The sequence below is a fragment of the Spermophilus citellus genome, assembly GCF_964194105.1.
Source record: "Spermophilus citellus genome assembly, chromosome: 11".
Lineage (NCBI taxonomy): Eukaryota > Metazoa > Chordata > Mammalia > Rodentia > Sciuridae > Spermophilus > Spermophilus citellus.
The window spans coordinates 63,260,243-63,332,331 of record NC_138192.1 but is presented as its reverse complement, the minus strand read 5'-3'; the positions used below and the strand labels follow the sequence as shown (position 1 = coordinate 63,332,331).

At 39.9% G+C, this 72,089-nt stretch overlaps 1 protein-coding gene across 1 annotated transcript; it reads right to left on the bottom strand.

Annotated features, from left to right (window-relative positions):
- Nucleotides 1-49,033: 49,033 nt before the first annotated feature.
- On the bottom strand, nucleotides 49,034-70,194 carry DAPL1 (death associated protein like 1). The gene is made up of 4 exons (XM_081262387.1): nucleotides 70,095-70,194; nucleotides 61,355-61,442; nucleotides 58,569-58,629; nucleotides 49,034-49,305 (listed from the first exon to the last, which is right to left on the bottom strand). The coding sequence occupies exons 1-4, from the start codon at nucleotides 70,159-70,161 to the stop codon at nucleotides 49,189-49,191; spliced, it is 333 nt and encodes a 110-aa protein (XP_081118513.1). The 5' UTR covers nucleotides 70,162-70,194; the 3' UTR covers nucleotides 49,034-49,188.
- Nucleotides 70,195-72,089: the final 1,895 nt, after the last annotated feature.

Sequence of the window (72,089 nt, the reverse complement as noted above, 5' to 3'; positions counted from 1 at the left end):
AAATAGTTGTATAAAAGAAATGTACATGTAGGGCTGGGGCTGGGGCTCAGAGGGAGAGCGCTCGCCTAGCACGTTTGTGTGAGACCCTGGGTTGAATCCTCACCACATAAAAAAAATAAATAAATAAAATAAAAGTATTGTGTACAACTAAAAAATAAATGTTAAAAAAAGAAATGTAAGGGGCTGCGGTTGTGGCTCAGCGGTAGAGCACTTGCCTAGCACATGCGAGGCTCTGGGTTTGATCCTCAGCACCACATATAAATAAATAAAATAAAGGTATAAAAAATATAAATGTCAACAAGGGATTGCTTACTTATAATATTTATATCATTATTATATTTGAAAGCCCAAATATTTATTGAATATAAAATTATGATTAAAACATACAGGGAGGGGGAAGGTTTTATGTGTGTGGGGTGTGTGTGTGTGTGTGTGTAGGACTGGGTAAAAGGTATACTAACTCCTTATCTTCCATAGTAGGACTAAATAGATATTATCCTTCTTAGTTCAGACTGCTGAGTGGCTTAACTAACATTCATTTTCAGTTTTGGAGGTTGAAAGGTGAGACCAAGGTGCCAGTGCAGTTGGGTTCTGGTGAAGACCCTCTTCCAGGTTGCTGACTGTTGACTTCTTCTATGTGCTCATATAGTGGAAGGGGCAAAGCTTGCCCTCTGGGGGTCCTCTGCTCCACTAGCAAGTACTGGGGATTGAACTCAGAAGTGCTGTACCCCTAAGTTACATCCCCAGCTCTTTTTATTTTTTATTTTGAGATGGGCTAAGTTGCCAACACTGTTCTGGAATTTAGGATCTTCCTGCCTCAGCCTTGTTAGTAGTTAGGATTACAGGCGTGCACCACCATGCCCAGCTTAATCTTTCTTGAATAAGGTTGAACCTAAACAAGTAAGATATCTTGATATTAATTATTTACTAGCTATTAGTTATAATTTTTCCTTGATTCAAATACTGGAACAATTCAAATGGCCAGGTACATTAGGGTATATACTGTATTATATTATTTAGAAAGCATTTCTTTCAGAGTAAACTTTTTTTTTGCCATAAATAAATATATTCAGCCTTTTTGATATATTACTAAGAATCATTATATAGAAATAGATTAATTCTGTAATCTTATTTTACTCTTTTATGTGAACTTTTACATTCTCTTAATAACCATCAAAGGAAACAGCTGTAGATTAATATTTTAAAAGTGAATGAATTATTTAGATATATCCTTTAGAGATATTTAGATATATCCTCTCATGTAATTTCCTCTTCTTAATCAGAATTAAAGTATTAATATCATATATATACATATGTATATCTTGGCTTGAATTTCTTTAAAATTATCTTTGTATAAGTAATGCTCTTAAAATAAATTTTTAGTTATGCAGAAGACAATCTGGAGGAATATAAAACCAAAAGCTAACAGTAGCTATTTGGGAAATGGAATTGGGGAGGGTTTTTCTAAAGTGTTTTATAATAGCCTTTGAATGTTACTTTTATAACCAGAATGTGCATGTGTGTGCGCAAGCGTGTGCGCAGCCGCTTTGAACTCTATTATTACATCTGTTTTTTTTCTCCCCCTTTTTCAGTGTTGGGATCAATCCTAGGACCTCACAATGCTAAGCTTGTGCCTGACCTCTGAGTTACATCACCAGCCTCTATTATTGCAGTTCTTTGTGGTCTTCATCATCATTATAAAAGTCTCACAAGTACAAATCTGGAGATTTCACATGACATTCCAAGATTGGGTTTAGCTACCTTGACTAAATGGCCCTGAGTTGAGGTGACCAAAGGCAACTGCCCTGCTCTAGACCAGGGAAGATTGTAAATGATGTGGCCAGGAGTGTCCACGCTCACAAGTAACCACTTGTCAGTCCACAGTCAGCCTAGGCAAATGCATAGGCAAGCGTAGGAAATGAACTTTATGGATAAAAAAATACAAAAGGAAATCATAATGATATATTATTAATAAATGGGATATATTTCACATGCTTTCTCCTCCTCTTTCCTTCTCAGGCTGTTTTATGTTGTCAAGAAAATGCAAATATTAGAGCCTCATCTTCTTGTTGTTTCTTTTCTGGTGTGGGAAGCTCCTTCCTCAAGGTAGCCTGTCTTATCTGAGATCTTGACCAGAGTAATTATTTGTTCTTTAGTTTCTAAGACAAATAACAAAATGATTCTCTGTCTCATGTTTTCCAGTGTTTATATTAATATTCCAGTCCTTAGAATATGTTTAATGATGCTACCAAGGTTACATGTAGGGTTGGGGATGTGGCTCAAGTGGTAGCGCGCCTGCCTACCACATACAAACAAAGATGTTGTGCCTGCCGAAAACTAAAAAATAAATATTAAAATTCTCTCTCTCTCTCACTCACTCTTTAAAAAAAAGGTTACATGTAATTTTGGGGGTTATGGAGGTTCTACAGGTAACTCATGGTGGAATCAGGAAAAGAACTATTTGATGTTCTTTGCTCTATACCTGCCTCAAGTGATACAAGGTATTAAAAAAAAATTCTTAGAGACAACTTTGTCATTTCTAGATCTCCTTGACTCACATTCAGTGCATTAACAAATCTTCTCAATCATCATTGGTCCTTCAAATCTGTGTTTCTGCATCCATGGATTCAACCAACCATAAATCAAAATTATTCAGGAAAAAATTTGCATCTGTTCTGAATATATGCAAATTTTTTTCTTGTCATCAATACCAAAACAATGCAATACAAGAACTTTTTATATAGCATTTATATTACATTAGGTATTATAAGTAATCTAGATATGATTTAAAGTATAGCAGAGGATGTATCTACTTATATGCAAATACTATGCTCCTTTATATAAGGGACTTGAGCATCCATGGATTTTGGTATCTGTGGGTGGTTCTGGAACCAGTAGCCCTCAGATACCAAAGGACAGCTTTTTCACTCCAAAATATATATCTACTCCTCCTCATCTTCCCCATCACCACCCTGGGCTGGTTATCTGGAGATAAGTCTGATCACATATCTAACAGCTTCTGTTTTTGTTCTCTGCAGTCCTCTTACTACAAAGAATCAGAGTGACCTTCCAAAACTGAAGCTTGACCATATTTTCTGCTTATTATTATTTTTTAAAAATCAGGTTTGTTTGGTTTTAATTTGGTATACTGTTATTTCACCTTTTGTAGGTACACAATTCTGTGAACTTTAGCAAACACATTTGTTGTGGACAAACCTTTCTCCACCCAGAGCCCCGGCAACTGGTCTATGTTTCAATCTTAAAGTACTACCCCTTTCACATCTAAAGTGGAATCATATACTATATAGGCTGGTCTTTCATTTAGCACCATGCATTTGAAATGCATTCCTATTGCTGCATGTATCAGTAGTTCCTTCCTTGTTATTGCTAAATAGTTTTTCAGTAACAAAATTGTTTATCCAAATTATCAATACAAATTGGTAGACATTTGGGTTGTATCCAATTTTTGGTGACATGATTAGAGCTTCTATAAACACTTGTGTACAGGTTTGTTGTGTGTGTATGAGTGTTTGTTGCTTCATTATGATTGCTGGGTAATTTTGGAAATGTCAGTTAAACTTTATAAAAAATGGAGGCTGTTTTACTGAATCACTGTTCTATTTTGTATTCTTCCCTGTAATGTATGGATTCTAGATGCATCCTCCTGATGCAAAGGCACTTGGTGCCTTTGATTTTTTTAATTTGAGCCATTCTGATTTTAATTTGCATTTACCTAATGACTAATGATGTTGCGAACATTTTCATATGCATATTTCCTACCCACATCTTTTTTTTTGGTGTGTACAAATTAGTTGTCCATTTTTTAAAAACTGAGTAGTTTATTTTATTATTGAATTGAATTATTACCTTAAATAAAAATTTGGGGGGCTGGGGTTGTGGCTCAGTGGTAGAGTGCTTGCCTAGCAAGTGTGAGGCACGGGGTTCAATCTTTAACACCACATAAAAATAAATAAATAAAGATATTGTGTCCATCTACAACTAAAAAAAAAATTAAAAAAATTCTGGCCAGGCGCAATGGCATATACCTATAATTCCAACAACTTGGCAGGTTGACACAGGAGGATTTTTTTTTACAGTTACATATTGTTCTATCGAAGGGACAAGGCATATATTTAACTAGTTCCTATTGATAAACATTTGAAATATTTTCAGTAATTTTTTGTGGGGAATCAACTTAGCAAGACCCTGTCTCAAAAAATAACAAAAATGCCCAGTCCATAATAAAAAAGAGTTGGGGATGTAGCTCCATGGTAGAGCAGTGGTGGTGTGCCCCTGGATCAATTCCCAGTCTCATCCATATAAATACAGTCACACGGTTGAAAAACCAAAATGATTTAAAAAGTCCTTCATCCAGATGTGTCCGTGAAGACCTATTAACCCACTTGTTCTGCTCCAGTATGAGACCACTAGTAATAATTTCCTGTTTCTTTCCAAAGTTTTTAAATGTGAATACAAATATATATTCTTATCTTTTCCCCATTCTTATACTGGATAGCAACCTTGGGTTTTCTTTATTTATTTTTAACAGTTACATGTTGTTCTATTGAAGGAAAAAGGCATATCGTTTATTTAACTAGTTCCTATTGATAAAAATTTGAATTATTTTCAATAATTTTTTGGGGAGATCAAATCCAGTCATTTCTTTGCAGGCAACACTACAGTCAATAATCTTGTATATAGATCTTTTTGTTTTGTATGCTGTTATATATTCCAGAAGAGATTCTTAAGATTACTATTTCTTAAAACATGGCCTTCTTAAATCATAGGTGAACTTCCTCTGCTCATCTCACTCCATTCAATGGCTCATTTAAACACTCTTTGTAAAAAAGAAAAGTGGTGCACATATGTATCCCAATGACTTTGGAGGCTGAGGCAGGAGGATCACAGGTTTGAGACTGACCTGGGCAATTTAGCAACATCCTATGGGAAAAAAAAGGGGTAGGGGTAGCGAAGGAGGAATAAAATAAATAAAAAGTGGGGATATAGCTTGGTGGTAGCCCCTGGGTTCAGTTTCCACTATTGCATGCACGTGCACACACACACACACACACACATAGAAAAGAAAAAGAAAAAAAGAATGAAAGACAAGAAACAAAACTTTATACACTGCTGTGTGAAGATTATCCATCTTCATAATTCAGGATCTACCTGCCAAGAAAGGTACACAAAAGGGTCAGTGAGCAGCTTTTCGACTCTGCAAGGTTCTCTGCTGACTGTGACTTTCTTAACCCCTCTCCAAAGCCTTCCTGTATCTGTTTTCCTTCTATTTATTTTGTAGCAGATGTCTCATGCTTATATCTGTGCCTTTTGCTTCTGATCTTTATCTGACTAAAAAAAGATTTTTCTGATATGTGTTTTAGTCTCACCAGCAATTTACGAACTTAACTCCTCCTAAGTTTTCTTTTGATCATCGTTCACCCTCAGTTAATTCGATCAAGTGAAGAGCAAAATCTCAGGAGGAAAGAGGGTTAGCATTTAGCTCTATCAAAAGAAGTGTTTCTGAATTTGATCATTCACATCTCACTCAAGGGGAAATTTAGGGTTTAGTAATAACCTCTTTGATATTTAACAGTCTCATTATTCTCTTAGTCATATCTTAAAGGGCTACACTGACTTTAAATACGATTAATCTTTTAAACCCTATTGCTATGCTAAAACATATGAATTTGAAGGTGAACAACAACCAACAACGTGACTGTCTTCTGGTCAGTTCTGAATTTAACTTACATCTTACCTTTGGTAGAGAGAACTTTCAATCTGGGCTCTTTTTGAAGCACACATAGGGTGTGGTACCCTGTGAGTTGGTTGTTTTCTAGGAAGAAGTGACAGTGAAAGCCAAGTCAGAGCTCAGCCCAGGCCCATGCCCCCACCCCTTCACCTCCCCTGCACAGGTTGTGTTCAGAACTGCTGCAAGTAGAGACTATAATATTTTTTCTTTGACATTGTTTATTTAAAGAGATGTGGGAACCACCAGGAAGAAGATTCATAGGTCCAAAATGTAAACCTGACAGGTCTGCTTTGTTTGACTCCATGAAGATGTGACTCTGCAGTCACCTCTTCTCCCAGGTCTCACCTCTGCCCTGGGAAAATGTCAGGCCCTGAAATTTATAAGGATTCTGACCTGAGGAGCCAGGAAGTGCAATGGACGGGAAAAGGTGGGTAGGAAGGTGTCTGGCCCTGATGGGATGCTTTTCCCAGGAGAGAAAATAACACACCCGCAGCTCTGGTTTTCCACAGCCCCATTTTAAACAACACTCAGAGATTTCTTATTCCTCTTGAAATGACCTTAGTCATGTAGATGCCCCTTTTATTTGAGTGACCACCCTTCCCTTGCAAGTCTTAGGCTCATAACCTGTCATTTTAAATAGAAAAAAAAATATCCTGAAGCAATTAGAAAATCTCTAGTTTAAAATTGTAGATACGAAGTGCATATACAGAAGCCAAACAAAGTTTTAGGGAAAAATAATTAGTTTTAGGTTGAAATTTATTGTGAAAATTTTTATTTCAAAAGATCTATTTTGGGGGGCTGAGGCTGTAGCTCATGGCAGAGTGCTTGCCTAGCATGCGTAAGGCACTGGGTTCTATCCTCAGCACCGTATAAAAATAAGCAAATAAAGGCATTCGGTCCATCTACAACTACAAAAAGAAATTTTTAAAAAATCTATTTTTGTCAATTCTATTAAGTGAACAATGATAAGGCTAGAGGCTGAAAGAGGCCTTATTGAAAGTTATGAAAGCTCTGGATTAAAACATATTTTTTAAATAGTCTCATTGAGAAATATTTCGAATGAGAGTCACCCTTGAATGAATGAATGACTGCTGTATCAAATTATCCAGAGACAAAGAAGAGAAGCCATTCTACCAGAACAAATGCAGCCTGCTTTGTTTGGGAGACAAATCATTCTTGCAGCCAGTTTGGAAATGTCAGTTCTAAGTCAAAGAGAGTTGTGTTCAAATCAGAGGGGGCTGCAAGACCCTATTATATTCATCAGGATGTGACGTTTGGCCTCTGAATGATTTCTACAGTACATGGAAATTCCTGTTTTGGTGTGTGTGTGGGAGAGGTCTTTTTTAATGTCTTGAACTGTTTTCAGGTTTTACAAAGTGCTTCAGTTTTCACATTAAAGGGCGGACATGATCACACTGGAACACCCGTCTTCCAGCTACAGAAGTTCTGACTTTTTTTTTTTTGGGCAAGTCTTAATTTGGTGAAAACAGATGACTGGGAAAACAGATTCTTTGGCTCTCCGGGGGAATTTGTCCTCAGGAAGCCATCCAGGGCTTACAGTAAACCAACCCTGTCATTTGCTGTTTTTGGTGGTACTACCCTCTGAAATTGGGTCCAGAATGGGGTTGATTTGAGCAGCGGTAGTGTCCAGTGGATTTGCAGATCAGAGGGGGGAAATTGAGTAAAACCTACAGGGAAATAAATCCATGGCCAAGATTTGACCCAACTGGCTGGTGACTGTGGGATGTGTGGGACAGGCATAAGAGGCATGCATTATGCAAACTTTTAATTCCCCAAAATGTCAGTAAGCTCATGACATCAATTTGTTTTGTTACAAATATTTAAAAAAACTTGTTTTTATTACGGAAAGAGACTACATGCTAAGCAACATTTCAACACTATCTAACTCTTCTGGAAGATATTATAAAACATGTAAAATGACAGATGTTTTTATATCATTTTGAAATAGGTATGATTTTTTTTAAAAGATAGCTTCTCCTACAGATAGGAGGAGGTAAGCCCAGGGTTGGTGCCAAGCCATCTCCACTCAGTGACAAGACCCAGCAGCAGAGGGCAGCTTAGGGAGAAAGCATGTGCTTGCTTTGATCTGAAAATGTCCATCCAGAAATAAAGAAGGGATAACACCTAGAATGCCACCTTACAGCAGAAACTTGAAGCTTTTGAATGATCCAGCTGAAAGATCTACTTCCTTAAAGAAAGAAAATGTTAAAGAGACACAAATTACACACATTGTCTATTGACCCAGATAAAATTCTCCACTTAATTGCATGACTTTTCATTTTGGTATTCAGGTAGCGGCAAAACCTTGGAAAAGTAGTTGGTCAGGCTGTGGCCAGGAGCCAGAAAACACACTTCATGTTATTGCTTCTCAAATCTGCCTCCAGGTAGACAGTAAGTGGTGCATGTATCAGTGCCAAGTTTTCATTATAAGTCTACTAATATCATTAGTAATTATAGAAAGTATTAAATATAATACAAGAAGCATATGTATCATTTTACTACATGCCAGGCACCGTGCTACATATGTACGAACATTTATTCTTCAAGCAGTCATCATAGGGTTGATATTTTTAGCTCCATTTTACAGGGGAATAAACTGAGGCTAAGGAAAGTGATGTGCCCAAATCTAGGCTAAATAGTTAAACAGCTTGTTGAAGCCAGTATTTGAAACCAGGAAGTGTGACTCCAGTGTGTTCAACCTTTAGTAAGAGCTAACACAGAATATGCTCACTCTATGCTATGTGGTTAGGGTTCTAATTAAATAGTTATAGATACTATGATTACCATCATTTTACAGAGAAGAAAACAGGGAGGTTAAAAAAACTTTCCCAAGATCATGCTGCTATGAAGGAGATGAGATTTAAACCTAGTTACTCTGATCCTAGACTTCTAACAATGTTCAAGGTTGTCTACCGGCTAGAATATGCAAATTTCTCATTGGAGTTTTTAAAATATGGAGACTGAATTCTTTTGCCTAAATTGTTTCTACTAATTAAGCGGCTGTTATCAGAATCTCAAATATGCTGCAGCTGACTGGATGGGTGGGCTTTTTGTTGGACTGTACTGCCCTCTACTGGTTGGTATAAAATTCTGATGCAACAGCTATTTGATGACAAAGAAACAAAAGGTCTTAAAGAGCACTCCTTTTAAACATAAAGGTAATAATGAACCTGTGTGTGATAGTATTTCTGTTTTCCTTACCTTTTGACTGATAAAAATACACAAAGACTAAAAACTTCTATGAATTAAGTACCTGTTTTATATGAATGTGTATGTTCATATTTATTAATTTCAATGGTAGATGCATACATCTAAGGCATGTATATGTGTATGTATATATGCACATACATACACACATGCATATCCATGCACATTCATATGCTCACATGTACATATGCATGTGTATCTTATTAGACGTAGACAATGTCTGAAGTGCATTGATGGGTCTGGAAACTCCTAGTTAGATTCTCCTTCAAACTTCTTTGACTAGAATTTCAACAAACACCCACTTGGAAAACAACCCCAGGCAAGGAGAAGTGAATTAACTCAAAGTCTTCGGTTAACTAGCATATTCTCCTGAAGTGGGCAGAGGGTTCCCTTTCCTAAGAGGTAGAGACCTGGAGGAAATGGGGATTGTGTTTACCAGGAGGAAGTTCTGTAATAGGGTTCACCACAGTCACCTTTGTCTCTGATTCCCCCTCTTTCCCTCGCTGACTTCAAGAGGTGGCTGCTGGTGACAGCAGGCAGTGAGAACAGTCTCCTTGTGCAGGCAATAATGGGTGCACTGTCTGATGGGAATTTAAAAATAAGGATAAAACCAACTAGAAGGTAGCCTGCTTTTCATTATCATCACCAGCCAGTAATTCTAAATAATGATAGTGATAAAATCATTCTCCCTGAAAAAAAAGTATGTTCTAAACAATGACTATGTTTTCTTTCCTGTTTTAATAAGATATATGTTTCCAATTAGCATATTTTCAGTACTTTTCCTTTCATGGTGTCTTCTGTCATGGCAGTGAGAATGCATGCAGACTCAGCTACAAGCCTTTGTTTCAGGAGTAAGTTCTTGATCTACGTGTGAATGATTAGACCTGGGTTTAGGCACATTTTTTTTTTCCATACCTGAGTCCTCACAGTAGATTCAAAGTGATCAATGAGAATACAGAAATTGAAAAGACAAAAGAAACAGAGCCTGAGTTATTCTCATTCTGTGACCACACAATATATTTGTAAACAGCCAGAATCAACCTAGAACAATGTCCTGTGAAATACAAAGATTGAGAATGGTTTACTGAAGCATGGCACGTAGAAATTGTGGAGAACACCATAAACTGCAAAAACAAAGCTAAAGGAAATGGACATTTCAGAGAAAAATGTCAGGAGAAACAACAAAAGATGCTGGTGTTTCATTGCAAAAAGAAATCGATATAACAATGTTTGAATGCCTGGATTCTTTTCCCCAATAGGACACTCATTCTAAAGGAAAGGAACAAATACAATCAACATTTACTATCATTTAGCCATTTTCTTTGACTCTTGCAAAAGAAAAATTTTAGAAGTTTTAACTAAATGCCAAAGAAATTTATGATGAATTTCCTGGAGAAGATGCTCAAGGGGACTTTTTTTGACTGCAGAGACATTAGAAAACTATCGCAATTTATCCTGAAATAACAACATGGACAGTATTACAATCTCTGATTCATGGTGAAATGGGATTTTTTATGAATCTTCCAATCTCACCCCGATGCTTAATTTTTTCTTAACTATTTATATATGTATTGTCTCATTTGAAAAGTAGCATTTCAAAATTAAAATAATTAAAAGCACACTTTGTTTGAATGAGTGAAGATAGTATCTGTTAAACATGTGGAGGTTTATTTTGATAGTTCTTCATAAATTTTCAGAAGTTAAGGCTTGAAGCTAGAAACTGAAATGTTATTTATTACTGTAACAGACCAAAAAAAAAAAATATATATATAAGTTTTTGCCTTAAAAAACTTAATGTATTTAAAAAATGTCAACCCATTCCTCGTTTCTTTTTTCAGTCCTGTAATATTTATGTTTTTATTTTTAAAATTTATTATGTTGCTGGTTGCTGATGCCTGATAGAGGCCACTTAGCTTGATAAATCTGAGTGGCAGGGAAGTCATAGGTGGGGATATTTTTGAAGTTCCAGGGGTCTGGCTTAAGGTGACTGGACAAAGTTCATGATATAAGAGTTTGGTACTACTTGAGTACAGTGAAGCTGGGATTTTGAAGTGAATCTTCAGAAAGTAAATGATCAGGTTGGGGGCATAGCTCTGTGGCAGAGTGCTTGGCCCGTGTAAGTGAAGCCCTGAGTTCAATCCCCAGCCCTGCAAAACAGAACAAAAAACAAACAAACAAACAAAAAAAAAAAACAATTATTTTATAATTGAAGTTGAGCTCTCTATTGCTTTGAGGAGATGCTATTTATTCTGTGTTATGAACTGAATGGGTGCATCTCCAAAAATGCACTTGTTGAAGTCCTAGTCTCCAACATGATGGTATTTGGAGATGGGCCTTTGGACATATTAGGTTTAGATGAGGACATGTGGCTGGAGCCCCACATTGGGACTGGTGTCCTTGTGGAAAGAGGACTAGACACCAGAGCTTCTCTTGTTCTGTGTGCATGTACCCAGGAAAGGGCATGTGAGGTCACAGAGGCAGCTGTCTGCAAGCCAGGAGGAAGAACCTCAAAGACTAAATCTGGGTGCACCTCAATCTTAGACTTATGAGGCTCCAGGACTGCAAGAAAATGACACCCTGCTGAAGACAAAGTCTATTATTTGGATTACTCTACTTTTCAGTAAATTCAACTTTACTCTTTCAGAAAATACTTCCATAGGAAGGTAAAGTCATGTTATTGCAGACCATAAGCTGTGTGACTGTGTACACCTTCAGTTATTAACATATGCAAAGTTCAATAAAAAGTGATCACTGTTTGCATCGCTTTTCAGTTTATTATTATTATCCATATCATTATGATAATTTGAGAAAATAATTCTGTTGTTAGAATTATTCTGGTTGCCATTTATGCTAGGGAGACCTGATAGAAGAAACATATACAAAGGACCCATGGCAGTGTGGTGGGAAACAGCAGGACCACGAGGGCCATGTGCCTCTAGCCTTGCATCCACAAGATGAAATGAGACACTTTGGAAGATGGAAAAGGAGTTATTCGTCATGAAATGTTTTTTTATTTCATGGCCTAAAAATATTACTTTTTACATACATATCCATACCAGTATTATTCACAATAGCCAAAAGGTAGAATCAGCCCAATTGTCCATCTACATATGACTGGATAAATAAAATGTGGTATATAGACACAATGGAATATTATTTAGCCTTAAAAAGGAAAGAAATTCTGATAAATGCGGCAACAGGGACAAACCTAGAAGACATTATGCTAAGTAAAATAAACCAGATACAGAAGAAGACAAATTCTGTGTGATTTCACTTACTCGAGGTATCTACAATAGTCAAATTCACAGAGACAGGAAGTACAGTGGTGGTTTCCCAGGGGTGGGAGGAGGGGAGACTGCAGAGCTGTGGTTTAATTGGTGCAGAGATTCAGTTTTGTAAGATGAAGAGAGTTCAGAAAATTGGTTGCACAACAATATAAATGTATTTAACACTACTGAATTACATTCCGAAAAATGGTTAAAATAGTTAATTTTATGTTATGTATATTTTGCCACAACTAAAAAAAAGTCAATTTATTACATGGAAACATTGATGATTCACCACTATTTGCATAACCCTATTTGGCATAGCTTCCTTTTCTTCAATACTGGTATTGAACCCAGGAATTGAATCCAGGGGTACTCTACCACTGAGCTACATCTCTAGTCTTATTGATTTATTTTTGAGTCAGAGTTCCCATTAAGCTGCCCAGATTTGAACTTTCGATCCTCCTGCCTCAGCCTCCTAAGTAGTTGGGATTAGCACTGCAGCTAACCCACAGAGAACCTTTGTGCCAGTAAGAAAAAAAGATTCCTTTTCCTTGGATGCTTTGTTGCCACTTGCCAGACAGTTAGTTTCATGGGTGTTTAAGTCTGCGACAACCTTGGTATAGAGGGCGCTCCCCAGGATTGTGCAACACATGACGTAGACAGTCATTCTAAGAATCCCCAACAGAGACTCCCACAAAATACAAGTGCCTGGGCTTCATTGCCTCTGGGAGGCTCTACCAACAGTCTGGGGTGTGAGTGGTAGCTCAAGAGATGGGGAAAAGTAAGCAATTTTTGATATGGTGGGTTAAGTGGTGGTGGTTGAGGATGCCGTCCCATCAAAGCTAATCAACCAAATGCAAAATTGCCAAAATGCCCAGCTGGCAACCCAAGAGGGAGCTTTGAGTCAGAAGTGGTGGGAGGTGATGTGTCAGGAAGGGAAGAGGTTGCGAGGGGCCGGCCTTACTCACAGATAAACAGTTTCCTATCACCTGGAGTCCTGAAGAGGCCCTTTATTTAGAATTAACTTTCCTGTTGTTTGGGAATGCCTGGAATTCCGATTTCTTCTTCACAACTTATAGATTATTGGATCTCCAGAGAACCTTTGGCATCATCTGGTTCCAGGCTGTCGTTTCTTGGATGAGACATAGCAGTCTGGAGATGTTCCAGGATGCCCAGAGTCACATACTAGTAGTCAGTTTTGGCTTTGTCCTCCTCCTGAGCACCTGGAGGTGGAGAGGATATTCAAAGGGTGGAGAAAGGCATTTTAAAGGGGACCTAGAAGATTCCAGAGACAGGGGCACTCCAAGTCATAGTTAACATAATTTCTGTTTCTATATACCCTGCGCCCCAGGAAGGGAAGGGGACAGAGGGAAGCACGAGAATATTGATAATATTGAGAAGCATATAAAGGCTTAAGAAGAAACTATGAGTATTATGAATTTGACTTTTCACTCGTTTATTCACTAAATATATTGAGTATCAACCATGACAGGGACTTGGTACTTGAGAGTCTTATAGTCTAGTGGGAGAGGGAGATGCGTAAACATAAATTATAGTAAAACCTGCAAGCTTCTGTATTAGACTTATGGACCTTGTGCCGAGGAGAGCCTGAGGAAGGAATATGGAGGACAAATGGCAGTGGGAGAGTGGAGGTGGGGGACACCAGGAAGATGGCTGTTGCAATACCCATGTCGTGCTACCTCAGGGAATGAACTTGCCAGGACAAGCCAGGCAGGGGGTGGAGAGCTGCTCAGCCTACCCCCCTGCAGCCATCTGTTCCTTCACACACAGGCTGCGCCTCCTCCCACTCCTGAGCCAGCAGAACTTCTGCCTCTGACATTCGTAGCAACGGGGAAGGCTTAGAATCAGGCGAGCGCCCTTCCCGAGGCTCACCCCGGGATTGGGGGTCTGAGTGTGAGATGCCTATGGGGCTTCCACGTGCAGTGTGTCGCTCTAGCAGGAGGTGGGGGAAACACATAATGTCTCTTCATCCCTTCCAGCAGAAACACACTGCCCCTAAGTCTGAGGAAAGCAGGAGAAGCTAAGCATTCAGGTAGAAAGCCAAGAAGATGACCAGTGGAAGAGGCAATCTGTAACCATATTAGAGTGAGCTGATGTTGCCCACACCTGAGGAACAGGCAGGCGGAGGGCCTGTGGCTGGGAGTCAGCTTCACTCTGGAGGCTGAGCTGACTGAGTGGACCCTTGCCTTCTGGGCTAATGTAGCCTTACCCTTAACCAGCTGGGGACATTTTCTAGCTGAGCATTTGGGGAGAGTTCCTGATCAGACAGCCCCCATATCAGCATAATGCTGGGTCCAGCAAGTGATTCTTAAATTGAGTGGAACTTAAGTAGCTAACTGGAGAACTTCACTTTTAACTGTACACACCTGTACAGAGGCCCATAACTACATTGATTTTTTTTAATATTTATTTTTTAGTTGTAGCAGGACACAATACCTTTATTTCACTTATTTATTTTTATGTGGTGCTGAGGATCAAACCCAGGGTCCTGCACGTGCGTGCGAGGGGAGCGCTCTACCGCTGAGCCACAACCCCACTTTTTTTTTTAAAGTGGCACATTATTATCTAATATTTTAGCTCCTTTTCTGTTGCTATTTTAAAAATGCCTAAAACAGTAATTTCTGAAGAAAAGAGGTTTATGGTGGCTCATGATTTTGAAGGCTGGGAAGTCCAAGATACGGTGACCACATCTGAGGAGGGCCAATGTGATACTTTACCTTATAATAGAAAACAAATGGGGCTGAGGTTGTGGCTCAGTGGTAGAGTGCTTGTCTGGCATGGGTGAGGCCCTGGGTTCGATTCTCAACACCACATACAAAATAATAAATAAATAAAGTTCCATCAACAACTAAAAAAAAAAATTAAAAAAAAAAGAAAAGAAAACAAATGGATGGACTAGTGACTCCATGCAAAGAGGAGAATATGTGTAACAGAGTGTCAGGGGTCAGCTCACTTTGTCACAACCCACTCTCCAGGTAACTAATCCAACCCTACCAGAGCAAGAACTCCTGTGAGATGGCATTAACCTGTTTGAGATGGCACCCCGTGAACGCATCACCTCTTAAAGGATTCCCCTCCCAATGTCACTACACTGAGAGTCAAAAATTTTTTTTAAAATTTATTACAAAGTTCTTAATATATCATATTTCACAATTTGATTCAAGTGGGTTATGAACTCCCATTTTTTACCCCGTATACAGATTGCTGTGTCACATCAGTTACATTTCCATTGATTTACATATTGCCATTCTAGTGACTGATGTATTCTGCTGTTTATCCTATTCTCTACTATCCCCCTTCCCCTCCCCTCCCCTTTTCTCTCTCTACCCCCTCTACTGTAAATCATTTCTTCACTTGTATAATTTTTCTCCTACCCCTCCTTTCCTCTTATATGTAATTGAGTATGACCCTGAGGCTCACCTTCCAATTCCATGCGATTTCCCTTCTCTCTCCCTTTCCCTCCCACCTATCATCCCTGTTTAATGTTAATCTTCTTCTCAAGCTCTTCGTCCCTACCCTGTCCTTGGTTACTCCCCTTATATCAAAGAAGACATTTGGCATTTGTTTTTTAAGGATTGGCTAGCTTCGCTTAGCATAATCTGCTCTAATGCCATCCATTTCCCTCCAAATTCTATGATTTTGTCATTTCTTAATGCAGAGTAATACTCCATTGTGTATAAATGCCACATTTTTTTTATCCATTCATCTATTGAAGGGCATCTAGGTTGGTTCCACAATCTTGCTATCGTGAATTGTGCTGCTATGAACATCGATGTAGCAGCGTCCCTGTAACATGCTCTTATTAGGTCTTTAGGGAATAGACCGAGAAGGGGAATAGCTGGGTCAAATGGTGGTTCCATTCCCAGCTTTCCAAGAAATCTCCATACTGCTTTCCAAATTGGCTGCACCAATTTGCAGTCCCACCAACAATGAACAAGTGTACCTTTTCCCCGCATCCTCGCCAGCACTTCTTGTAGAAATAGATAAAACAATCATGAAATTCATATGGAATAATAAAAGACCCAGAATAGCAAAAACAATGCTAAGCAGGAAGTGTGAATCAGGCGGTATACCGATACCAGACTTCAAACTATACTACAGAGCAATAGTAACAAAAACAGCATGGTACTGGTACCAAAACAGGCGGGTGGACCAATGGTACAGAATAGAGGACACAGTAACCAATCCACAAAACTACAACTATCTTATATTTGATAAAGGGGCTAAAAGCATGCAATGGAGGAAGGATAGCATCTTCAACAAATGGTGCTGGGAAAACTGGAAATCCATTTGCATCAAAATGAAACTGAATCCCTTTCTCTCGCCATGCACAAAAGTTAACTCAAAATGGATTAAGGAGCTGGATATCAAATCAGAGACACGGCGTCTGATAGAAGAAAAAGTTGGCTATGATCTACATACTGTGGGGTCGGGCTCCAAATTCATCAGTAGGACACCCATAGCGCAAGAGTTAACAACTAGAATCAACAAATGGGACTTACTCAAACTAAAAAGTTTTTTCTCAGCAAAAGAAACAATAAGAGAGGTAAACAGGGAGCCGACATCCTGGGAACAAATCTTTACTCCACACACTTCAGATAGAGCCCTAATATCCAGAGTATACAAAGAACTCAAAAAATTAGACAATAAGATAACAAATAACCCAATCAACAAATGGGCCAAGGGTCTGAACAGACACTTCTCAGAGGAGGACATACAATAAATCAACAAGTACATGAAAAAATGCTCACCATCGCTAGCAGTCAGAGAAATGCAAATCAAAACCACCCTAAGATACCATCTCACTCCAGTAAGATTGGCAGCCATTAGGAAGTCCAACAACAACAAGTGCTGGAGAGTCAAATTTTAACACGAGTTTGGTGGGGACAAACCATATCCACACTGCAACGTCTGGATAGGTCAATATTGGAAGAGGGAGGAGGCGAGTGGGTGTGAGGGCTGGGAACAACAGCAGAGGCAATGGAGGCGGAGAGCCCCTGAGCAGGGTCTTGGGGTCCCTTTGTGTAAACAAAGTCAAGGTTTTAATCTTCAGGACCTAATCGAAAATTGAGTGTCCCAGGAAGTGATGGTAGTGGTGGTGGGACACTTGAGGGGCTCACACACCTGCATGGAAAGTTTTTCAATGTTTTATTTTATCTCTTTTTTTAATATTTATTTTTTAGTTGTAGTTGGTTGAACACAATACCTTTATTTTATTTATTTTTATGTGGTGCTGAGGATCAAACTCAGGGCCTCACACATGCTAGGTGAGCGCTCTACCACTGAGCCACAGCCCCAGCCTTCCCAATATTTTAAATAACTACCATGGCTACCCTGGTAGACCTGGGTACTGAGGGTAAAGGTGAGGGGGCTGGAAAAGACCTGGGCAAGTGCCACAGTGAGCCTCGCCAACATGTTGATGGTTCAACAGACTGCTGCAGCATCTGGGCTGGAGAAAAGAAATGATTAGTTCCAAGTTCTTTACTGTAACGTAAGCCATTTAATTCCCATCACAGATCCATGAGGTAGAATTACCCCTATTTTACAAATGAGGAGATAGAGGAGAGCATTGGATCATGATCGAATGAAAATTAAGAGAGAAATATTAAAAGAGTGTCCTACAGTCTCATAGGAATTTTAAAAACCATGCCACCCTATCACATCCTGCTTTTGCTGCCCAAGGTCTCCCGTAGCTGTGACTCAATGCCAACACTTTGTTTTGTAATTGATAAATTGGAAGGTGGAAGATTAAAGTAGAATATGTGAGAAATTGTTTTAAAGTTTTTCAAAGAATCTGCAGGAACTGAGAAATAAGCATTCTGGGTCCTTGCATTAAACAATGCTGGGGGCTGGGATTGTGGCTCCGTGGTAGAGTGCTTGCCTAGCACGTGGGAGGCACTGGGTTTGATCCTCAGCACCACGTAAAAATAAATAAAGGAAATAAAATAGCGTATCCATCTACAACTAAAAATATTTAAAACAAACAAACAAACAAGAAACATTGCCGGGATCATTGCTGTTTGCTGCAGCAAATTAAAAAAAAAAATTTTTTTGTAGTTGTAGATGGACAGAATGCCTTCATTTTATTTGTTTATTTTTATGTGGGGCTGAGGATTGAACCCAATGCCCTACATGTGCGAAGTCAAGCGCTCTGCCTCAGAGCTAGAGCCTCAGCCCAGGAAATTCTTACTCCTGGAAAATAAGACTAGGAACCAGATAAAAATGGCTTGTCAGTCAAAGAGAGTGTTTGCACATTAAGACCTCACCACCACCTGCCAATACCCTTAATTCACTGAATCCATAAACGCAAAGCCTCATTCCAAACAGGGCCTCCCCCTGCAAGATCTGCCCGAAAATCTCTCAGCCTGGACCCTAAAGCCTGGAAGTAGCTGCTTTACTTTCTCATCATTTACAGGGTGAAGACTGTCAGGGTGAGGTTCTCCTTTAGTCTTGCTTGATCAATAGGTTTTTCTGGTGTTCTTTGGGAAGTTAACAGTCAATATGAAGTGTCTATGAACTGTATAGTTCTGGCAACTTTGTGGCCTTAACAGTAAGATGACCAAGTCTTAGAGCATTAGTATGGGTATAAGCCACATGCATTTGATCCTCCCTGCTGCAGTGATGTACCCCAAGGGCAGGGCCAGAGACTTATAAATGGGTGGCTGGGGGCCAGGGCATTGCATCTCTGTGGCAGAATTACAGGTCCCTGTGATGACTGACTTGGGCTCTTCAAGTGCCCAACCACCCACACAACCCTTGAGTTCCTGCCTTCTGACCAAGTTGTCACAAAGACTGTCACAAGACCCTGTCAGCCTGGCCATGCAGATGGACACAGAAATGGGGTTCTGATAAGCCAACTATCTGTTCTAAATAAGGACAGCAGAGGCTTCTGATGTGGCTGGACATGACAGATCAAACCAGAAAGAGTGCCCAAAAGGAGTAGGGCTACCAGAGAATGCTAACTAGCTCCATTGTCTTTCCTGTGGGAGTGAAAGAAGGAACACAATAGCAACCAAGAGAACTAAAGACACAGGCAGTAGGAGAGATCACTGCGGAGTTGAGAGAAAATTCAGTCATGAGAATATGCAAGAGTCTCTAGACCAGGGAACAATTGATGCTCAGTTCTGATGGGACCACACGATATTGGAGTTAGGGAGCTGTTAGGGTGTCCTGACCAGAAATAAAGCCTGTCCCAGCTCTCCATGAGATCTATGGTGTTGCTGATAATTCATTGTAATAATGACAAAATAAAATTAAGCATCATAGGTTATTTTATGTTGCTGGACAATTTAACACAATAATATGTGGATATTTGTGTATATGGGGTGCTTGGGATCAAATCCCAACATGCTAGGCAAGCGCTGTACCACGAGCTATAGGCCCAGCCCTGCATGGATCATAAATGTACAGTTCTATGAATTTGAAAATTCATCAGCATCCAAGCTGTAACCCTTACTATATAACTGCCTTAGCCATTTTCAGGACACCAGAAAGTTCTCTTGTGCCCTTTCCAAATTAATGTGTCTCTTTTCTATGCTTCACATATCTAGCCTCCTTGGTTCAACATAGCAGTCTGGAGAGTCACCTGTGTTGTGGCAATTCTCCAGAGCTGGCTACTTCTTATGGCTAAGTAGTATTCTATTGTAGGGATGTGCTACAATTTGTTTATCTTTTCTCTGATTGATGAACATTTGAATTGTTTCTAATTCCGGGCTCTGTAAATATTCACCAGCAAGTCTTTTTGGGAAAATATGTGTTAATTTTCTTGGACAAATACTAAGGAGTATAATTTCTGGGTCACAAGGTTAATGTGTGCTTAAATTTGTGAAAAACTGCCGGACTGTTTACCAAAGTGAATATACAATTTTACAGTCCTACCAGCGTGTACGGGATTTCTAGTTGTTCCTAACATTGCCAATGGTTAGTGCCATCAACCGTGTTCCCCCAACCTCTCTACTGGAGATTGAATCCAGTGGCACTGTAACCACTTAGCTACAAATGCAGTCCTTTTTGTTCTTTAAGACAGGGTGTTGCTAAGCTGCCAGGCTGTCCTCAAACTGACGATGACCCTGGGTGGCTGGGATTACAGGCTTGTACCTCAGAACCCAATGCATCAGTCTGATTTTAGTCATTCTCTTAGGTGTAAAATGGTATCTCATTGTCGCTTTAATGTGCGTTTTCTTGATGATTAATGATAATGAGCACCTTTTCATGTGCCATTATCCATTTGCATTTTTACTTTTGAAAAGTAACTGTCCAACTGTTTTGCCTATTTAAAAAAAATTAGGTGGCTCATGTTTTTATTGTTGATTTGTAACAATTCTTTACATATTCTGGACATAGGTCGGTTTTCACATAAATATGCTGAAAATAGTTTTTTCAGTCTGTTGTATGCCTATTCATTTAAACTCTTTCTTTCTTCCTTTCTTTTCAGTACTAGGGATGAGACCCAGGGGCACTTTACCATTCAGTTAAATCTCCAGCCCTTTTTATTTTCTATTTGAGGCAGGGTCTTGCTAAGTTGCCCAGGTTGGTCTCAAACTTGCTGTTTTAGCCAGCTTTTTTGCTGCTGTGACTAAAGGACCCAACCAGCACAATTATAGAGGAGGAAAAGTTTATCTGAGGGCTCATGGTTTCAGAGATCTCAATGCATAAGTTGCTGGCTCCATTCCTAAGGGCTCAAGGTGAGGCAGGACATCATGGTGGAAGAGTGTGTCAGAGGGAACCAGCTCACATGGTGATCAGAGAGCAGAGAGAGAGGTCTCCACTTGCCAGATATAAATATATACCCCAAAGCCACACCCCTAGTTCCCATTCCTCCTACCACACCCTCTCATTTGAGTAACCACTAGATTAATCCCTGTCAGGGAATTAAGTTACTGTTTAGGTTAAGACTATCACAACCCAATCATTCCTCCTCTGAACCTTCTTGCATTGTCTCACACGTGAGCTTTTGGGGGGACACCTCACATCCGAGCCATAACACTTGCTATACAACTGCCTCAGCCTCCCAAGTAGCTGGGATTACAGGAGTGCATCATGGTACCCAGCTGCTTATTTATTTTCTTAATGATGCTTAAAGATTTTTTTATTTTTTTATTTTTTGACTTTGGTTTTGGAGATTGAACTCAGGACCTTGCTCAGGCTAAGCACACATTTTACCACTGAGCTCCACTCTCAGCCCCTTACTAGTGTTTTCTTGATGAAAGAACTAACATTGTCTTGAGCACCAACGACAATAGTAAATGGCTCACCAGCATTATTTCATTTTATCTCAAATAATTTTATAAGTTGGCTGTTGATCTTTCCATCTTATAGACGACAAAACAAAAGCTGAGTGAGGTTAATCATTCCACACTGCTGGGGAGTAGGAGAGTCAGATTGAATAACTGGCAGACTTCAGAGCCTGTGGCTTCAGCTGCAGATCAGCTTTTGGTTTTTGTTCTTTGTTTAAATCATAAGCCCTACGCTTGAAGGCAGGAACCTCAGCCTTCTTTCCTGACAACCTGAGAGAGTCTCACTCAGGCAGAGGGAGCCTCCATCCCTGCATATCGGGTACCTGCTTCCACGAACCTAAAGTCTGCACTTCAACCATTTTGATAGTGGACAGGCACCCGGGTGAGTTCTCACCATGCTTCTGTGATGCTTGACTGCATTATCAATTGTCCAAAAGGAAAGGAGTTCATTATAGTTGCACTGAACAGCTATGGAATTATTGATGCCATAATCTGAAGTGAAGTTATAAAGATATAGAGCTCAGGGAAGTAGGAAAGTTTATGGATTTGAGGGTTGCCTTGTCATTTCCTTATTTTATTATCATTATTATTATTATCATTATTATTATTATTCGTAGTAGTATTTTTGTTCTTGTTTGTTTGCTTACAATGCTAGGGGTGGAACCCAGGGCCTTGCGCATGCTAGGCAAGTGCTGGACCACTGAGCTACACTCTTGGCCCTGCCCCCAGCCCCTTTTAAATTCTCCACATTTATTTTCTTATATTAAGCATCTCCTCCTCTTAGAGAGGACCCTCTGAAGAGTGGTGGCCAATCTCCCCTACTTTGTGTGCTCTTGTATGGGTAGCACATCACCACTGCTAAATAGTTATACTCTCTGTTCTCAAAACAACCCCCTGTGTCCAGTAAACATCATCATTTGAACTTGCATTATATAGTTCTTTGCTGTGACTCAGTGATTGAGAAAGCCTGGTAGTAGTGATCATTGAAGGTGCACAGGGCGATGAAAACACAGTGCATTATGAGGAGCACAGTGGCACAAAAGTCGAGAGCTGCAAAAGGTCTGGTACAAAGGGGCTCGTGGAAACCCGAGTGTGAAGGGACCTGAGTGTGGAGGACCACAACCTGCAACAGGGCGAGCTGATCATAGGGCTTCCTAAAACCAGAGTTTAAGAGAGAAGGCCCTGCCCAGCAGCAGGTCTGCAAAAGAAGGCGCCTTGGGGCCCGAAGAGTTGTTTACTGTGTGGTTGACAAAGGGCAGAGGGAGGTCTCTGGAAATGTTTACCGGAGAGCTCCAGAGTTTAACCTGACACCACCAGCCTGGGGAGCTCTGTGCTCTGGGCTCTTAATGGGCAATGTAGAGACTAGGAGATTGTGTTTGTCTCACTTGAAATGATTCAGTGTTTATCTTGGCTTGATTGGTCCCAGAATACTCATTTTACAGAGACGTGCCATGCCTTGCATAGCTATTTTCTCAAATTCTTGTTCCTTTTCATTCACCCTTAAATGCCGATATTGGGAACCATAAAAATCTACTCCTTTTAGCCATCTGGCCTCTGCTGGCATTAAAATTCAAGAAAACAGATTAAAAAAATACCTTCAAACTTCTTTTTTCTGGTATAAGGCAAAAACCAGATCATTTTACTAGTAACTGATCAAGTTCTAGTTCAGGAGATACAGCTAAATGTATGGCACGGCAAAAAGAGCATGTCTCTTGAAGGACCATTGACCAACTGTGCAACTCTGGGTAAATTACTCACCCTTTTTGAGCCTTGGTATCCTGGGATGATAATAATATCTACCTTATATGTTCACTGTGAACACTGAAACAATATATGTATAAAAACACCACCGGCATATAATAGCACTTGTTAAATGCTAGTTTCCCCTTCCTTTCCTGTCTGGGCTTCACTTATTTCATCTGAAAATAGGACTTGCCTCATAAGGATCAAAGGCAAAAATACATGTGGGGAATGCTCTGTAAGTTGTGAAGTGCTGTTATTGTGAAGCAGGTCATTATACTTTCATCACCTTTGAGTCATTTGCTCCTCTGGGCTTCAATCCTTAAAGTTGAAACAGCACAGAAGACAAGTTACATGTGGTCCCCAGACCTCCGTTTTGAAGGGTCTGGGATACAAAGAGAAGCAGGGTTCGCAGCTTTAAGAATTAGCAGAAAAGAGAAGAACAGAGAGTTTTTATGGGAGGAAGAAAAAGAAAGCCCCCAAACAAACCCTTTCTTGAACACTCTGCCAGAAAAAGGAGATTTCAAGTCCTATCTTCAACATGAGGCCTGAGAAATGAGCCCAGTGTAGTTGGCGATACTGTGGAAACTCGGGGACCCAGAGGTGCTCAGCCACTGAAGGATCAGTGCTGTTATTTACTTTGAAATTTTCATCTTCCTTCTTAACAACAAGAGGAGGTTGAAATGGAAGTTCTAGTTGGGTACCAAGCTATGATACAGGTGATGCTCCTAAGTGAGGTCTGGACCATCATGTGCAGAATGAAGAAGTGTTTCCTGGTGTTTGACCTCCTCACCCCAGAGCGGGGTGAGCCCTCTATGTGCCTGTGTGCATGCGTGTACTTGTACATGAAGGATTGCCAGGGAGCCAGGGATTGGAGGGCATGACCTTGAGGATGGAATGTATCCGTACCTCCTGAGAATTGTGCTAGGGCGTGCCAGTGAGGGAAGCTCTGAAAAGATCCCAAAGGTCCCACTAAAGAAAAAGTCAGTTGTCATCAAGTATCTCAGGCCCCTTTCTGCTGCTATAACAAAATATCGGAGACAGAGTAATTTATAAAGAATAGAGGTTAATTTAGTTCATAGTTCTGGAGGTTGGAAATCCAAGATCTGGTGGCCACATCCGGTGAAGGCCTCATGCTAGGTCACAACATGACTGAAAAGGGAAGGACAAGTGGTTGCATGCAGAAGGGACCAAACAAAAGGGTGGGTTTGCTTCATAGTAGCTCCATCTTTCATAACGAACCCAGTCCCGTGAGAAAAGGCATTAATTCCTCTTAGATTTCTAATCCATGTTTTAAGGCCTGACCTCCTTACGCAGCTGCAATGGCAAGCAAATGTCAACAAGAATTCCCGAGGCAGCAAACCTCATTCCCTAGTGTCAAGCCGTCAGCAGGAAACTGTATACTGCGCTGACTCCCTTTTCCCTGTTGTTGCTCATGCCAGTTAGAAAGCTGGGGACAGAGAAGCTGAGTGATGGAGAAGTCAATGGACAGCCTCCTTCCCTGATGCAGGTGTCCCTAGCAGCAGCCCTAAATCCCTGAGTTTGGGGTTTTGCATTGAACTAGGCATTCCAGTGACTGAATGGAACCTATGGTGTGAGCAAAGGGATCATAAAACAATTGTTCTTTGAGGACCTGAGAGTGCACAGATAAGCCATAGGCCTGCCTGAATTTTCTGGCAATGTCATCTCCTCAGGGATCACTGGAAATGTGTGGGAGTGTGTTTTGATTGTCACAAAGACTAGTGGGAAGGGTGTTGCTGGTATTAGGAGGGCCAGGGCCCGGGATGCTAGCCTTCCTAGTACCCTCAGAATTGTCCTGCTTGAAATGCTCACAGTGCCCCCACTGAGATACGCTAACGGAATCAGTGGCAGGGTCATCCCTTCCATGGATATGCTTTAAAAAGACAGTGGGAGACAGAAATAAAATTATATTTTGATTCTATCATTATCATGCTTATTCACCATATCCCTAACATGTGGGTTGAGATTACTTTGCAGACTTGAGAGCTCTTCCTTACCTCTGCTCAGCTGTGCCCTGGCCTGCTCTGAGGGTTTACCGCCAGAAGCAGTCTGTAAACTGGGGAAGGGTCTACAGAAGTGCATTGAATATGGAGTGTTTCAGAAACCTGGAGCCAAGACCATGGCCCAGGTTAAATTTGCTGTGGAGATTGAAGAGCAGGATGAGCCTAGGTTTGAGGAACGTGGCTGGTCCTAGTGTGGCAGACTGAACCATGTCTATCTCCTAATCTCTGAAGCCTGGGCTTATTCTACCTCCCATGACAGAGGGACTTGGTTAATTAAAGATCTTGAGTTGGAGCAAATGTCCTGTTAGCCAGGTGGACCCAATGGATTCACAAAGTTCTTGTAAGGGGGAGGCAAGAGGGTCAGAGTCAGAAAAAGAAGAGAGACTAACAGTAAAAGTTGGAGTGGTATTGTAAAGATGCAAGGATGCAACCAGCTTCCAGAAGCTAGAAAAAGCAAAAGAGTGGATTTTTTTTTCTAACCTCCAGATAGGAACATGGACCTGACAGCACCTTGATTTTAACTGGTAAGACCCATTTTGGATGTCTGATCTCCAGAACCATGAGTCAGTCTATGTTTTATACCTGGTTTAAAGTGTGATAGAAACCATCCTACTCAGCAGACTCTTGCAAAGCTCTTAGAACTTTACTTGAAGAGTCTCCCTGCCATTTTCAAAGATTCCAAGGAGACAGGAAAGCAGTTCTGGCAAGATCTTCCATGAGATGCTGTTGACAGTTTGCAATCTCAGCACATTGATATGGGTTCTAGATGTGTATGCATGCTGGACAAGAATCCAAATGAAATAAGAAGGATTTCTGTAGTACCCACAATTTCCTCACTAAATTTTCCCTCTCTCTCTTCTCAGATCTTGTGAAGTCTCAATCAGCAAAGCAAAAATAAACATTAGAGAAGATGAAGATGGGCACAGTGGTGTACACCTATAATCCCAGTGACTCAGGAGGCTGAGGCAGGAGACTTATGAGTTGAAAGCCAGCCTCAGCAATTTAACAAGGCTGTATGCAACTCAATGAGACTGTCTCTAAGTAAAATATTAAAAAAGGGTCGGGGACGTTGCTCAGTGGTTAGGAGCCCCTGAGTTCAATCCCTGGTTAAAAAAAAAAAAGAAAGAAAATGAGGTGGGCACCACCTTTACTTGGTGGCCTTGAGTACTGACAACAGCAATACCTGTCATCATCCCCAACACTCCCTGCTCATGTCTGCAGAGACATATTGTGCCACAATCAATGTGATTTCTACCTCTTTCCTTAGACCACGGATAAATATTTAGCTACAAACTTCAAATAGAATAAAGCCAGACTCCTAGTTTATTTGAAAGGAAAGCTTAGTACCAGATACTTAAATCATTGAGGAGAAAAGACAGTGGAACTTGTTGTAAAACTAAAGATTAGCAAGGAGTCAATGTGAATTCATATATAGCCTGTTACACTCTCCTCAGTAGGAAAAATGTTAATTCACTCAGAATTAGATATCCTGAGCCCTGAGTCTGGATTCCCTGGAAGGTCTGTTTTGTCTCAGGAAAACCTAGTTTGGCACAGGGAAAATGAAAACAAGTTTAAAAAAAAAATCGTTTCTGGGTAATTTTTTTCTCTGATTTGAAAAAAAAAAAGACATTTATGTCAAATAAAAAGCTTTCTCTGCATCCTCACTTAGATTGTCAAGTAAAAACGCACAAAATAGGCTCCCCTGGCAGCTTGTGTCTCCCTTCAACGGCCTACAAACACAATCTTCAAAGGCTAACCTATTTCCTTTTGTCAGAGGAATAATTGGGAAGGAGAAATTTAATTTTTCTGTGTGTTTAACAGGAAACAGTGCAGTGCGGACTGAACATTCGTGCATGTGGATCCTAGTTTTGCTACAGTGTGACAAATGTGAGAAAAAACAGCTATTGTGTATTGTTTAGTACGCTTTACAAAATTTCATTACATCATGAAGCGTCAACTCACAGCTCAATGTAACATGCCTATGGGGGGCTACATTACATGAAGCTCAACGAGGAATACGCGACCAGCAGGTTCCGTTAAGTAAACAGATCGAATCCAGCCTCTGCTCAGCACCCCAAGTTTCTCCAGCTTTCACTCAAGACCATGGCACCTGACTCACGGTTTCTCTTTCTTTTTTTTTTTTTTTTTTGAGGGGGGGTATTAGGGATTGACTCAGGGGCACTTGACCACTGAGCCACATCTTCAGCTCTATTTTGTGTTTTATTCAGAGACAGGGTCCCACTGAGTTGCTTAGCATCTTGCTGTTGCTGGGGCTGGCTTTGAACTCTCGATCCTCCTGCCTCTGCCTCCCAGGCCACTGGGATTACAGGTGTGCACCACCACACCTGGCCTGGAATCATTCTTTTACAAGTATTCTCATGTCCACTGCACACCTGTTCTCCCAGTGCCCTGCTGAGTAAAACCTGGCACTGGCTAAGTTGTGCTGCAAGCCCCAGGTGTCTCAGAATCACCTGAGGTGTCTTTCTGCTTGTTCTGGTGAGGTGGGGGCACAGCCCACGGCAGCTCCCGAAGCTCTGCCTGCCCTGACCCAGATCACACCTTGAAGGCCTCGACTCGGGATCATTTCATCCCTCACCACAGTGGCCCTCTGGCTTGCAGGCTCATCTTCTCCATCTCCTCTGAGGCCTGTGGAAAATTCTGGAAGCCTCCAGGCCCCTTGAGAACCAGAGAGGCTTGTGAAACGAGAGGCTGGCCGACACCTTTGTTCTGCCAAGATCTGTCCTACTGAGGCTGGTGCTGGAATGTCACTGCCCAAGGCTGGCAAGGGGCGTGGAGGAGGGTCTTCCTCCTGGGGATTCTGGAGGGAAGTGGGGTGTAGCCCCACCTTCAGACCTGTCAGGGGCATGTGGGAGTCACTCTCCTATCTAATACTCCTCCCTTCTCTCTTATTGCCCTTTCAGACTCTTTCCTTGAAGAAAATTTTCTCCCATGTCTTGCAGACTTCCTTCTCCTGAGGGCTCCATAATAGTTTGGTCCTTTTTTTTTTTTTTTTCCTGTAGTACTGGGGATCAAACCCAGGCATTGTGCATGAGAGGCAAGCACTTTACCACTGCTTATATCCCCAGCCCCTATTCTAGATATTTAAGAAGAATATTTTAGAATGCAGAAAATGCCTTTCTCTTTCAAGAACCTGGCTTTTGCCTTTGAAAGCGTGAGTTTCAAAAGTACTGCTTTTTCTGCTTTGTTCTTTTTAAAAGGTCTATTTCATACATCACATCTGATCAGTGACTGTATTAGTCAGCTTTTCGTTGCTGTGACAAATAGCTGAGAAAAACAACTTAGAGGAGGAATGATTTATTTTGGCTCTGGTTCCAGTCCATGGTTGGTTGATTCTATTGCTCTCAGCCTGAGGTGAGGCAGAATATCATGGGAGAAGGTATGGCAGAGAAAAGTTGCTCAGCACAGCCAGGAAAGCAGGGGATGGAGAGGGCGAAAGAGAAAATACAAAAGGGCCAGGACAAGATAAAGTCCCCAAGGGCACACACCCAGTGACCTGCTTCCTCCAAACATGTCCCACCTGCCCACAGTTTCCACCACCTCCCAATAATTCATTCAGCAATGAATAGATTAATCCACTAATAAGGTCAGAGCCCTTATGATCCCATCACTTCCTAAAAGTCCCACCTCTGGACACTGCTACTTTGGGGATCAAGCCTTCAGAACACAAGTCTTGGGGGGATACTTCAAATCCAAACCATAAGAATGACTTATTTTTTTAAAAAAATCTTGTTATGAACTGTTTCTCACCTCCCCCTGAAACAAGCTTCATGAGTTAAAAATGTGGATCCTAAACACATGCATATACACAATTTTTTTTTGGTGGGAGTACCAGGGATTGAACTCGGGGGCACTCACCCACTGAGCTACATCCCCACCCCTATTTTGTATTTTATTTAGAGTCAGGGTCTCACTGAGTTGCTTAGTGTCTTGCTTTTCTTTTTGCTGAGGCTGGCTTTGAAAAAAAAAAGAGGAATAAAAAAATAGAAAGTTTCAGGATAAATAAGTGTGCCCTGCCCTCCACCTCCCTCACTCCCCACCTCAGCCATGGGCAGTTGGGTTTTGTTTGATCTGGACAGTGTGTGAAACAGCATTTAACTAGTTGCCAATGTTTTCAATTTTCAGTCTAAAAAATTGTATTTCTGCTTTTTCCTACAGCAGTCATACTGGGTTGCGGGAGTCACCAGGACTCACCTTGGATAATCCTCCTGCTTCAGTTTTCTGGCACCCCCTGCTGGCTGCCATGCACATGGGTCCTGTAGCACCCCACACTTGGCCTCAGTGGCCTTCCTCTTGTGACCTACTCCACACCTTTGCACCTTCCTGAAACTCCCTACCTTCTCTGACACCCACTCCACAAAACTCTCATCAGATGACCAATTTTTGGAGAAAATGAAGGCCTTCATTACTGAATTGTCTATCTAACTGTTCAACCTACAAACTTTCGTATATCTGTATAAATCTTGCCTCACTCTCAGAGATTGGGATGGTCTTCCTTTTGGTATTTAGTGACCTATTTTAAAACTTTTTTAGAATATAATTTTAGAAATAATATAGTTTTATAACCATTCAACCAAAGTTAAAGAAAAAGTCATTCCCTCTACAAATCTACAAAAATACCACTCTCCAAAGTAAATACTGTTAAATGTTGGTAGATATCATCCCAATTTATGTTCACACAGACACACCCTTCTAAACACATGCATACACATGATTTTTTTGGTGGGGGTACCAGGGATTGAACTCAGAAGCACTCACCCACTGAGCCACATCCCCACCCCTATTTTGTATTTTATTTAGAGTCAGGGTCTCACTGAGTTGCTTAGTGATTTGCTTTTCTTTTTGCTGAGGCTGGCTTTGAATTCATGATCCTCCTGTCTCAGCCTCCCAAGCTGCTGGGATTAGGGGTGTGTGCCACCGTGCTCAGCTGCATATACACAATTTTATCATATTTTCCCAAAATAATGATTGCATATTGCTGTACAACTTATCTTTTTGTATTTGACAATGATTCTGAATGCCTTTTGTGGTAGTATATATAAATCTACTGTCTTCTAGTGGCATGGATTGAATATATCATATTTATTAAAATCTTTTTAAAAATTACGAAAGTAGCATACACTCACTGAAAAAATCCAAATTATACAGAAGTGTACAATGTGAAATATTCTTCCCTTCTTATACTCCTGCTCACATTATTAACAGCTTACTTGGAATCTTTACAAACTTTTTAAAATGTCAGATTTATAGAAGCAAAATTCACATTTAATAACACTCACCCTTTGCAGTGTACAGTTATATGAATTGGTAAAAATGTGTGCTGTTGTGTTACCATCACCACAATTGAGAGATGAAATCTCTCTATCATCACAAAAAACTTCCCCTGTGTCCCTTTATGGACATCCCTTCCTGATGCCCAGCCCTGGAAACTATTGATCTGTTTTCTGTTTCTGTAGTTTTGATTTTTCTCCTGGGTCACTATTACTGTTTGGATCTTAAATGTCCCCCAAAACTCACGTGTTAAAGGCCTGATTGCTAGCACTGATGCAGTTGGGAGGTGGTGGAACCTTTAAGAGGTGGGGCCTACTGGGAGGAAGTTAGGTCATTAGGGGCATGTGCTTGAAGCATAAATTGTGACCCCAGCTACTTCCTCTCTCTTTTTGCTTCCCAATCACCATAGGATGAACAGTTTTCTCTGCCACCTGCTCCTCACTCCATCATGTTGTACTTCCATGCCACAGGCGCAAAGGAAATACTGCCAAGAGACCACAGACCAAAATTTCTGCCATGAGCCAAAATAAATCTTTCCTTCTGATAAGTCAGTTTTCTCAAGTATTTTGCCATAGCAATGGGAAGATCACTAACATAGTCAATGGAATTATACAGTATGTAGCCTTTTGAGTGTGGCTTCTCTCATTCAGCATAATGTATTTGAGATTCATCGATGTCAATATATCACTAAATCTTTATTTTCTCTAGTAAACAGAGGTGGACTTTGTTCCACTTCCAATGATATCATACTATTTGGCCATACTATTTCCTTTTTCTTTTAATATTTTTTTTAGTTGTAGGTGGACACAATACCTTTATTTTATTTATTTTATGTTTATGTGTTGCTGAGGATTGAACCCAGTGCCTCACACATGTTAGGTAAATTCTCTATCACTGAGCTACAACCCCAGCCCCCCATTTTTTTGTTTATTTAAATATTATAAATCCACTTTTATATAATTTATTTCATCTAGATCTAAGTTTTTTTTGGAATAGTGACCCAATATTCCATTAAGTATTTGCTGCCTAATATATTTAACTGTTCTTCTCTTAGTGGACATTCAGATCATGCTCAATTTTTCACTATTCCTGGCAAGTAAAAAGTATGAATAAGTAAAACATGTATTTGCTCATCATTATGTATGTGTAGATAGATTGTTGGAATTGCTGAGTCAACAATACATTTAAATTTTGATATATACCTCTAAATTGTTCTTTAACAGTGTTGTTTATATTTAAACTCCACCAACCTGTATCTTTTTTCCCCATTGCCATACCAACAACAGATATCAATCTTTCTAATTTTTGTCCATATTATCAGTAAAATGATGACATCTTATTTGCATATCTCTCATCTCTAATGAAATGAATCATATCTCTTCATCTCTAATGAAGAAATATATGTCTTAGCTATTTGATTTTTGTCTTCTATGACATACCAGTTTTTAGCTTTTGTCCATTCGTCTATCAGGTTGCTTTTTAAAATGAATTTGTAAGGTTGGGGTTGTAGCTCAGTGGCAGAGTGGCTTGCCTAGCATGAGTGAGGCCCTGGGTTTGATCCTCAGCACCACATAAATATAAATAAATAAAATAAAGGTATTGAGTCCATCTACAACTAAATATATACATATATTTATTTTTTTAAGGAATTTTTTATATATTAGGTAAACCAAAATGTGGTTTTTTTTCAGCCTTCCAGCAAGCCTGGAGGCTGAGGCAGGAGGATTGCAAGTTAGAGGTCAGACTCAGCAACTTAATGAGACCCTGTTCTAAAATTAAAAAAAGGGTTGGGGATATAGCAGTGGTAAAAGGCCTTTGGGTTCCAAATCCAGTATTGCAAAAACAAAAACATATTTTATATATATATATATATATATATATATATATATATATATATATATATATATAAATTTCATATACTATATACACATATAAAATATTTTCCAACCTTTGTGTAGGGAGTCTATAGATGCTGTATGTTCTTATGATCAATTCTATAACTCTTTCCTTTATAATGTCTGAAAATCATGCCTTGTGTAGGAAGATATTTCCATTCTAAGATCTTAAAGCCACTCTTAAATCCAGAGCTTAACTAATCCTTTGCTGAAAGGCACAGAAGTTGTTTTAACTTTTCTGTATTATAAGCAATACTGCCTTGGACACTCTTGTACATATCTCTTTGCCTTTGAGCAATCTATGCATTTTTTTCCTCCTATGTGAGCATTTTGGTAAGTTGTGTTTTGATGTGATTTTCTCAGTGAGGTAGATTCCTGTATTAAATGATAGGCCTATTTTAAAATTTGTTTATCTGTGCTCTTGCATTCCTGTGCATCAGCCTCTCTGGGGACCTTGTTCTATCAGGGATTCCCTCTCCTGTAGAAACCTCTGGCCTCTCCTAATTCAAGAACTCGTTCACTGGAGACTACAGACACGCTCCCAGACTCACAACTTCTCAGACTCAAAGCAGAATCAAACAAAAGAGCTTTCCACACTGAGTCTGCGTTTCCTCCTGGATGCCATCCCTCTCTCTTTTCTCAGCCAACTTGTTGAAAGGCTGCTCTGCTTCTCCTCATTGCATATTACTGCCATTCTCTGCTACCTGTTTTCCACGCTTGTACTCTACTGATGCCTCTGTGGACAAGATGCCTGGACCTCTAGATGGCTTCCTCAACTTCCTCTGCTGCTGACCACTTCCTCCTCCCTGAAGCTCTCCATTCTCCACCCGCAAGACAGCACCTTGCTCTTGGTACCCTTTCCTGGTACAAAGATGGATAGAGACTTTCTATTCCATCTCCTTTGGGTTCCTTCTCTCTCTTCTTGTCTCTCTCCTCTTTCAACTTTGGTGTTCCCAAGGCTGTATTCTTGATCTAATGCTCTTGTCTCCATACACAGCCACTCCGTCAAATGCTCCTGCTCTTACTTGTCTTTATGACAGCCATGAATGTAGTAGGCTGAATAACAGTTCTCCAACAAATCTGGGTCCTAATTGCTGGGACTGTGAATGTTGTCTTATGTGGCAAAAGGGAATTTGCAGATGTGACCAAGTCTTGATGTGGGGTTGTCTTGGATTATCTGTGTGGACCCAGTGTAATCACAAGGGTCCTCATAAAAGAGAGGCAGAGAGAGAGAGTTAACGGCAGAATAAATCAATGTGACTCTGGGAGTAAGACACACTGCTGGCTTTGAAGGTGGAGACAGGGCTGGGATCTTAGGAATGCAGACAGCCTCTAGGAGCAGAAAAAGGCAAAAGCAGGACTCTCCCCTACGGCCTCCACAAGACAGTCCTGCTGACATCTGGATTTAGACAGACAGATTTTAGACTTTTGACCTCCAAAACTGTGAGACAATAAATTTATGTTGTTTTAAGCTGCTAAATTTGTGGGAATTTGTTATAGCAGCAATAGGAAGTAAATATAACGCTCACATTTCCATTTTTCAAACCAGAACTCTGCTCTGCACATCAGAACCATAGCTGTATTTGCTTACTATCCCCAAATTCACCATGACCCAAGCAGAACTTTTGTGTGTTTTGGCTTCACTTACTGGAACTACCATTCCTGGAGGCACACAAATTAGAACCAAGGATCTTCCTAGTCTTTTCTCATCCACAGCAAACAATCATGCAGTCTGCTGTGTTGACCCCCCAAACTTGTCCCACGTATGCCTACTCCTCTCTGTCCCTATGACTCTCTGCCTATGGATTTATCCCCTACTCTGCATCAAAGGCTCTAAGAAGAGCCTTCTAAGAGGCAAACTTGACCAAGCTCCCTCCTGCAACCCCTGCTCAGAGTCAAGTGCAATCCCTGGTAGGACGCACCAGCCTCTCCCTTTTGTAGCCACATCTGTGGTTCCCTGCCTTGGAACATTAAGGTATTTGCCATTTCCCTACCACACTGGGTACTCATGTCTTCATGGAATTCATGACCTTCATTTCTGCTGCCCCTATTCTCCTTTTTCTGTTCTTTTTGCTGTACCTAATTTTTTCTAATGAGGCACAGCTGAGCCTCCTTCCTTGGTCTTCCTGGACTGTTTTGCACCTTCTTGTATAACCACAGCAGTCCACATTAAAAGACTGAACACCTTAAGGCCAGGACCAATGTTGCCTTCATCTTTAAAAGCTCTGTGGTTTGCACAAGGCTCAGTGAATGTTGAACTGAACTAAATTAAATTACCAACTAATTTTTTTAAACAAGTATTTCATTTGGTTATAATGTTTCAAGAATATAGAAACTTTTTTTTTTTGCCAGTATTGGAGATTGCACCCAGGAGCGCTCTATCACTGAGCTATATCCCCAGCCATTTAAATTTTTTATTTTGACATAGGATCTCACTAAATTTCCAAGGCTGGCCTCGAACTTTGCAATCCTGCCTCATCCTCCCAAGTCTCTGGGATTACAGGCAGGTGCCAATGCATACAGCAAAACTTTTCTTTTTTAAACTCAGTCTTCTCTGATAGTTCTGCACTGCAGCGATGTATAACAAAGAGTAGGAATACAAAACAAATGTAGTCTAAAAATTAAAAAAGGAATAATGAGAATTTAAGTAAACTTTGGTTAGTTCATCTTCTCAGTGTTCTTTTAACAAAAAACATTTGAAGTTTTAGTTTTCCTTGATGCTCAATATTAGAATATTTTTTAAAATGTCTAGACATTTGAATTTGATCTTCGACAACCCTAGAAGTTGACTTTTCTAGCTATCTGTGAAATGTAAGTAAAGCACAGTTATTTTAGTCCATAGCCAAATATTGGGGTAGGATGTAGTTTCTGCGTAAATGAAGAGAAGCAGCTAGTATGTTTATCTCTTTGTAGACAGGATGGCATCCTAAAGTGACAGCAGAATGACAAGATCCACAGGATATACTGCTGACCAAAGCAAAGCACAGAATGTTTGTGCAGCATGCCACATTTTGTGTAAGAAAAGGGTAAATAGTACATGCTCGTATTACTAATATTTGCACAAATCATCACTAGAAAAATCGGCAGTGAATAAATATGGTTACCTGTAGTACGTGAGAGGTAACAAAGCAGATGGGAATAGGGAAGAGTGACAGTTCTCAGTACATACCTGATTATAGTATTCAGGGTTTTGGATTGGATAAATGTATTACCAATTTAAAATAACAATAGGAAAATAAAATAATATCAAGTATAAGTCAGTAATATTCCCAGTGTGCCATGTCACAATTTGAGAAGCATCAGTGTATTTTTAGTTTCAGGCCTTGAGGGTCTTTTTTTGATTTTAATACTTGTTAGAAATGATTTCAAATTTTAAAAATATAAAAATTAAAGTAGCACAAAGAAGATCTGTGTGCATTTTACCAGATTCACCTATTGTCAACATTTTATCCCATATGATGGCCACTCTATTTCTCTCTATATGTACAACCATTTTTTTTCTTTTATTTTTCCTTTTGCTTTACTAGGGATTGAACCAGGGCCTCCTACTTGCTAGGCAAGCATTTGATCACTAAGCTACATCCTTAGCTCTTATCCTTTAAAATTATTTTGAGATTGAGTCTTACTAAGTTGCTCAGGCTGGCCTTGAACTTGTGATCCTCTTGGCTTAGCCTCCCAAGAAGCTGGGATGGGCCACCACAACTGGCTCTATAACTAATTTTGTGTTAGAGCCATTGAAGGTTCATGGTCTTCAACCCCTAAAACTTTCAGTATATATTTCCTAAGATTATAACCATTGTCAGTAATCAACTTCATAAATTTATGGTGACATAATATGAACAAGAGAGTCTTTTGTGGGAACAAATGTTTTCCAAACATAAGACCCACCTTAGCTTTTATATTGCACAGAATGGCCACTGAGCCACCTATCATCATAAATGCCATCACTTAATTTTCACTGTGGAACTCATCAAACAATCCGATAGTGTCCGTTTATCAGTTTGCAGAACATTTTTTTCCTCTTTTCTTTCCTGCAGATCAAGCCATTCATTTTTTACAACTTCCCTGAAGTCCTAAATGAAAAAGTTGTACCGGTTCCCATTATAGTTCTGTAATGGAATTGGGAGAAGAGTCATCAAATACTCCTTGCTTAGAAGTAATTTTAAAATATAAATAGCATCTTGTTTCAAATCCATTTGTTTGCTTCCATCTGCAACTGTGGTAAATGTGGTCAGACTCCGGACCTGCTGCTTGTCCCCACTTCCCCCGAGCTTGTTCCTTTTAGAGAAAGAGGATAAATATGGAGGTGAGGGTAATCCTGGAAGTTCTAAGGAAGGGAAAAGTGCTGGCTTTGCCCCTCCAGAGCTGCCTCAGAGACCCAGAGTCTCCTGTAGCTGTTGTAACTTCAAGATACAATTATATAGCCCCAAATCTAGTTTTTCAAAAATATTTCAGAAACATTGTACAAATACATGAATGCTAGCAAACTTATTTTGAGTAAACAACATTAAAGAATGGTTCTTTCATTAGTAGATACTGCTCTACAAACCTTGGGAAGACTTTGATGGTCCCAAGGGTGTAACAGTGACACATATCAGCCTAGGCTGGGACTTGTGACCTGGTTCTGCCCTTCAACTCCCTATTTCTCCATTTCTCCTCTGCTCTCTTCAATTCCTCTCCACAGAACATACTTTTTCTAATTTTAGCCAATCCTTTGTGGATATAAATGGGGATTTTTTGTGGGGTAAAACCAAAAACACTACTCTCCCCCCCTTTTATTTAGCTATTGTTGTAAGTACAATAACTTGGTGAAAATCTTTATGTGTGTGTGTGTATATATTTGTTTATTTGTTCAGTGATTTTTGTAGGATACATTTTTAGAAATGGAATTGCTGTATGAAAAATATGCCCCCCTTTTAATAATTTTTGATAGATATATCCTGTTTCCCTCAGAAAGTTAGTGCCAATTTACAATGGGTACAAAAGCGTGTGAGTCCTGTACTTGGTATGTGCCACAGAAATGGTATAAGTATTACTGTTGGTGGTTAGAGTGTATGAAAATGTGGGGTCCACTGTTAGGAACCCTCTGACCCCCAAAGACTCGTTGTGAAGTCCTGGCTGTGACGTCTGCCTGTCTGGGTTTGCATAGAGATCCTGCCATATAATACTCTTTAGAATGATGCAGTCTAACTAAGTATTTCCTCATCCTTCATGGGAATGGCAATAATACCTTTCTTGTGGGCTGTGATGGAAGTAACTGACATACTGTGTGTGATGTGTTCATGGGATGCCTGCCACCTACTATTGCTGCTAGCTCTGGTCTAGGCTCTAAGAATGTCTTTCAGGGGCCTGCCTAGTCTAAGGTAATCACTGGGTCCTTAACACAGAGAGTATTGACCTAGGAATTGGGCCTCAGTTTGGGTTGGTGGGAAAGCTAGGATATAAAACCAGTGCCAACCTTTATTTTATTTCATTTGTGATGCCAGGGATCAAGCCTAGGGCCTTGGGCATGCTGGCTGAGCACAACACCATTGAGGTACATCTCCTGTCCAGTGCCAACTTTTATTTTTTTTTCTGTGTTTAATGACATATGACTCATGTTTTAAAATCAATTTTCTCCTATGTCTTTTTTTTTGGTAACAGTTTTTGCAAGATGATTGTTATGTCATATAATTTTACCTGTTTAAGAATGTATTCCAATGGTTTTTAGTGTTTTCCAAGTTGTGTAACTATCAATACAGTCCATTTAAGAACATCTTCATCACCTCCAAAGAAATTCAATACCATTTAGATTTTAAAATAATGTCTCCAATTCCTTCCACCCCCTCCAGGAAACCACTGATTGATTTTCTATCTCTGCAGATTTGGCTATTCTGGGTATTTCATAGAAACACAACTATATGTGGTCCTTTATGACTGGCTTCTTTCACACAACATAATATTTTCAACATTCATCCAGGCTGTGGTATGGATCAGTACTTTATCTGTTTTTGTGTTGTGTTTTATATTTACTTTTTTGTGGACAGAGCCTCACACATGCTAAGGCAAACACTCCACCACTGAGCTAAACCCCAAAACTCTGTTGTTTTGTTTGTTTGTTTGTTTACTTTGGTGCTGAGGATCAAACCCAAGGCCTTGCACATGTTAAGCATGTTCTATCACTGAGCTATATCCTCAGCCCCCTCTTTTATTTTTATTGTCAAATAATATTACAGTGTATGAAGATATTACAGCTTGTGTACATACTCATCAGTTGATGGATGTCTGGGATGTTTCCAATTTTTGTTAGTTCAAATAATGCAACTAAAATATTTGTGTGCCATTTTGTGTGTTTGTGTGTGTGAGTGTGTGAAAGTGTGTTACTGTTTCCTGGGTACATGCCTAGAAGTAGAATCACTTGGCCATTTGTTGATTCTTTTTTTTTTTAATTAAATTTTTTTAGTTGTTGATAGACTTTTATTTTATTTATTTATATGCGGTGCTGAGAATCGAACCCAGTGCCTCACACATGCCAGGCAAATGTGCTACCGCTGAGCCACAGTCCCAGCCCTCAATTGTTGATTCTTAAATATTAAAAATAATGTTGCCAAAAAAAAGAGTCATGGAAGAATTTCCAGTCAAAAGAGAAAAGCATAAAGGCAGGCCCAGAGGCCTGGGAGCATGGGTCTTAACCCGTCTGAACAATTCTTCAGCATGTGTTAAATTGGCTGTTATAAATATTAGAGATTAATACAGTGGTTAGCCTCTGGCACATAGTAAATTCTCCACAAAAGATAGCTAATATTGTACCCATCCATCCATTCCATCAATATCACCAGATTTTCCTGTTTTTTATTTTTATGACCTTATATTCTGTTTTGTCAGGTCTGGTCTAAACCTTCGGAGTGGTACTTCCTTGCCTCCGCTTAAAGCAAGCCATTCCCTTTCATCTCTCTATTCTATTTCTTGATGAACTCTTCTTATCATTACTTCTTTGCCCACACCTCCACTATGAGAGAGCAAATCCTACTCTCCTACTCTCATCTCCTTGAGGTCATCAGGAACTTAGGGTAGTTGTGTAGACTTGAGGTAAACATCTTGGCTTGAATAAAATAGTGGTTCATGGGCCAATTACAACAGGTAGGTGGAAATCCTTTGGTCTGAACAGTGCACAGTAACACTAATATTCAAAAGGAAGCAGGAGATTTCACACAAAACTATATTTCTTCTTCATTTTTGCACAATAAAAACATACTGGTTGGTGCTACTTCAGTTGTAGCTACTCCAGAAGTGCTACTACTTCCTGTAACATGTTTTTGGGCTATAGGGAAGGGATGTGAAGTAAGTAGCCAATCCATGGAGGAAGGGCAAAGATGCCAATTTTTTTTTTAAACAGATTTCTAAGTGGCCTTGGCACCATCCTTCTCCCCTACTCCTCCCTTTATCTTATCCCTGCTAAGCACCTGGTATTTTTTGGTCATTTCATACCAGTCCAGATAACTTTATTTATTGTTTATTTTTACCTGATCTGGCACTCTGCTATGTTGTGGAAAATCTTCTACAAAAGTCTCCTACTACACTCTTATAAAGATAGCAGTGTCTAGTCCCCAATGTCTACCCTCCCGCCCCCACCTGCCTCTTTTTCTTTGGAAAATATTTTGCAAGCTCACTGTACAGGACACTTCACCTTCCTCTTTAGCGTCTACCATTGAAAACAGCAGTGTGCTCAGCTCTTAAAAGCCTGGGAAAACTGAGCAGCTTGTCGGCCAGACCTGGGGGTGTTTCCTTGCTTCAAAACCTGGCTCACTTAGAACCACTTGACCTGCAATTTCTGCTGTTAGATTGCTTGTTTCTTCCTCAGCCCTCAGCCAAGCTCAGGGCTCCATCTATCCCTGCACTTGATGCATTTGGCTAAACCCTTTCATTATCTCTGGCCTGTATTTTGGTGCCTTCTTACTGTCCATTTTAATCTTGTAATAATCCTCTCTCCTCTCCTGGACCTCAGCTGGCAAAGAGGAGAGCTTTGTTCTTGCGTGACCTTTCTCTGTCCTCTTTGCCTCCATCCTGTTTCATCTGTCTTTGATTTCACTATTTTTGCTCCCCGTGTCTTCACCTCCGTTTTGTCTGTGCTCTTCCTTAAACACTTCTGTAGCAATATCTATTTTATTCTCGAAAGCCTCGAGCTATCTTTCTTTGGAAAGCTCTTTTTATGACGTTTTAAAAAAATGTTTCATTATTTTGAAATCTTTAAAGGGGAGCAGAATTTCTATTCTTCACTTCTTTACCCAATTTCCTATGTTTTAAGAAGTTATTTTTAATTTCTACCAATGCATGAATAGAAATGATATAGTCTTCCACTTTACATCTTATGACCTTTAGCACTTTTGCTTATGATCCTTCAACCTAATATATTTGTGTTAGTCAGCTTTTCATTGCTGAAAAACTTTGAGGAGGAAAAGTTTATTGGGGGATCATGGTTTAAGAGGTCTCAGTTCCAAAATCAGACAACTCCAATGCCTGAGCCCGATGCGAGGTAGACTTCATGGTGGAGGAAAATTGCTCAGCCAATGGTAGCCAGGAAGTGGAGAAAGCAAGTCTCCAGGGATAAAACATAAACCCCAAAGGCATGTCCACAGTGGTCTATTTCCTCCAACCATACCTTATCTGCCTAGAGATACCATCTAATACAGTAGTATTTGTCAAGTGGATTAATGGACTAATTCACTGATAAAGTTACAGATCTCATAATCTAATAATTTTACCCTGAACATTTCTTCATTGTCTCCTGAGATTTTGGGGGGATACCTCATATTCAAACCATAGCAATTTTCAAATGGCTTGCACAGGCAGCTAAATAAATATCCCTGTCTCTAATTGTTCTTAAGTTTGAATCATTAACATACCCTCTTAAAAACAAAAGGAAAAAAATTTTCTGGGTCCACAGTGTTGACCCAAATTATTTTCTTTATAATAAATTGCTAGTTTAACATAGGTATGATTCTGGCTAATATAGATAGTCTCTTGGCTCTGGCAAGCCTATGATGACTCAAGTCTCTCTCATTTTTCTCTTGTCAAAGTGTTGTGAAATTTGTTCACGAGGAACATTTAGGTGTTAAGTTTTCCTCTTCTCATAGATCTCAGATGGTTACACTGGCAGCACTGTTGACCTCGTGGGGTTCAAAACACCAGTGCAGACTTGTATCTGAGGTCCTGCCTTGTGCTGCTTTTCAGGTGTACATCCAGGTCATTCAAAATATGCTTATGTAATTATTGATGGATTTGGAAAGTCCCTGTAGAAAACAGTCAAATCTGCCACTACATCTTCTGATAGGGTCTGAATGCTGCAATGCTGAGGACACTTTGTCCCACGCCCCAGATATTTTCCCAACACACTTGACCTTCCCCCCAGCTTCATGACTTTCTCTGTACACAGGAAAGGCATCCTGTGCCAAATTCCCTTTTATGCTCCGCTTCTCTTTTGAGAGTACTGTTTTAGTCAGCTTTTTCAGTGCTGTGACCAAAAGACCTGGCAAGAACAATTTTAAGGAAGAGAAGCTTATTTGGGGCTCATAGTTTAAGAGGTCTCAGTCCATAGATGGCTGATTCCATTCCTCAGGGAGTGAGTGAGGCAGAACATTATGGTGGAAGAGTGTACCAAAGGACAGTAGCTGGGGACATGGCTCCAGGAAGTGGGGTGGGGGAAAAAGAGAGTGAGAGAATTAGAGAGAGTTAGTTCTGCTCAACCAGGACAAAATATAAACCCCAAGGGAATGCCCCCAGGGACCTACCTCCTCCAGCCACACCCTAACCACCTACAGTCACCACCCAGTTAATCCCTATCAGGAATTAAAATCCTGATTAGGTTAAAGTTCTCATAACCCAATCATTGAACCTCTAAACTTTCTTGCATTGTCTGACACATGAGCTTTTGGGATACACTTAACATCGAAACCACAACAGGGCTCATATCTATACTTTGATCTTTTCTCCCAGCCTGGTTTACTTCAATGATCTTTCAAGTTTCCACATTGTACTGTGCAATTTTCTACAAAATTTTGAGGATCTGAATATGCATGCATGGCTCTTGCCCTGTTAAGGAATTTGGTTAGTCCCAGTCCTTTCACACATAGATTTCTCTCTTCAAATTCAGCTCCATTTCTTAAGTCAGATTTATACCGAGATCCTCTCAAGAGAAAGAATTCTAAGCTTCCTGTCCAGCCTATGTTCCCACGGGGCAGCAGAGGCAGCTCTAGATTTAGAATTAAGACATTCCTAGAGAAATCCTTCCACTTAAGCTATTCCATGATGCTTTATATCTTAACTTCCTAGAGGGTTATTTTTCTCATGTGTAAAATGGGATAATAATAGCTACCATCTTTCAGGATTTTTTTGGTGAAGACTTCATAAAATACTCTATATTAAACCATTTTAAAATTCCATCTGGGTTATGGATTTTTAGTTGAAGCTCTGATTGCCCAATTTTTTGTGTGTGTATTTTTCTTTCAGGTGTTCAACATTTCCTTTGAATTTCTCTTCTTTTCCCGTTTGCTTTTCATTTTTCTTAGCTCAGGTTCTCTGTCACTTCATTTTCTCTAGTTAATTAATCCATCCTTCATCCGTCATCCTGACAGCTGTTAGGCTGTTGGGGTTGGGCTGTTTTGGAGTGAAGCAGCTCCTTGACTTAGGAGTCAGTATAATCAGAGAAATGGCTGAATGGCTGACTTGGACACAGGAAGAGGAGAAACGTGAGGCAAGGAAGAGTTGATGAGGGGAAGCTGCGATAAGATGAGGGTGGCCAGCATGAGATGAGCAGGGACCCAATCCCCACGGGGCAGGAGGTGGTGGAAGGACATACAGCAGAACCAGGGATCCTACTCGAATATTCTATTAGCAGTTGTCTCCTTACTGTGTTGTAAGCTCCCTACCAAACCTTTGGTGATGTTTATCTCTCTCTGGAGTAGGCTTTTAGGGGAAATCCTAGAAAAAAATGGTAGGGCAAAGGGACAGCAAGTGACGGGGGTTTGAGACGGGGGTTTGAGCCAGTCTTTCCTATTCTGAAGGGAAGTAATGACTCCAGTTGATATCTGGACATTCATTTTAAAATACAATATGTGCCAAATTGGACTTGGGTTCCTTTTGAAGAAAGACTATCACAAAGGAGGACTCCAGCAAATATTTGTTGGATATATTGACTTTAGCTTTTCCTACCTTTAATTTATCCTCTTTGTTCCTCTCTTATCCCATTTTTTTTTTTTTAATTTTTGGAGTGGCCTCAGGAATAGCTATTCCCCTGCCTTCTCTACATCCTTTCCTTCTGCAAGAACTCATTTCCTCTAGTGTTTCCTTCCTGTACCTCAGTTACCTAGAGCAACTTTGCATTTGCCTTGACATCTTCCTATTCCACCTGGAGTTCCAGTTCTTGGGGCTCTGATTTCTCAACAGCGCTGTCCCCACGTGGTACAGGCTCAGCTGTTTGTCTTGTTTGTTTGCTTTGACTTTGTAGCTAGCATAGCAATGAGAGCCTCCATCTTATGGTGAAAGACTCTTGGTAGCTTACTCCCTTTTGCTCCACAATATTTGTGAATATTCAATTTACAGACAAAGCAAGAGGGAGAGCAAAGAGAGAGAGAGAGAGAGAGAGAGAGAGAGAGAGAGAGAGAGAGAGAGAGAAAGGTAATGGAGGGAGGGAGAGAGAACACAGCAGGGATTATCTTTTGGAGGTAATATACCTAGATGCTTGGCTAAAATATGATTTGGCACATGGTTGAAACCCTCAGGGCTCAATAATTATATTGACCCAAACTTTATGTATGTTTGAAAATTTCATAATAAAAAGCTTAACTGAAGCCTGTTTATGATTGATTTCCACAGCTACATTATTTCTTTGACTGAACATGACCCTCAGGTGATTAAGCCCAATTCATATCACCTCCTCCTAGCCATGTGGAAAGTCTCTTCTGTGAATTTGTTGGCATGCCTATGTTCCCTTTGGTTTAAGAGATCCTGGTGGAAGGGATTGTGTCTTACTCATCTTTATATCCCAGTGCCTAACATATAGAGTTTTTTTTTTTTGTAAGGGTGGGGGAGGGGGTACTGGGATGGAACCAAGGGGTGCGCTACCACTGAGAAGCATCCCTAGCCCTTTTTTTTTATTGGTTGTTCACAACATTACAAAGCTCTTGACATATCATATTTCATACATTAGAATCAAGTGGGTTATGAACTCCCATTTTTACCCCAAATACAGATTGCAGAATCACATCGGTTACACATCACATTTTTACATACTGCCATATTAGTGACTGTTGTATTCTGCTACCTTTCCTATCCTCTACTATCCCCCCTCCCCTCCCCTCCCATCTTCTCTCTCTACCCCATCTACTGTAATTCATTTCCCTCCATGTTTGTTATCCCATTCCCCTCATAACCTCTTATATGTAGTTTTGTATAACAATGAGGGTCTCCCTCCATTTCCATGTGATTTCCCTTTTTTTCTCCCTTTCCCTCCCACCTCATGTCTCTGTTTAATGTTAATCTTTTCTTCCTGCTCTTCCTCCCTGTTCTGTTCTTAGTTGCTCTCATTATATCAAAGAAGACATTTGGTATTTGTTTTTTAGGGATTGGCTAGCTTCACTAAGCATAATCTGCTCTAGTGCCATCCATTTCCCTGCAAATTCCGTGATTTTGTCATTTTTTTGTGCTGCGTAATACTCCATGGTGTATAAATGCCACATTTTTTTTATCCATTCATCTATTGAAGGGCATCTGGGTTGATTCCACAGTCTAGCAATTGTGAATTGTGCTGCCATGAACATCAATGTGGCAGTATCCCTGTAGTGTGCTCTTTTAAGGTCTTCAGGAAATAGCCCGAGAAGGGCAATAGCTGGGTCAAATGGTGGTTCCATTCCCAGCTTTCCCAGGAATCTCCATACTGCTTTCCAAATTGGCCGCACCCCTTTGCAGTCCCACCAGCAGTGTACAAGAGTACCCTTTTCCCCACATCCTCACCAGCACTCATTGTTGTTTGACTTCATAATGGCTGCCAATCTTACTGGGGTGAGGTGGTATCTTAGGGTGGTTTTGATTTGCATTTCCTTGACTGCTAGAGATGGTGAGCATTTTTTCATGTACTTGTTGATTGATTGTATGTCCTCCTCTGTGAAGTGTTTGTTCATGTCCTTGGCCCATTTGTTGATTGGGTTATTTGTTTTCTTATTGTCTAATTTTTTGAGTTCTTTGTATACTCTGGATATTAGGGCTCTATCTAAAGTGTGAGGAGTAAAAATTTGTTCCCAGGATGTAGGCTCCCTATTTACCTCTCTTATTGTTTCTCTTGCTGAGAAAAAACTTTTCAGTTTAAGAAAGTCCCATTTGTTGATCCTTGTTATTAACTCTTGTGCTATGGGTGTCCTATTAAGGAATTTTGAGCCCGACTCCACAATATGTAGATTGGAGCCAACTTTTTATTCTATCAGACTGAGAGTCTCTGATTTGATATCTAGCTCATTGATCCACTTTGAGTTGACTTTTGTGCATGGCGAGAGGAGGGGATTCAGTTTCATTTTGTTGCATATGGATTTCCAGTTTTCCCAACACCATTTGTTGAAGATGCTATCCTTTCTCCATTTCATGTTTTTAGCTCCTTTATCAAATATAAGATAGTTGTAGCTTTGTGGATTAGTCTCTGTGTCCTCTATTCTGTACCATTGGTCCACCCGCCTGTTCTGGTACCAGTACCATGCTATTTTTATTACTATTGCCCTAGCCCGTTTTTTATGTTGAGACAGGTTCTCACTAAGTTGCTGAGACTGGCTTCAAACTTGCGATCCTCCTGCCTCAGCCTCCTGAGTCACTGTGATTATAAGTGTTCACCACTAAACTTTGCATTGAGTTTTCTAAAAATTTTTATTTATTTATTTATTTTTGATACTGGGGATTGAACCCAAGGGTGCTTTACCACCAAGCCACATCCCCAGTCCTTTTTATATTTTATTTTGGGACAAGGTCTCACTAAGTTTCTAAGCCTGGCTTTGAACTTGCAATCCTTCTGTCTCAGCCTCCTGAGCAATGGGGATTATAGGTATGCACCACCATACACAGCTTGCATAGAGATTTTTTTTTAAAGAGAGAAAGGAGAGAGAGAGAGAGAGAGAGAGAGAGAGAGAGAGAGAGAGAGAGAGAGAGAATACAACATCTTTATTTGTATGTGGTGCTGAGGGTCGAACCCAGTGCCGCACGCATGCCAGGCGAGCGCGCTACCACTTGAGCCACATCCCTAGCCCGCATAGAGATTTTTTTAACTGAACTGAAATGAGCTGAAGAAGAGTATATGCCAGTGAATCTCCAGCCTCCGTACATCCTTCCCCATTGCCACGACTTTTTCTGGGACTGTGACATGCCACAAAGAGCTCTTGAGTGAAGCCGCAGCACATCCATGCAGGGCTTTGTTCCTCGATGGGGAGAGGGACTAGCCCCTGTGGCTTTCTGCCTATGTAGCTACGTCACAACAGAATTCTTTCATGGGCCTGGTCTTTATTCTTCTGATACAGTCTTTGTGATGATTCTGGTTTTCTTTCAGACTTGAAACTCACACCAATTTTCTTCTTTTTTTGGGTGGGGGGTACCGGGGATTGAACTCAAGGGCACTCCACCACTGAGCCACATCCCCAGCCCTATTTTGTATTTTATTTAGAGACAGGGTCTCACTGAATTTTCCATCACCTCATAGTTACTGAGGTTGGCTTTGAACTTGGGATCCTCCTGTCTCAGCCCCCCACCCCCCCATCCACTGGGATTACAGGTGTGCACCACCACGCTGGTCTTCACATCAAACTTCTTGCTTCCTGTGGCTTGGTGGTTTAAATGACTGTAGTTGTGGACCTAAATTAATGCTCCAGACCTTACAATATAGTCTGCCTGTGAGAATCTTCTTTTCATCGCAGTACATCCTTCATCTTTAGACAAGAGGGAGTTGAGCACTTCTCTTCTTAATCCTGTGGGGGCTGCCCCACATCTCAACCTAATGGCATCAGCCGTGCCATTCTTAGTGTCTCATTTCTCTTATCCCCCTTGTGTGTTCTCCTTGCCTCCCTCCAGTCCCAATTCTTCAGCATTCCTCAGACTTTTCTATTTTAGGCTCAGCTTATACCATCTCCTGCAGTTCACCTCCTACTCCTCTCACTCTGGCAGCTTCTATCTTGCTTTCACTACTCCTCTTTAAATAGCTTTTATAAATCTCAGTGGTCATTTTTTTCGTCTTGGGGGTATGCAGCACTGGGAGGCTCAATAGGGAGTTGGGTGTTGTGGCTATTTGACAAGCTTCAGAAGGATGAGTGTCTTGCTTAAGGTTTCAGAATTAGTAAGGGTCAGAAGTGGAACTCAGTCTCCTAAATCTTAACCCGGTCTCCTCTCCCCTTGGGAATTAATCTTGAACTTCTGTGCACTTTCTTTGCAACAGAAGTATCCTGACAGTAGCCGCAGAGGTCTGGGAGCTGGGCTAGGCCAAAGTGGGGTGGTTAGGACTGTCTTATGGATTTATGCTGGCTTTACCTAAAAGCTTTATATTGTCTCAAATAATTCTCTTATTACTGAACCAAACAATGCCTCAGAAGAGAGAGGATGCATCTGTATGAAAACTGGTCTTCAGGCAGATATCTTTGGATTTCCAGGAATCAGAGAATGACTTGGCACTCGATTGACTCTAAGGATTGTCAGCCTGCAGAAGGATGAGCTACAGTGCTGATCCCTTTCCTTGGGTAAAGAGAAGAGCTTGTTGCTGGATATCATGATCAACTCAGGGTACAGAATGGCGGAACAGTGAGTGACAGCTAACCTCTGTGAAGAAAGAAAGTGGAGAAAGAATAGGGCTATTCCCTACCATCATCTGAGGATGCCCTTGGCTGTTCACATGTGAAGACATGAAGTGTTTGAAGTTTGTGTGTGTGTGTGCATGTGTGTGCACGTGTGTGTCTGTGATGGCAGGGTAGGAGTGCTAGCACAGGCTTAGCAATAGCAATACTTCCTTTTCCATCCCAACTCAAAAAAATCAACTCTCACAGTTCAACAGCAATGCTGTGCAGTACCACAATCTCCTTCCTAATTCTAGAGCATTAACTTTTGTCAGCAAATCTGTGGAAACTATAGTTTTACCTTTCATCTTTGACTGTTTGGCAGAAGAATGTATGTTTATAATCAATTTAACTTTTTTTTCATTTTTCCTTACTAAATCTTAAGAACAAACTGTATTTATGTGGGGACCTTGAAAAAGGGAAAAGACATTTTACCTCAAGTGACAATTTGAACATCCTAAGACATACAGATTAAGAGTCACACCTAAGTTTACATAAAACATTGGCCCTTGCAAAGCTCAGAGTGCTCCACACTAGACTTTGCTTGCAAGGAAAACTCAGTGTGGGTGGAACAACTTGGGGTCAGCCACCAGGAGGACAGCACTGACCCAGGGCAGTGGTAGTAGTGGAGTGGAATAGTTGGGTGTTCTGGATTCTTTACTTACTCTATGGAATTATATGTGTAAATATCCATGGAATCCTGACATTCACCAAAAAGAGTCACAAGAATGCATCAGATTTCTAGTTTTGGATGCTTTATTATCTAATGTCAAAAGGAAAGATACAAAACTTGTTTTCTTTACCAAGCAAGTGCACTAGGCCTATGGACAATTTTGGTCCTTTTTTCCTAAGCTGTTTCATGTTGGCGGCAGGTGGCCAGGCGGCTGTATTTTACGTCCCATGTCCTAGCTTAACATTTCCGAGGCTGCTGAATAATGTAGATCTTTTTCAGTGGAGTGACCTTCACCAGAGCGGGTGTGGGTTTTTGATGTGCCATGTGCACTGTGGCTGGAAATTTATGGTTGAGCTAAAGGTGAGAAGGGAAGAAAAAAAATCATATTAGACATATTTGATCATGAAATATTAAAGTCATAGAAAGCAATACAAGCTGGTTGGTAATTTCACAGTTTTGTTGATTTGTTATATGATACTTCTTTTTTTCCATACCATTTCCATCCTGGATCCATGGAAACATGTTAAAGTGGTTTTTCCCTCTTTAACTTGTCTTGAATTTTTTTTTAAAAGAGAGTGAGAGAGAGAGAGAGGAGAGAGAGAGAGAATTTTTTAATATTTATTTTTTAGTTCTCGGCGGACACAACATCTTTGTTGGTATGTGGTGCTGAGGATCGAACCCGGGCCGCATGCATGCCAGGCGAGCGCGCTACCGCCTGAGCCACATCCCCAGCCCTTGTCTTGAATTTTTAAAATTATAAAATATATGATATGTGAGAATATATAATACATGTACACTTATATTTATGTCTTGAAGTAACAGTTTAAAAAGTAGAAATGATTAATTATATTTGCATTGATGCTCTGTAATATTAACAATTATTTGGACACTAGCTTTTATATATGGGTTAGTATCATAAGAAGGCTACCAGAACATTGGAAAAGGTCCTGGCAGGGGGTTCCATTATCAAAAAAAATCAGAAATAAAGAGTCTATGAAAGAAGTTAGGAAGAGTTATGGTTATTTATTAGGTCAAAGCATGAAATTGCTGTTTATAAGGTTAAAAATGGCATGACTTTGGCCATTCCATGTAGTCCATTCTAAACTGCTTCATGAAGAGAAGACCAAGGAATGACATACTAGATTCAGGTAACCGAAGTCCTTATTAGTCATCTCCATGGAAGACATCTATGAGGAAACAGGCTTAAATGGATTCAAATTAACACAGACTGAGACATTTTGACAACATGAACAATTTCCTATGAAACAAAGAGACCTTTTGGAATTCACATTAAGGACAACCTAAAATGGGAAGGATGCCCAGAGTTGCTATGCACCTTACCGGTAGTTTTCCTAGGAGGAGAATTTGGACCCAGTAATCTTTTGGGTCCATTCCAGTTTTTGGTTTCCAAGTCCATCAATTCAACATAAAAGAGCTGTTATAGTTTGGATGTCAGGTATTCCCCCAAAGCTCATGTGTGCGATAAGGCAAGATGGTTTAGAGGAGAAATGATTATGAGTCTTAACTCAATTAGTGAATTAATCCCCTGATAGGATTAATTGAGTGGTGAGTGAAGGCAGGTAGGGTGTGGCGGGAGGAGGTGGGTCACTGGGGGCGTGCCTTTGGGGTATATATTTTGTATCTGCCAAGTAGAGTCTCTCAGCTTTCTGATCAGCATGTGAGCGGCTTCCCTTTGCCATACTCTTCTGCCATGATGTTCTGTCTCACTTTGAGTCCAGAAGAATGGAGCTGGCTGTCTATTGACTGAGACCTCTGAAACTGTGAGGCCCTAAATAAACTTTTTCTCCTCTATGATTGTTCTGGTCGTGTCTTCTGGTAACAGCAGCAAAAAAGCTGACTAAAGCAAGTACTTTAAGGACATCCCTTTAGCCAGCAAGGAAGGGGTGCATCAGCTTGCTAGGAATTTAACTTATAACTATAGAGCTTAGATGCATTTCCCTTGGCACTCTAATTAAATAAAAGGGGGAGATAAACTGTTCCTGACCTCAAGCATCACATTGTTTATGGTTTGTTTGGGCTCGTCTAAGCCAGGGAAAACACATGTGTCTTACATCTCATCTCAAATATCCCTGCCCAAGCTATAGGCCCACAGATGTCCCTTTTATGTGAAACTTGACTCTAAGAAGGCCTTTCTTCTTGGTCTTAAAAAATTAAATATACTGGAAGAATATACACTGAATTGTTAATAATGGTTACTGCTAAGGGGATAGAATCATGGGCAACTCTGTCTTTTCCTTTGTCTTATCAGTATTTTTCTATTTATTTTTCTTTTACCATGAGCAGGTACAAGTTGTATAATAATTAAGCCCAAGGATGGTCCCTGCTGACATTCTAGCAGATTGGAACTCAGTAATTGAGGTATTAGTCACAAATGTTGCTTCAGAGTCTGAAAAGGCATTAGGAACTTTTTCCTTTTTGTCAGATGAGTTATCGTCAGTGCACAAGACATGCATTTTACAGCGTGGTAAGGGCAGAGTGTTTGTTTTGTATTTCTTTTAACGTTAGAATGAGAGGAGATTTAAGAAGTCACCAACTTCAGTAGTATGCTTCCAGACTGGGTGTCTTTAGTCTCAAACTGGGTTATTTCAGCTTAGCTTTAACTCACTTTCAAGAGATTCCAGGTGGGAAGAACAATTTGACAATTAAGGTCAAATGTAAGGTAAAAGAGGGGTGAGAAAAATGTAAACAGCTTCATATAACAGAGATCTGGGCAATTAGCCAAGGTGAGGTAGGGCAAGACAAGTTGGGGCTGAAAGGGATAAAGCCACAGGTCAATTGTGGTTCTTTAGGTATGAAAGATGATAGGTGGAAGTATGAAAGGAAAGGAGAAGGGAGGAGAGTGTGTTAGAACCCACTTACTGCTTAATTCAGTCTTGTTATTTGGTAATCTCCAAGATGATCTCTACAATTTACAGGTTACACTATTTTTGGTCATTTAAAAAAATTATTTATTGGGCATGGTAGCCATGCCTGTAATCCTAGTGGCTCAAGAGGCTAAAGTAGGAGGATCACAAGTTCAAAGCCAGCCTCAGCAACTTATCAAGACCCTGACTCAAGATAAAAAAATAAAAAGGGGTGGGGATGTGGCTCAGTGGTTAAATGCTCCTGGGTTCAATTTCTGGTACCAAAAAAAATTAAATTAAAAAAATTGTAAGCCAGGTGCAGTGGTGCATGCCTGTAATCCCAGTGGCTCGGGAGGCTGAGGAAGGAGGATTGTGAGTTCAAAGTCAGCCTCAGCAAAAAACTAGGCACTAAGTAGCTTGGTGAGACACTGCCTCTAAATAAAATACAAAAATAGGGCTGGGGATGTGGCTTGAGTGCCCTGAGTTCAATCTCTTGGACCTGTTCCCCTCCCCCCCCCAAAAAAAATTGTAGTAAAATACAACATAAAATTGACCATTCGAACCATTATTTAAAGTGTATGGACAGTTTGGTGGCATTAAATACATTCACAATATTGTGCCACCATCACCACCATCCATCTCCAGAACTTTTTTTATCATCCCAGATTGGTACCCATTAAACAACTTCCTGTCCCAAGTCCCTGGCGACTTTCTTTTTGTTTCTGACTTATTTTCCTTAGCATAAAATATCTTCAAGATTCATCCATGTTAAAGTATGTATGCAAATTTCCTTCTTTTTAAAGGCTGAATTAAATTTCAGTGTCTGTATATTTATCCATTCACCATCCACAGAAACTTGGGGGGTTGTTTCCACTTTTTGGTTATTGCAAGTAATACTGCTATAAGCACTGGTATGCAAATATCTGTTCAAGTCCCCACTTTCAGCTTTTAATTGTATACCTAGAAGTGGAAATGTTGGCTCCTATGGCAATCCAGTTTTATTAAATGTATGATCCTCAGTGTTGGTACCATTTTTACACTACCATCAGTGGTGCATGAGAGTTAAGGATTATATTTTAATGAAGGCATTTAACTGAAGTTCTAGAAGCATTGCTTAACTCAACTGCTTCTCAGAAGGGCAGTGCCACAGGTTAGAATGACTGGATGACCGAGGCAGCCTTTAGGGTCTGTTGGCCATCTGTGAATTGGTTTGGAAAAGTTTTTGGAAAAATGTAAAAATCAAAAGAATTTAGAAATGGAAATAATTTTGCTAAAGATAATAGTCTTAGAGAAACTGCCTATAGGTAGGGCATGGTGGTGCATGCCTGTAATCCCATCTATTCTGGAGTCTGAGGCCAGTTTGGGCAATTCAGTGAGATCCTGTCTCAAAATAAAAAGAAAGGGCTGGGGATGTAGAGCACCCTGTGTTCAATCTCCAGTCCTTCCCTTGTGCGCACAACCCCCCCCCCCCACACACACACAAATAAATAAGAGAGAGAAAGCGTGGGGGGGTGGAGAGAAGGTGCTCATAATTATTAAGTCACAAGTGTAGAGGTTTTCAGGATCCAATAAGAGAGTTTTACAACAACTCTTGAAAATATAACAGGAGATTCAAATTCCCTTTTTCATTCCTTGACCCTATCCACCAGGGATATCCTAATGTAGAAGGCTTTTGTGCTGTGGGTAGAGAGTCTGTATATTTATCCATTATATTTATATTTATCCATAAAGCATCTTACATCAAAATTGATGAAACTGTAAATAAAATGTTCATTCCCTGAAAGCATAAATCTTTTCAGTAGATTTTGTATCAATGGAGATAGGAAGGTTTGGTTTTCAAGTCTGAGTTAGACATAAGTAGACTTCATTTTCCAGAGTACAACCCACAACCAGCTGGCTTGGTTTAGACTGGCAAATTAACTGGAATTTTCTTCATTAGCCTTTGTAAAATGATAGTGTTTGCAGAATGAAAGGTGTTTCTTGTTTGATTCATTAGGGCAAGAAATCTAATGGAACCCCAGGAGAGGAAGAATCCCAGGGCTTTGTATGTGTGAGGACTCTGCCTTGCTGTGGCTTCATCACAGGGGCAACATATTGAACTTGAAAAGCAGATCAAGAGAAACTCCCACGTTGAGAATTTACCTTCATCGTGGGGAGCTGTGACCTCAGAGCCCATATTTTTAGTTTTGCACAAAAAGCAAAGGAAGTGTGATGAAGGTCTTTATGACTGGAGCTGTGAAGGAAATTCTAGATGTAAGAAAATCAGCAGCAGGTTTTGTTTTAGAGCCTGACACTGGGTAGTAGGAGCAGACTGCCGCTCTCCCATTCATCTTTCCAGGGTGTTAACTTCCAACTCCAATGTTGGCACTTAAATTTCCACACTCTGTTAAGCAAAGTGCTTAAAACAAAACATTCAGCTCATGTCAATGAAATTCAAGGATACTCCTACGGTGATGTTAATCTACAGAACAAGAAGAACCTTTTTAAATTTGCAGATGTCTTTGATAGTTTTCTCTCCCCCAGGATCCCATTTCACATGCCTCTCACTGACTTTGGGGTGGTGACTCAAAGTCTGGCAACTTGAAAAAAGTAACCCAAACTTTTACCAAACTTCCACCTCCATGCTAAAACCCCCCTCCATTACTAAGGTTTTAACTGGATACTTTTACGTGCTTAGAAGCGACACAGCTATTGCCAAATTTAATTTCCATGACTGTCCAGAGAATTAATATATTTGGCAGTATCATTCTCTTTCACTTCTAACCCTAATTTTTTTCTTTCTTTTCTTTCTTTTTTTTTTTTTAAAGCAAATGAGCAACTATATATCTCAGAGGAGACACATGACATCTAAAAGGTTAAATAACTTCTAAGGAGTAGCTCTAAGTAGTACAACTTAGTCTAAGACTAGGTCTCCCAGATTTTTCAGACCAGGGAGATTTTTCAGGTTCCCTTTTCTGTAGGAATATCACACTATGTGGTCAGCCAGTGGGGGACCTGAATCCTCTCATGGTTTAGGGATAGAGAGGTGGGGAATGGGTGGTTGGAGAGGTGGGGAGGGAAGAAGTGTAGCTGGTTGGAAGAAAAAAGTCTTATGTGGAAGGTGTGGTGGGAAAATTGTGGGAAGGAAGTTTAGGCTGTTTCCCCTCTTAGATTTGTACAATTCCAGCCCTTTGGGGATTACTTTAAATCTCCCAAATTTCCTAAACCTTAAGTTGATTTGAAAGTAAGATATTCAGAGATGAATAGAGTACAGGTAGAGATTTCTTGTCATAACTGAATGATTGATGCGATCTTATGGATAGGGGTTGTTTTAGACTCTTACATTCTTAAAATAGAAATAAGGAATAACATGGTTGCTTGGGACTAGACATAATTGTAGCTGAGGATGTAAATGAATGTTAATAAATTCAGGCGTCCTCAATTCTGCTCTTGTATTTCTTCTGGCCAATTTATATTGTTAGGTCTCCATGATAATATATATTATAGGGGGAAAGCACTATCATGCAGGTGAAATCTATCAAAGATTTAGATCTATATTTCTATCTCCTTATCTTTTATATCTTTTATATTTTTGTATCAGCCAATATAGTTTAGGTAGTATTTTTTTTCAGTTTTAAAAATCAAGGCATAATTTACTCACAATATTTACCCATGCTAATGCACCACTTTATGAATTTTGATAAGTGCATACAATCCATGACCACCACCACACGCAGGACTATTCTGTCACCTCCCCAAATTCTCTCCCTCCTTTGCAGCTGGTCCCTTCCTCAGTCGCAAACCCTGACAACCACTGATCTCAGCAGATCTAGTGGTCAGCCCATCTCAACCCCAGGTTGAGGGAGTTGTATTATGAAATCCTACTAAGCTTCAGGCTGAATTATGGATTCAGGGGAGATTTTTCTTTCTTTACTTAGCACACCCACTTCCACATTGGAGCCAGTCACCTATGATACTCTTGGAACTTATTTTTGTTCCACATATTTGTTCCTTATCCTGTGCCTGGGACTCCAAGTGATGGAAGGCTAGATGCATGCCTGGGAATAGAAGCCAACTTACTGAGGGCTGACTGTATGAAGTACTTACTTTGCATGTATTATATGACTTCCTTTTATTCTCATAACATTCCTATGAAGTAGTTACTATTAATCACATTCCATTTGCCCAAGGTCACACTGATGTTAGTGACAGAGCCAGCACAGGAATGAAGCAGGTTGTGGCTGATGCCAGACCCGCTCTCCTAACCAGAGATCTGCACAGTTTGAGCTACCATCCTGCTCCAGTTAGCACTGAGCTGGGTGGCCAAGTTTGGATTTTAAAATAAGTATAGTTGCTTTAAAAGTATTTTTAATAGCATACCATCTCATTGTTCTCTAAATACAATTTGGTTATTATTATTATCTGGGGGAGAGGATTTTCTTTTTATCTTTCCTTTCAGTGGTGGGGACTGACCCCAGGGCCTTGCACATGCTAGGTGAGCACTCGACCACCGAGCTACATCCCCAACTATTTTTATTTTATTTTGATATGGTGTCTTGCTAAGTTGCCTAGGTTGACTTGAACTTGTGATTCTCCTGCCTTCCATCTTTGAAACAAAGAAGTAATACTTTTTTTTTTTAAGTACTGTGGACTGAACTTATAGCTGCTTTACTACTGAGCTACATCTCTAGAGCTTTTTACTTTTTACTTTTTTTTTTAATGAGATAGGGTCTTGCTAAATTGCTTACGACCTTGCTAAGGCTGGCTTTGAACTTGTCATCCTCCTGTCTAATCTTTCCTGACTCTAGAATCACTGGGATTATAGACATGCACCACCATGCCTGGGCCAGCAGTGATACTTTTTATGGAAAGAGAAAGAACCCTCTATGTCATAGATATGAGCATAAGTGTCTATAAAAGTACAATATAGATTCTGCCTTATATTGTAGGCCAGGAGACATTCTGATACCCTAAGGATGAGGTTCAGGAGCATGAGAATGAGATGCAGTTGCATGCAGCTCTTGTTACTCTAGCAGGGCATCCTCCATCAGCCCTGCTTCTGAAGCCAGGTAGCAGAATTACCTATGGCCTCCCTGCATCTCTGATTGGGAGAATAAAGCCCTCTCATGTTAGAACACTATGGCTATAGCTCAGCATCAAAATCTTGCTCTATACATTCTGACCTGTGACATCATGTATTTTAGACATTCTTTTTCATTTCACTGCCATAAAACTAACAGAGGGTGCAGAGCTTACTCTGTGCCTAGCACTCTTCTAAAAGATTCATGTATGTGAACTCTCTTATTCTACACAACAAACTTGCAAGCTGTATGCTGCTTTTTTTTTTACCCCTACTTGATTAAGGAGGAAACTGAGGCACAGGATAAGTAACCCGTTCAAGGCTGAGCTGACAGTGAGTGGCCAATGGCACCAAATGGAGACCCCAGAGGCCAAGTGCACAGTTTCTATCCCCTGATTTTGGCAAAACAATAAATATCTCAAAGGATGGCACTCTGGCATGCTGTTTACTCAGACTCAAGGAACCTAGAAAGTAGCTAATGCAGGAAGAAGGTTTCTCTAAGTCTCCCCTATCTTTCTATAGCTTTGATCTTCCAGAAAGTTCTCAGTTGTGAATCCCTTCCCCAGATGTCTTATCATCCAGTGGAGATTGATGCATATTGCAGGAAGGAAGATTAGGGCTCATGCTACATCCAGAGCCCTGACAGACTTTGTTATAAACTGTCCTCCGTTCTTCGGGCCCATGCATCTCCCCTAAAAATTATGTATTCTCATTTGAAATTGCCCACATTTCCAACTCCCTTTTCCCTATGCAGCAGGTTCATGAGTTTCTAAGCCTCAATGGGGTCTTGGATACTCACTTTCTCCCCCCCGTGATGCCCCTATGCATGCTATAACATTGTACATAATTGTATATAACATTTTCTCTGTTAATCTGCCTATACTGATTTATTTCAGACTATGTGATCAAACCTCAGAAATGTGAGGGGAAGTTTTCAACTTTCCTACAACAGCAAGTCTTTCTTCTACAGAAGCTACCCTGTCCTGTCCGTTCAATTAAAGTGTAGTGGCAGAAAGAATAGTCCTTTATTACCTTGAATATAATGTACCTGCCTCTTAGACGTAGAATAAAGGCCCCCACTAAGCTTACCGACAACATTTAGGAACAAATAAACAGTTGAATCCAACAAACCAAATTGCTATCTACCTGGTGAGCTTTTTCTGAGTTTCTTGAGCTACTTAGAAGAAATTCAGGATATAGAAGTAAAAATGGTAGTCATCAACAGTTTTTATTAACAGACCTTACTGGATATACTCAGCTGGTACTCAGCCTTCCTCCAGCCCTAAACCATGTAACCCTTCACTACCCACCTGTCCCTCAAGTCAAATATTTCCATGGGGGGATGCCAAGATGGGGGGAAGATCAAAAACTGCTGAATTTCCAATACACGGGCTATCTTTTATAAAAACATGCCAATGTTTTCCAGAAATATTTGGCATGAGAAAGTGTTGCACATTCAGCTTCATGATTTTCACTTTAGTTCCTTATTTTTTGAAATGTTTTATTTAGGAATTTGGGAGAAATAGCTTTTCTCACTCTAACCATTTTATGTTCCTCTCACAAAGAGGAGATTTTTTTCCCCACAAGAACATCAAAAACCACTAGGCTGGGAAAAACCTCAGTGGTCATCTGCTGGCTCACATCGGGCAAATACCAAGTTGGAGTATCACGTGGTTCACCTTAGGCACACTCACCTTTTCCAGTGTGTCATTCAGGGCTGCCAGCATCTGTATTTTGGCAACATTTGCAATGGCACTGTGAAGATGAAAGGAAACTTCAATCAGGACTTAAAATTTTCACACTGAAGAGCTAAATGATTTATATGGATGGCAGTTTGTTTGACTTGGCAACGTCTAGAAGACACACATTCTGCCTCTGTATACCCATGTGCTGCAATAAACTTTGTGGTCCAAGTTAATATTATAATTGTTTGTTAGCTTTTCATTCAAATATAATACGAACACAGAAAATGCACATGTTGTAAGTATATAGCCTGGTGAATATTAACAGACTATAAACACTAGTCAAACCAACTGCCCCTAAGGATAACACCTACCTTGACTTACAGCCCCAGAGATTAGTTCTGACTGTTTTTGTGTTTCATAAAACGAACCATCTATAGCACATACTCTTCTGTGTCTGGCTTCTTTCTCTCAGGCCAAGTTATTTTGTGGGAGGGTTTCAATCAGGGCTGAGTCTGCAGCACAATGTCTGGAAGGGAAGTCTGTGTTTGCTCATCTGGATGACTTGTGTTGGTTACTAGAAGTTATTAGCAAATGGACACTGATGGTTCTTAAACAATTTATTTTCTATATTTAAAAAAAGAAAAAGCGGGGCTGGAGATGTGGCTCAAGCGGTAGCGCGCTCCCCTGGCATGCGTGCGGCCCGGGTTCGATCCTCAGCACCACATACCAACAAAGATGTTGTGTCCGCCGAGAACTAAAAAATAAATATTAAAAAAATAATAAAAATAAATATCAAAAATTAAAAAAAAATAAAAAGAAAAAAAGAAAAAGCTTTTCTGGGGGACTGGGATTGTGGCTCAGCGGTAGAGCACTTGCCTAGCATGTGTGAGGCAATGGGTTCGGTTCTCAGCACTGCATATAAATAAATGAATAATATATATTTTAAAAAATATTTAAAACAAAGCTATTCTTGGGCTGGGATTGTAGCTCAGTGGCAGAATGCATGCCTAGCATGTGTGAGGTACTGGTTTTGATTTTCAGCACCGCATATAAATAAATTAAGTAAAGGTCCATCAACAACTAAAACCAATAATGACCATTTAAAAAGCTATTCTACAAGAAGATGTAGGAAAAGTGTTTGTGAAAATGGGACTCTCCTATCTGGTGTACATGCCTGTGTAGGAGATGTGAATAGCAGAAGGGATTTATGGGGAGCAAATGCAGCTGATGAATCTGGGTCTATCAATATACAGGCTCCCTCTAAGGCACCTGGGAGGAGTCCTAGCCAGTTCATATTCCTAAGAGTCCCTTATTTTTCTTTAAAATGCTTCCCCCATTCTATAAGCCTCCCATAACCAGAATCTGTCCATGGTAATTAGGGCAACATAGAGAGTCCTCTTGCTGTTTAAGTCTGTAGTAATCCAATTCCCATCTTTCAATGACTACTAGAAAACAAATGAATTTTTAAAAAGGTACCAATCACTACTTTATTACTCACTAACCAATTCCTCTGCCTGAATTGTTTAACTGATGTTAGAATTAATACTAAGTTTCCATTTTCTGAGGTGCAGAGAAAAGACCTTTCCACTGGTTGCCTGCTAAAGGTCATTTCCAAGCCCAGCTTCTTCAGTGCTTGAGCTCCTGGCTCAGGCATGAGAACTAGTGTCACAATAAATAAGGCTTATGCTTGAATCAGGCCTTAGAAACACAATAGGCTCCCTACGTCAACTAGTTTGTGATTCAACAACTGTCTGGTATCATTTACAGCAGGCACTCACTATTCTAGGACCTGTCCTAGATGTTGGGTCAGAAGATAAATAATGTGCATGCTTCCCTCCACAGTTTTAAGAACTTAGGGCTTCTCTTTCCTCAGATGATGGTTATTTTCTGATATCAAGAAAACAAATGGCTTGTTGCTAATGGGGACAAATCAGTATTTCATTCTAATGTGGCAGAGATCCTAAAATAATTCCTTCCTATAAATTAGGGGGGAAAAAACCTTGAAAAGTGATTTAAAAACAATTTTATATGAAAAGAGCCAAAGAAATCCAGTATGCTTCCTCCACATTCTCTTTCTGATATGAAGGGCAGTGCCTTGAACATCATTCCATTAACTCCGTTTGAATCACTCATCAACCGATCTATAGAAACCATTTTAAAATTAAGTCTCTGAAGCACCCATCACTGAGATACGTGGAGGAACCAATTTATTTCTTTTTGAAATGTACTCATTTTCCTTAACAAGATGTAGAGTGGTTGGGCTGATTGTGCTTGGGATTCAGCCCACCCCTCTATGCTGGGTTCTGGGAATAGTGTATTATGTCAAGGTCAAGGTGGAAAAAGCCAGGGCAGACAAGCCTCAGAATCTATATGCCTTCCAGCTATGCCAGATATAGTGGCTATTAGTTGCTTAAATAATTGAGAGGTGAATTCAAAACAAAAATAGCCATTTATTTTTAATTCAGGAGATTTGCTTCAGTAGAAAGCATGCTATGAAAATAGGCCAGCCTAGTGACATTTTAAAGGCTAATCTGAAAATAGGGTAAAGGGATGTGTGTGTCAGGCTTGGACACCTTAAAAAACCAGTAGGAGGCAGCTGGGCTGGCTGCTGAGAGGAGGAGGATGGGTGGTGGGTCATTCAGGGAGCCCAGAAGAGAGTCTCCATTTGGTAGTCACCCTACTGCCCAAGTCACCATTGATCATGACACCCATCCTACTCTAACTGGCTGCCTTCAAGTACATAGAGGATTGCCCTAAAACTACTTCTGGAGGCAGAAGAAATTAACAACCCCTACCTTGTTTTCTCCAATCCTGTTTTTTTGGTATGTCTCTCCAAGACACCCATTTCTTGTTTTTTGGGAATTCGCATCCTTCCAGCTTTGACTATAAACAAGCATCAACACGAAAGTTAGAACAGCTTTGTTATTCAAGGTATGGATTTAGACTTGAAAATATTTTGAACTTATTTTTTTAAAGTTCTAAATTTTCATATAAAACAACAAAATAAAAAGAAAAAAATATTTTCTGGGGATAAAAGGTGGGGGCAGAGGAAGGGCTGAGGTCTGCTTGTTTATGCTCAAAGAAGTGGAACTGAGGTTGAAAAAGCAGAAGGTTACACCTTAGTTTTGGGGAGGAGAATAACAATATACTCCCTTAGGCATTTCACTGAAAAACATTTTTTCTTGTTATCAAACCAATTACATTCTTTGTGATAGCAACTAACAATACAATGTGACCCTTGGATTTCCTATGAGATTAAAGCTTTTGCATGGCTTGCATTTTTTTTTCAACCAAAGCTTTCAAAAGTCAGATTCTGAGGGATGTGCCAAAAGTCAGAACTCACAGTGCTAACAGGCATTTAATTCAACAGAGGTGCTTAAAATTCCACTGAATACCCACCTTCCAGCCCAGACCCCAAACCTCCACATTGGCCTCATTCAGAGGTTCTAATGAGTAATTAAACTGCATTAATAATCCTGCCATTCAAGAGATCAATTAGTGTTAATTAGGCTACAGATGACCTAACAGCAATTCAAGTGTTTAACAATGTCGAATGGAATCAACTTTTGGAAATGAACAACCCATTTCAGATTGCAAGTCAGAGCAAATACTTTTTTCAGTTCCCAGGAAATTTGTACATCTAAAATCTGACAAGCTCAAATGAGAAATAGCTAAATGGACATTGATTTGTTTGAACTTGTTAATTCTTTTTATGGAAATGCCACATGGGCAATTTTCTGTGACTAGTTCCAATAAAGTGAAAAATAAAGAGAACCTCTCCTATTTCTCAATGACCTAGTGATTTGACTTCATCATTGTTATTTAGAAATTATTATTTAATTATTTTTGGTTATGTGATACATATAGAAGACACAATTCAAAAGTCATGAAAAGGTCTGTGATCTCCCTCTTACTATTATTTCCCAATCTCCCAGATCATCTCCCTAGATACTGCTCATGTTGCAAGTTTCTTATGTCTTTATCCACAGATATTTTATGCATTATTTTTAAAAAAAATGGTAGCATAAGACACACCTTCATTTTTTTCCACTTGAGCATAAATAACCATTAATATATTTTTATCTGCGTGTCAAATTTTTTCCTTGAGTTACTAAGGATCAAACCCAAGCCCTTGTGCATGCTAGGGAAGTGCTCTACCATTGAACTACATCCCCAGTCCTTGAGTATCTTTCCTTTTAACACATGTTTTTTAAAGAATCCCATTATATGAATGTTCTGTGTTTACTTAGCCAGTTTGGGAATGTTGGACTTATGTTTCTAATCCATTGTTGTCACTAAAATACTGTGGTGACTATCCTTCTATACACATATTCTGCATCAGCACAATTTTACCAGTAGGATAAATTCTGAGAAGTGATCCAGATAGCTCTGAGAAATATGTGCATTTGGAATTTTGCTAAATCTTGCCAAATTGTCCATCTTGGAGGATGCACCAGTTTGTATCTCACTACTTAATTGTTAATCCCTTCTTGTTACATTTCCTTTGAAGAATTTTATTAGTTATTCTTACTTATTTTTCATAAGAACTTTAGAAATAGTTTGTCCATTCTCTATAAATAATCTTGATGATATATTTTTTTTGAAAGAGAAAATTCATATTACATTTCTGGTAGCTCTCTGTTTAAGAACATAATATTTTTTTCCCATTGTTCACATCCTCTCTTGAATTCCTCAGTGACTTGTTTATTATTAGGTCCATTGTCTAAGCATTTTATTCTTTTATTCATTTTATTCTTATTGCTGCTATTATAAATGGAGATCTATTCTTTCTTTATTACTCTAACAGATTGTTATTATTTTAAAGTTTTTGATTTTATACACAGGATTTACTGAAGTCTCTTATTGCTCATTATAGTTTTTTGTAGATTCTTTCAGGTTGTTCAGATTTTTAAAAATTATATAGTCTGCAAAGGATAATATTGCCTCCTTTAGAATAATATTAAATAGTGACAATGGTGGACATCTTTGCCTTCACCCACTACCTTTTTTTCCAGTGCTGGTGATCAAACCTAGAGCCTTGTACACACTTGGCAAGTGCTCTGCAACTGAATTACATTCCCAAATTGCCTTTTTAATTTTTAAGGGATTGCTTTTAATGTTCTCTCTTTAAACATATTGTGTACTTTGGTGGCTCATACTCTCTTTCCCTGTGTAAATATATGTCAAGATGTTAAGGAAGTATCTTTTCTTTTTGGTACCAGGGATTGAACTCAGAGACACTCAATCACTGAGTCACATCCCCAGTCCTATTTTGTATTTTATTTAGAGACAGAGTCTCACTGAGTTGCTTAGCACCTTGTTGCTGAGGCTGGCTTTGAACCTGCAATCCTCTTGCCTCAGCCTCCTGAGCTGCTGGGATTATAGGTGCCCAGCAGACACTATCCTTTTATTATTGTTTTATTGGACCTAAACTAAGGAATAGATCTTGAATTTTCTCAAATGCCTTTCAGAATTCATGGATATGATCATATGAGTTTTTTCCCCTTAATGTAGTTGTTATATCAATGGATACCTTACTATTGACCCATACTTGTATTCATGGAATAAACTCTACTTGATCACTTAAATCGCCAAATTTTATTTAAAAAATTGATTATATAAGCCTCTTTGTAGAATTTTATAATGTTAGATTCATTTTGGAAAAGGAAAATCTGCTTTAAAAAGAATACAAAAATAAAAAATTTAAAAAGAAGCATACAAAGTCATCAGCAACAGAAGTGAGATTACATGGAAACATTTTCTGAACAGCCTGGAGCACAGGTGAAGTAAACCAGAGGGTGGGCTTTCTCAGGAAGAATGTTCAAGGGTGTACCTCAGCCCCTTCACTGCACCATTGTCTATTCTGCCAGCAAGAATCAAATCAGAGTTCTGGGCTCAGGTTTCAGTACTCCCCCAACAGTGCTTTCCATTCTTCCCCTGACAAGTGGTTTTCAAATATGGTGCGCTGTAATGATTTTCTTGTTAGCGTTCCTTTTGTTTTCCCTGATGCTATTGTTTCTACACATTTTCTTCTGCCTGGATTGATAATTATCACCAACAATAGAAGCAAAATTATTATGTTAAAATAAGCAGAAGCTCAGAATGAGAAGGCCTTTGTAATACTGAGTTTGTTTGAAACTCATTCAGTTGGAAAGACATTGATGGTCTGAGGGTCTTCAGAGGAGATGGGCCAAAGTGAAGGGAACTGTGTCACATGAGGAACTAGGGAATCCAGTAAAATCACTCCTGAAGAAGCAAAGGCTCAAGGGAGCTTAGGTAATCATCTTCAAAGATCGAAAGAGCTGCCATGTTGGGGCTGAAGAGTAGTTTCCTGGTGAGGAAATGTCATGTAGTGTCAGAGAGCTCTACTCCCAAGCTAAGTGACTGGTATGGCTTGGATATATGGTTTGAGTTTGTCCTAAGGGTCCACTTGCTGAGCGTTTGGTCCTTGGTGTGCAATATCGGGAGGTGATATCTTTAAGAGGTAGGACCCAGTGGGTGTCCTTAGGTTCACTGAGAGGGTGCACTTGAAAGACATCCTAGTTTCTCTTACTTGCTGTTTGGTGATGTGATTTCTCCCTCTTACATGTACTCCTGACACCTACCATAAGGTCCTCTCCACAGCAGAGCTAATCCTGGTCAAGCCCTTGAATTACCAGAACTGTGAGTTAAATGAAACTCTTTCATTTATAAAGTTAGCCTGTCTCATGTATTTTATAACAGTAATGAAAAACCAACAAATGCAGTGACCTTGAGTGAAATATTTAAAATTCTGCTTAGGCTCAGTTTCGGTATCTCTCAAAAGGGAATAATACTGACAGCTCTCGAGAATAGAGGTGATATAAGCACCTGGTACATGGTAGGCACTTAATAATTAGTAGTTATTATTACTTAGATTACTTTGTGTTGTTCCAGAGGGGTGAATGAAGACCAAATAATGAAAGTGCCAGAAAGACAGGGTCTGGCCATAGGTAACTGTTTGTGTTATTCAGTGTGAAAGATATCACCTGGTATAATAATGGATTTCTTGCCCCTCAGTGTATTAAAGTGAGGGCAAGATGTCCTCCTGTCATGAACACCTTCGGAGAATTCTGGAGAATTTGGCAGAAGTCAAACTAGATAATTTTTATTATAAAATCTTTATAATGATTCAAACTTTTCCCATCTACCTGCAAAACAAAATCTATCACGTGCCTTCCTTCAGAAACAACACAGGGCACTTAGAGAAATAAATACCAAAAGACATTAAGGAAACACAAACCGGAGAGTTCTTCATTCTTAAGAACAATAAAATAGACACTTGAGGGGAGGAATTAAAAATTCTCCCCAACAGATTCCTCCTCCTAATCAGCAGTCTTTGAATCCTCTGTTGCATAATCGTGAGTGCTAACTTAATGATTTAGGAGGATTAGAAAACCAGACCTTGGATTTCTAGAACATAATTCCTATACCTACCTTATTCTGGGAGGGAATCTCCCTTGTCACACATGTACAGAAGAAGGAAGCAGCAGACCCTATCCCCACACTGAGGATGGATGCACTGAAATACAGGTTGAGGCCCTCTCTACAAGGGGCGACGGAACCAGGTGGAGCTAGTTTGTGGGAGGGTCATCTTCAAAGCTCTTCTGGGAACACTGGTCTCCCCAGATCAGGATGAACCAGCATTTACAATCCCACACCATCACATGCTGGTCCAATTCACATATACCAGATAAGTCCGACTCAAGGGATTTTTTCAAGGTCTCACTGTACCCAAATCAATTCGTTTAAATTTGTCATCATTTATGTGACTCCATGTTTGAGACTACATTGTCTTTTGAACATTTTATGGAAGACCAACTAGAATTGGGCAAGGTAAAATATGAAATTGACTGAACATTTTAACATGATTTAAGTACAGATGTGAATGTAAATACTTAAGACTTTATGTTCTTTTCCAAGCTAAAATGAACTAAAAGCAAAAAAAAAAAAAAAAAAAAAAAAAAAAAAAAAAAAGGTAGGAGAGTTACTCTTTTAGATGATTTCATTAGGACACCCTAAATTTACTTGGGTATATTCAAGTTTTTCTTTCCCATCTCTGTGTAAGAATTGTACTTTCATGGTAGATTTGGCAGTTTATAACTTTTGAAATTAGACCTTGCAGTTTTAAATTCTATATAATAATTTTCCAATTTTGCACAGTTTTTGATAGCAACTAAGCTCAGAACAAGCCTGTGAGAAAAATTAGGCTTTTCCTTCACTAATCCATGGTGAAAGTATACAAATAAGTGGAACGACATAAAGGTCTATGCAAACTCCGTCTTGAGACTGAGAGCTTCCATTTGCAGATTTTAATTGAAAGGTAGATGTTTGCAAAATGTTTACTTTGCATTCACAGTTGATTCATCAGCAAATTTTTGGTTGCCAATCAAGGCCCCAAAAACCCTCAAGAGAAGGCTGTGAGCAAAGAGAGAGAACTAGAGCAAGAGGAATTTGGCATGAGGCCTGGTTTATTTTCCAATCCTAGCTTCACTGCCCTCCAGCTGTGTGGCTTTGGTCAAGTTACTCAATCTTGCTGATTTTGTTTGATCCTCTGTGAAACATCATCCACCGCATGTCTGGCAGTTGCTGTGCTGTGCTGGGTGCAACATTAGCTTTGAGCAAATGGCAGTAGTCTCACTGCAGCCATCAGACCTCTCTTCCCTGTGATGTTTGGGGGCAGTGGGGCTTGTAACCCCTCTCTTCTAACCTTTCAGATCTGTGCCTCTCCAACATCTACAAGTTGAGCAGATGGAATAGAGAGAATCAAGACTTTTGTTTGCTTGTTTTTAGAAAATGATACCAGTCCTTAGGCAGTATGGTCATTTCCCAGGTTCTGCATTAGTTTCACACTGGATGGTACCCCCTGCCTCCAAACTTTCTGCTTTCTTTAATGAACTAGAAAACTTTACTCTAGAGATTCATTGGAGATCCTTCTGATAGCTCTGATTCATTTGGCTTAAATCAAATTAAAAAGTGTAGTGAATATAGGACAAACTCACCGACTGCTATTCTTTCTATTCATCATGTATCTGGCTTCCCATGGCTACCTCCAACTCACACATTTTTGGTACTGCTGTTCTTATAATGGGGTGCTTATAAAACTAAGAGCGAGGCAAATCAAAAAAGCTGGAGATTCAAAGCATGCTTCCTGCAACCCAGGCCACCTCAAGTTTAATGTAGTCTGTTTCACAGCATAAATGTATAACCAGGGCTAACAGAGCTGCAATATATTATATTCATATACATGAAAGATAAACTGGTAGGCACTCCACATGTAGGTGGGAGAGTTACAGCTGGCTGACTTCTGAGTGGCTTCATTTTTAACTATGATGGGACAGCCACAAGGATCTGTTCCACTGCTATTTCTTTCTTTCTGACTACTGTAGGGGCGCCTAATGCAGCTTCAACATCAGGCTGTTCTGAAATTGGGAATGATCATTTCTGCTGACTGCAATGTGTTTTACTAAGCCTCCATTTCAAAGGGGTCAATCTTCTTGGGCCAGGTACTTTACATAAACTCTTTTAATCATCACGCCAATCCTATCAGATTGATGTTGTTTATTACCTCTCTTTCGGAGATGAGAACATGGAGACTCAGAGGTGTGGAATGAAAGCAAAGTTTGAACTCAGGTCTGATTCCAAAAGCCCTGATATACCTTTCTCATCGTATCGCGCTGACTTCCTGCTTAAAAAAAATCAGGTGAAGATTTAATGGAATTTTGGCACCTAATTATTTTTGTTCTATAAATAAAATTTTGCAGTATCGCAAACCGGTTTAGATTTAAAATACATAGTGAGAGACCAGCTGAAGGATGAGGCTTCTTTGTTCTCTTGTGCTCAGTGGGGAAGCAAAAGTCTGCCTTCATCTCCATTCTAATTATCCAAAACCTCTTATCTGTAGTGTCACAGTTCATAATAATTAATTGTCATGCCAGAGGCATTGTGACATGCTTGATGGAGTCATGGTGTGCTATGTATACAGAGTAATTAGCAATCATTAGTGGTGGGGACAGAAAGTTCCCGGAGGTTTCATTCAAACTTTCCTTTAGTTAAGTTTATCTCTATGTTCTTTGTGCATAAATGTAGTTTAGCAAATCAGGTTTCAGCTGAACCATTTTTATAAGGTTGAAGTGGTGAGAAGAGAATGGGGTCTCTTTATTTTTTGTTGTTATCTATGTAATGAGTTTCTCTTCCAATAATTTGCATATATAGTTCCTGGACCATTAGTTAGCATCATTACCTTTAAACGTAATGTTAAATATTGCTAAATTCAATTACAAATATAAAATGGCAGTAGTCTGCCAAAGGAGATCAGGGCATGGTGTCTAGTATTGGAAGCCCAGAACAAGGATTTTGACTTTCCAGTTGGGCTGTCCACCAGAACATGTTGAAACTGTATTTGATTTTTTTTTTTGTGTGTGTGCTGGGGTTTGAACCCATAACTGCATAACTACTGAACCACATCCTTAGCCCTTTTTTATTTTTTATTTTGAGACAGGGTATCACTAAGTTGCTAAAACTGTCTTTGAACTTGCACTCCTTTTGCCTTAGCCTCCTAGGTGGCTGGGATTACAGACATGTGCCACCCCCCCAACCTGTGTCTGATTTGGATTCTTTGCAAAGGTTATTCCTACCATCACCCTCTGCAGCAAAGATAACTGAAATAACCTGGGCTTGGAGGTACCAAAGAATTATACCAATAACTAAATTTTGAAAATAGAGAAAGCAATCACAAAGTGACCAAGCTTTTAAGGTCTTTCTTAAGGAGCTGAAAGAACAAAAAACCAACTAAAAATAGACCTGTACATCCCAGCCAATCTATATGAACATATGGTTAAGTACAATAAAACCATTTTCTATATTCCAGGGTGTTGATATAAATAGCATAAGTTAAAAAAAAAAGACAACTCTGGGTACTTTGCAAAACACCTTGATAGCTACCTTTTCCAGTTAGTACCCTCCACCGTCAATCCTTGTGTGCTTATTAAAAAGTGCTTCTCAGCTTGTTGACAGGCAAAGTACATCCCTGCTGACACTTCCCAGCCCTAAAGCCTGAGGAGGGAAAGATGTGGTTGCTGTCCTGTGTGTGGAAGCTGGTTTGCCTGGGTATGCAGTCAGATGAGGCACAGGCATCTTGGGGAGACTGAGTCTGAGAACTGTAACTTCTAAGGAGCAAAGTTTCCATAGTAGTAAATCATCCAGGTGTGGATGGGTCACAGTTAGCCTATAACTAGGAAGGTTCACCTTCCCTAACTATTCCTGTCCATGAGTACCACAGAATGCCTTATACTCCCCTAGATTTGTAGGTTTTGATTCAATGGGGGGTCTGACAAATCACCAGGTGGTTTTATGCACAAGCTGAGGATCAAAAGCATAGGAGGAAATCAAGTGGCAGGAAGTGCAAGCAATAGTGGGTGGATTGAGAACTTCTGCTCTCCTGAGGTGCTCCAGTTGAGCATTGATGGGAGGGGGCAGCAGCTGCAGCATCTGCAGAACAGAAAGGTGGGGGCCTACCTGCAGGAGGATGGCCCCCTTTCAGCGGGGACAGCAGAACTTGTACTTCTTGCATTTCGTTTGCCATAGCTCCTGCCAGTGCCTTGCTGGTGCTCTGGAGGCCAAGTGCCAACTGCGTCTGCCCCACAGCACCCCAGCTTTATACGGGGAGGGGGTGGGGCCCCTTAAGGGCATTGCTGAGCAGCAACAGGGCTTGTCACCCAGCTCTTTGGTAACCTGCATCTGCTTGGCAAGTTTTCTCTTTGAAGAAAATGCTTTTCTTTCCTTCATCTGGGAAGGCTAGTAGATAGCTACAGAAGGCACGAAGCTCTCATTTTCTTTCACAGGAAGAAGGGCAGAGGGTGTTTTGGTGAATTCTTTTTCTTTCTATTCCTTCCTCCAGTAAGTACAGTGCACCTACAATGTGACAGGCTCTTTGTTATATGCTGGCATGACAATCAGGGCAAGACAAGATCTTTGCTTCAAGACATCTGTGGTTCTTCTGAAGAGATGATTATAAGCAAGTGCCGTGCCTTTGTATCAGTCTTGGTAATTATAAGCGTTTGTACTTAGAAAATAATTGGAGATGTGTACAGAGGTTTCTGGAGTGTAATTTTGTATTTCTTTCTCTTCAGTTTTTTTTTTTTTTTTTTGGTGCTGGTACTGGAGATTGAACCCAGCAGTGCACTACCACTGAGCTACAACCCCAGTTCTTTTTAAATTTTATTTTATTTTGAGATAGGGTCTTGCTAAGTTGCTGAAGGTAGCCTTGAACTTGTGATCCTCCTGCCTCAGCCTCCTGAATTGTGGGACTCTTTTTTGTTTGAGGGGAATCAACATAAACATGCCAAAATACAGAGAGGGGTGGTTATATAAGTTAAGATAAAGCCATGTGAGTACTTTGTAGTACATATTACAGAAGTTTTCAAATGATATTTAACATGTGAAAATATGAATGATAAGATGGTAGAAAAGTAGGTCAGAAACCACAAGATCCAAATTTTGTCAAAAAATAAAAAGGAAAAATACAAAAAATTACTAATATCTTAGACCTTGTTGTATCTCCAGGGCCAAAGTTTAGCATATGACAGGAACTTATAATTCTTTAGTTAAAAATTGCTCTTCAAGAAACATCATTAAGGAAATGAACACAAGCTATAAGTGAGAGAAAATATTTTAGAGAACAATTCTGACAAAGTACCAGCATCTGGAATATATAAAGAATTTTTACAACCCAATAGTAAGAAAGCAAACAACCCAATTTAAAAATGAGCAAAGGGGTCCAACACAACTTCAGAGGTGGGGGTGTTGACAACAAATAAGCACACAAAAAGATGCTCAGCATCATTAATCATAAGGAAAATGCAAATTAAAACCACAGTGAAATGCTATTACATATTCACTAGAAGGCTTCAACTAGGAAATAAAAAGGAAAATACAAAATGCTGGTGAAGATGTTGGAGCAACGGTAACTTTCAAACTGCTGGTGAGAAGACAAAAACGTAGAACTCAGTTTATAAAATTCATTATACACTTAGTGTATATAGTCTGACTAATAATCCAATTACTAGGAGTTTTCCCAAGAGAAAAGAAAATACTTGTGTGTGTATACACACACACACACACACACACAGACATACACACACTGTACAAATATTTATAACAGCTCTATTTATTTAACTGACAAAGTAAGAAGCAACCCAAAAGTGTATCAACCATAGACTGGATAAACAGATTATGGTATATCCATATAATAGAATACAATTGAGCAATAAAAATGACTGACATGGATGAATCTCAAAAGCGTTATGCTAAATGACAGAGGCCAAACTAAAAAACAAAACAAAACAAAACAAAAACAAAAACAAAAGGCTGGGGGTATAGCTCAGTGGTAGAGGCCTTGGTTTTGATCCCCAGTATGCGGACGACAACAACAACACAAAACCCAAACCCTACTTACTGTGTTCTTATAAAGTTGAAAGTACAGGAACAGAACTCTTATCAGTGACAGAGGTG

Coding starts and splice junctions, on each gene's coding strand:
- DAPL1 (XM_081262387.1), bottom strand. CDS start 70,161: ATGGCAAACGAAATGCAAGAAGTACAAGTTCTGCTGTCCCCGCTGAAA. Junction 58,630..61,354: donor ACAGGATTGGAGAAAACAAG/GTAGGGGTTGTT, acceptor TCATCTTCACAG/TGCCATTGCAAATGTTGCCA. Junction 49,306..58,568: donor TGAATGACACACTGGAAAAG/GTGAGTGTGCCT, acceptor TCTCACCTTTAG/CTCAACCATAAATTTCCAGC.